Raw genomic sequence first — 71422 nt, forward strand, 5'->3', positions numbered from 1 at the left:
CTTTGGGACGCAGATCATATAGACCTTTGTCTATATGAAAACAAAGGTCTACCTAGGGAAGACTAAGTAAGATCCTGTAGCCTGCCACAGGTCAAAAAAGTACATCACAATGGTCCTTTTTGTCTTCAAATATTTGTTTCTAGCCTCTGCCTTAGGGGAAAAAAAAGGAAACAAATAAACTGCTGTCCACTTACAGAAACAATATCTTCAGAGAGAAACCTCTTTACATCCGCTATCAATCTAGAGCAGTGTGACAGAGGGCAAGGACTCTTCGGTGTCTGTACAGCTTGCACCCTGTTAATCAATGGAGAGAGTGCACACACATTGAAGATGGATGATGGCTATATTATCCTAAGAAGAACTACATCACAAGTTGGGAAGGGGGGAAAAAAATGAAAAACTGTCTACACCAGCACAGTAAGTTTGCTATTTCAACACAATTTTTAGTTTATTCATATGTAAGGATAAAATAAGAATGTGAATATGACTAGAATAAAAACTGCCCCAAGTCATTACAAATCTGTTATTCCCCCTCACCCCATTGCAATTCTAATTTCAGCATTTAGTACCTCAGTATCCGTATATTGACAAATATCTACTTAAAATTGCAGCGTTGAATTCATGGCAGAGATGCCTTGTGTTTTTTGGTTACATAGCAATTTCTAATCGTAAGGCAGTGTCCATGCAGAGCTTGGAGCTGAATCACAAACTTAAGTATGCTTATCTACATCCTTGGAAAGAGAGAGCCATGGCTTTTTTGTTATTTTAATGTAATAGCTTCACAATAAAATGTGACCGGCTGCTTGCCCTGTTGGGGAATTAACTTTATTAAGAATATTTGAATTTAATTTAATTTAATTTTTATTTAATGCACAGAATTTTTCAAACAGGATCCAACTTGAGCTGGCCCTGACACGATAAAAACTGCTGAAGCTTTATGAAGTATATTGGAGCCATGCCATTTTATATTTGCACAAAATTAACCTCACTTATGATCTGATTTCAGTAGGTTTCAAGCATTTGTATTTCTGAGGGTGCCTCTACACTAGACACTTTGAGTGCAGTAGACTAATTCTACTGTGCATTAGCACGGTGGGCAAAAGCAATGCTAATGCACTAATGCACAGTAGATTTAGTCTACTGCACACTAGCATCACAAAAAGACCATTTGTTTTTGCTAATACGTTATGGCACATTAAGTTAGTACCTGTCATTACAGGTACTAAATAGGTCTACATGAAGTGGAAAGTATTTGCTTCAGATTCAGTGATTCGGTGAGACAGTGATTCAACTCGGTGATTCGAATCACTGTCCCGTTTCAGTTCATCTGAATCCAAATCCAAAGATATTTGGCACCGAATCTTATTCAGCCATAGACTAGACAGGCAGACAGTGCCGATGGAAGAACTGGGGGAGCAGTCGGACGAGCCCCATCTTGAATCAGGTGCCCCAGGAGAAACCGCAGCTTGTCTGGCTGCTCCCCTGGCTGCCTGCCCTGCCAGAGAGAAGAGAGACGAGGAGAGGAAGAAAATGTTAATTTATCTTGTGGCACTGAACTCTTGAAACCCAACTCTGTGATAATGGAAATTCTGCAATTCTCATTAAAAAACTCACAGTGGTCATTTTTTTTTCCTTTTAATCATCTTTTATTGATTACATTATAAGTTTCTCTTTTTTTTTCTAGGTCTGTCAGATCTTTCTTCTCCAACTTCTAACAGGCAGCTTCATCAGACTCTGGTAAGTACAATGTCCTGTCTTTATCAACAAAATAAAAATAAAAATAGGATAACCAACAAAATGAGAAGAAACCCTTCTGAGATGAGGTTTCTCAGTCCAGTCTTCTCTTAGGGCTATTCCTATCAAACAATGGATGTCATTCAGATTTTTCACCTGACTATCTGTGTTGCGATTTCAATTTCCAGAGCCAGTAATACTCGGTATTCTCCAGCTCAATTTTGCTTTTTTTAACATATAAACTAAAAGGAAAAGCTTTACTTGTTTCTGAAGGGCTCAGCCAACTCCTCCCAATTATCCCTCACTCTCTGTATAGTTATCCCAGCTCCAGCATCACGTTCACAACAACATTTCTTGAACTGGAGCCTCTCTGTCTAGAAAGACTCCTCGCTCAGCCAGCTGACTGTCAGCTGTCCACCACTGCAGCCATCTCACCCACCTGCTTGGGCTCCACCCTGTGCCACATCCCTCTCCTTCCCCTCATCCTGGTCTCTCCCCATCTCTCCCTCTCTCCATGGCCATTCTAACTTCATGGAGTACTACTAACTCCAGAAATGTGACTCCCGGGGAGCTCTCTTTTCCTTCACTGGCTCCTGACTGCTCTTAGGCAGCATCAGCACCATCATCTTCTCTTCCTTATACCTGGAAGATGATGCAGGGAAAGATGAAGTGTTTTTTTGCTTCCATTTTCACAAACAGGAGCAGCTACCAGATGATGAGTGCAGATGACAGCAGACATAGAGAAGTAGGCAAATAGTCTAGGGTTTTAGCAGTACAAGTTACGGATTGTATAGAGAAACTAGATACTTTAAAGTATGCAGGGTTGATAGGAATCCCCCAAGGACACCAAAGGAATTGACTGCGATGATTTAGGAGAATTGGCTATTCTGTTTGAGAATGCCTGAAGGTCACATAAAGTCCTAAATGATTGGAATATGCAAATATAGTTCCCATCTTTAAGGAGGAGGAACTACAGACCAGTTATCTTGGCCTTGATACCTGGAAAAGTGATGGTGCAGGTCCTCAAGGAATGAACTGTGAAGCATGTAGAGGTGAACTACATCATCAGGAGTAGCCAGTGCTGATTGTAGCCAGCTCCCATGATAAGTTATTAGGATCTGTGGATGTGGGAAGAGCAGTGGATGTGATGTATCTTGACTTTAGCAGGACTTTTGACACTGTTGCTCACTCTGTTTTCATTAACAAGCTAAGGAAATACAGACTGGATGAACATACTGTAAGGTGGATATGTAACTGGTTGTATCATCTGCAAGTGGCTTAATGTCTAGTGAGCAAATGCCTATTCAGAAGGAAGTTTCAAGTGGGTTTCCCTCAGGGACTGTTCTGGGTTTGGTATTGTTCAACAACTTCATTAAAATTTGCATAACAGGATCAAGTGCACATTTAGCAAATTTGTGGATAACACCAAGTTGGGTAGGACGGCATACGCTCTAGAGTTTTACAGCTCTGCTCCAGAAGGCACTTTTCTTTGTTGTATCTCATCTCATAAATTGCAGGCCATTTGGAGATTAGGAGGAATTTGCAACACTGAAGGTAGTCAAGCATTGGAACAGGCTTCCAAGAGAAGATGTGGAGTCACCATCCTTGTAAGTTTTTCAGGAGCAGGTTAGACAGACACTGGCTGGCATGGCTTAGTCATGAATGAACCTGCCTTGAGCAGGGGCCTGGACTAGATGATCTTGTGAGGTCCCATTTAGTACTACTTTCCTATGATCCTATCAATGCTTGGACAGGCAAGGGAGGGCTCAGTGTGTTGCAAAGGGTGGGGTGGGACTGATGGCAGCAAGTCAGTTCAGGGTGCAGTGTATTAATTAGTGCCATGTGGGGGTAGGGTAGGACTCAGTGCTGGCCAGTGGGACACGTGAGCAGGAGCTGTGAGCTTCTGGCTCCAGCTCTCCACCAGGGTTTGGACCCAAGCCACTCTTTCCTCTTAGCGAGAGACAGTGCTGGATTTAGGCACAAGCTAAGTAAGCTACAGCTTAGGGCCTCACTTTATGAGGGACCTCTAAATATGAGGAGGGAGGAAACGTAAAACCTCCAGCGTGTTTGGGACCAAGTCTGTGCCAGAAATTTGAAAATGCCATTTTTTTTAAACCAGCACTGCAGCCAGTTGTGGAGCTGGGGAGGGGTGAGGGAGTAGCGGCGTCCGGTCCTGGAGCACCAGCCACATGCAGAGTGTTTAGTGGAGGCAGCAGCAGTCGTATACAAGCTTCCCCTGCCACTTCCAGGCCGGCGGGGGGGAGCAGCAGCTAGTCCCAAAGCGGAAGGGGAAGTGCCGGATTTTGTGAGCGTTTCACTTTTTTTATGATCAGGACTCATAATAGAGATGATCTCTTTTATTAGACCAACAAGATTTTTGCAAAACAAAAATCTCTTTAATTGCAAGATTTCTGATACAAACACCCTTCATCAGGCATTGAAGATGAATGCCTTTTTATCACTTTTTTTAGTAATGCTATGGGGCCTCTTAAATTCAGGGCCCAAGTCTGTCATAATCCAGCCCTGGTGGGAGGAATTCCACCTGCAGTACTGTGTCTGGTTTTGGGGCCCTCCACTTCAAAAGGGATGTGAACAGGTTAGAAACATGGAGAAGCCTGGGAAGCAAGACTTATGACAAAAGACTGAAAGAACTAAGGTTATTTAATCTGGAGAAGAGAAGACTGAGGGGGGAATAACATTCTTCAAGTAATTGAAGGGAAATTTTAGAGAGGATGAAAGTGGATTTTTCTCTGTGACCATAGCAGACAGGAGTAAGAGCAATGGCCTTGACTTTCGGTAGTGGAAATGTAGGTTGGAGATTAGAAGAAACCTTTTTGCTATGTAGGTGGTCAAGCATTGGAAAGGCTACCTAGAGCAGTTGTAGAATCTCTATTCTTGGACATGTTCAAGAGCAAGTTAGATAGAGTTGTTGTAATGGTGTAGTCAGAGATGATGCTACCTTGAGCAAGAGACTGGACTAGGGTATCTTGTGAAGAACCTGACAGTTCTACCTTCCTATGCTTCCATAATGAGCTGGAGCAGGAGCTAGTCTTGCCAAATCTGACTGCTGCTCCTAAGGCCCTCATCATGAAAAAAACCCTCTGGACCTCAATGGATTCCCCACTGAATTCTATAAGATCTGTTGGCTCCTCCTTGGCCTGGACCTCTGGATGTCTTCCAGTACAGCCTTAAGGATGTCATCCTATCAGTCAGGTGTCAGCAGGGAGTCCACATGCTGCTTCTCAGGAAGGGAGATCACAGTAACATTAAAAACTGGTGATGGATATCACCCCTCTGTCCTGATTACAAAACCTTGACCTAGGCCCTTGCTCCAAACTTTCATGCCTTCACACACACACATTTTATATAAATGTATATGAGTATATATTTATATATAAATATATAATAAAATGTATATGAGACTTTGAACATATGTGCAACCTTAGGTGCCTCTGTACTTTTGTTTGTCAGAGACACAGATGACACCAAGCCTATGGAAGGGGCAAGAAACTCTGAGTAAAGGTCTTCTGTCCTGTGGCCTGCAGTAAGTCAAGAAAGAGAATCACAGTGGTCCCTTTTATCTTTACATGTTTGTCTCTGGCCTTTGCTTCTGAGTTGAAGAGCTTTAGGAAATAAGTCCCACAGGCTCTTAGAAAAGAGATACTGATAAACTGCCTCCACACTTGCCATAGTTCCTTCGTGCCAGTTACAGACAGATTATCTGGAGAGAGAAACAGGCTTGAATCTCCTTTGTCAATTCAAGCTCAGAGAGAGAGAGAAAGAGGGGAATGACTCTTAGGTGTCTGTCCCTTTTGCGCTCATTAACTCTAGGGATAGATAGATAGATAGATAGATAGATAGATAGATAGATAGATAGATAGATAGATAGATAGATAGATAGATAGATAGGAGAGGCTAAACTATCTAAACAATGAAAAACTGAATGGATCAGAAATTTTGAGCAAAATACAAAAGTTCCAGCACAGTAAGTTTGTTATTTCTATATAATTTTTACTTTATTCATGTAAAAGGATAATATACGGATGCGATTCTGATTTACTGTGATTTTTTTTTAAAGGAATATTATTATCATTTGATTCAATTATATTAAGCTGGCCAGGAAAATAAAGTTGTGCAGCAAAGCTGAAATATCCCTCAACTACCAAATTACTTCATGGCACAAAGATGCCTTGGATTTGGGGGCAGATATCAATATGTAACCAAGTAGGAGGTAGTCTGCACCTGGAAAATAGTTTGGAATCATTATATACCTCTGTGTATTCTAAAATGTCCATCTATGTCCATGGAAATAGGGGCCATTATGTGAAAATGTTCATGCTGTAGTTTCACGCTAAAACTGTTAACCACTTGTTTGTCACAGTAAATAATTAGCCTTTCTAAGGGGTTTTTAGTTATAGTCGTATTGGTCTAAGGACATAGGCAGGCAGGGTTCTTTGGGTAGATGCAATATCTTTTATTAGACCAACTGCGTAGTTGGGGAAAAGTTCTAGGCAAGCTTTCGGGTGCAGTCACACTTCTTCAGGCATATGCAGCCTGTCCTGGTCTAAGACTCCAAGGAATGAGAGAAGTTAAAGTGTGGAAGGATGTCGGTGAAAATGTAAATAGGTAGAAATTAGAAAGACAACAGGTAAAGCAGGTAAGGGAGGGTGAAGAAAGCAGGGAAAGAAAAGGCCAAAGGGAGACAACAGTGCTAGAATACAATAATACGTTATATTATCATCACTGTAGTGTGTTTCCCTTTGGCCTTCCCTCCCCTCCTCTGCTTTCTCCCCCTCCCTCCACATTTTACCTTTGTCTTTCTAATTTCTATCTGTTTACATTCTCACTGACATCCTGCCACACTTAACAATAATAATAATAATTATTATTATTATTATTGTTGTTATTGTTATTATTGTTATTATTATTATTATTATACAATTTTTAATTAAAAAAATGCTTAGGACACTTAGGACACCTTATTCACCACAAAATGATTTTTTGAACACCAAAAAAATTTTTGGGCGCACTGCCACGTATAACACCTACATTGGAGAACACGGTGGTTCATGCCAAACTTCCCTCTCCATGCTAGGCTCTCTGACCACGCTACACTTCACATGATGCTTCATGTTTCATTTTCATAGGAAATATTTTTAGCTAAACAATTCTATGATGGGAGCCCTGATCATGGGAAAAGTTGTCTGGCCTCAAAGCCTGCCCTGGAAAACTGGAGCAGGGACAAGCAAACCAAGTTCCTCACAGACAGTTTAGAGGCATTAGGTAGATGAAAAACTTCTTTTTGTGGTGTTTTTGTTTTTTAAATGAGAAATCAGATTTTTTTTTCTGTAATCAGATTGACCTTGTGGATGACTTACTTTATTCCCAAGCCAATATCTTCATGAAACAAAGATGTGTGTTTAGAAATTTTGCACCTGTCTTACTGGGCAGATTTGAAGCTAAAGTCACAGACAACAAGATAATCGGGTCCATTGTCTTTGTTATTTTCATTCTTCATTCTTTCATTATTTTCATTTTTTTTTTTTTTACTGGTATAGGCAACATACATTCCTGGAACAGGCCTTGAAAAAGAATATGTTTAACCAAACCACCGTGACCGAGTTCATCCTCCTGGGATTCTCTGAATCGCTGGAACTGCAGATTCTCCACGTTATCCTCTTCCTAACATTGTACCTGGCAGCCGTGATGGGGAATCTCCTTGTTTTCACAGTCATAGCCTTCAGCAACCATCTCCACACCCCCATGTACTTCTTTCTGATGAATTTATCCATCCTTGATATTGGATCCATCTCTGTGACTCTCCCCAAATCCATGGCCAATTCAATCATGAACATCAGGACAATTTCCTATACTGGATGTGTCACCCAACTCTCTCTCTTTATCTTCTTTGTTACAGCTGACCTTGCTATCCTCACCATCATGGCCTATGACCGCTATGTTGCCATCTGCAAGCCTTTGCACTATGGGACTTTAATGGACAGGAGAGCCTGCACCCAAATGGCAGCCAGTGCTTGGGTCAGTGCTATTGGGTACTCTGCACTGCACTCTGGTAACACCTTTACTTTACCTTTCTGTGACTCAAACGTTATAAACCAGTTCTTCTGCGATATCCCCCAGGTGGTCAAGCTCTCCTGTTCTGATGCAAACATCAGTGAAATTGGAATCGTGGCATTTGGTGTGTGTCTCGGCTTAGTCTGTTTTGCATTCATCCTTGTGTCATATGTTCAGATCTTTATCACTGTGCGCAGAATCCCCTCTGAGCAGGGGAAGCATAAAGCCTTCTCCACCTGCATTCCTCACATCATGGTGGTCACCTTGTTTCTTTCAAATGGCATTGTTGCCTACCTGAAACCCACCTCCAGCTCTCCATCAGCTTTTGACATCCTGGTAGGTGTTCTCTATTCCACAGTACCTCAAGTGATGAATCCAGTCATCTACAGCATTAGGAACAAGGAGATGAAAGTTGCCTTGTGGGAAGTGATCCAATGGATATTATTCAGAAGGAATTACTCATGTAATTTCCCTTAATTACTGTGGCTGAATTACTCATTTGCGTTAATTTAATCAAATAAGATTATTTTCTTTGTGATGAGGTGTTCTCTAATCTATTTTAATGCAGAATTTACATTATCTAGCTAGTTCAGATTAGGCACAATGAAGTTGAAGGATTTTTTGCAGATAATGCCTTTTCTTGAGCTATTTAACCTTCAGGACAGCTTATCCAACTATGCAGTTTGTCCAAGAAAAGATATCACCTACAATAAGTCTTGTACCATGCATATTTCCTGGAGCACTACTGAATTCAAAGGACTTCTTACGATGTAGCATATAAAATTAATTAATTTCTCTCGCTCTCTCCATCTAATCTTAAAATGTTATCTGGACATCTTACTTGAGGGAATGTCTAGTTCTTATCAGGTTTGGGATAGGACTTTGGTTCAAGTATGAGTATTGTGGGATTCCTATATTATCAGATGTATTTATTATTGTTGTTGTTGCTGCTGCTGGTGCTTCTCTGTATGTTCCCAGGATGTGAGGGTTTTTTTTATTATTCATTTATTTGCTTCCTTTTTTGTTTTGTTATGCTATCAGCATAAACTCTTAGAACATTTGGGGTGAAATTGGAGATTTTTAGCTAGGGACTGTTAATGCTTTTTAATTTCCAAGGATATTAACATTGTAGATATTGGATGAAAAGAAAATTGACAATTTTTTATCATTTTGGGGGGATGGAGAATAATTCTTGAAATGTATGAATGGCTCTGCTTCTCTTGGAAGGTTGCAATACTGTTAAGAATTTGGCATGTTTTAACGATGTGTGTGAGCAACGGCAACTTTCAATATATGGAGAGAGAGATATTATCTGAAACCTCAAGAATCTTCACAAAACAATTTTGGCAGATTTTTTGGGTTTTTGGCAGACGTGCTAGCACTTCAGTGACTTCGCTACCCAAGGAAGCTTATTGAAAAACAAATCAGCTGCTTGGCTCTTTTGAATTGCATTTGCACAAATAATCCTCAGTAGAAATTTGATTTTTCATGTTCTGTCCTGATTCTGAATGCTTTTCTTCTTACAATATTGCATGTATTTCTCATTAAACATTTGTCAGAAATAAAATGCTCACATTTAGCTGTGTGTACCACCTGGCAGGCACTCAATTCTATATAGAGCAAGCCTAGGGTACAGCAAGGCAGTTAGTGGCCAGTTTTGCCGGAAGTGTCAAAACTTAGTACAACCAAATAACTTTGTGGTATCCTGTATAAAGTAGACAGGAGATCTGTATCCACTTCCTAGAAACTATGTCACCATTTAAATATCAGCATTATTGGCCACCATTGGTAAACACTTGTCTGTTGTTATAAGAGTACCTGAGGACAGAAACCCTATGCTATACAGAAGGGATCCCTATAGTGCAGGGTAAAAATAAATTTCCACGAAGTTTTGTGTTGGAAAACATTAGGCAATGACTCTGAGATCTTTGGGTGCTGTGCAAAACTTAGTGCGTAGCTTTGTACAAAATTCAAAAATCATGTAAACGTCTATAAAAGCATCCACCAAAAAAAAAGTGTTCAGCACATGTGCACTCGCTGTCTGCAAACTCCTCAGCTTTCTGGCAGGCAGCTGGCCTTCAGTCAGATGTGAGACTTCATGCAACGCAGATCTCTGCCTTGTTTTCATCTAACATTGCCACTGTGGAGACATTTTAAAGTACTAATAATTCATTGTAACATGAGAGTTGGATCGGATGACTTTGTAGCTTACCTATGGAAATTGCTCTGATCTTATCAGAGTACCAAAAAAGTACATCTTAAGAGAAGGCAACTTAGTTAAGTAGGTCTATGGGAAGGACTTTTCAGAGGATGCCATTTACCGATATTCCTATTCCGTGATTCTTTGCCCCCAAAACACGATAATGTTACAAATGATGTTAAAATTGCCAGAATTATTAGAGAAGAAAGTATATACTTAAGCATAGATAGTGTAGATAATGAATGTGGTAAGCAGGATATCCAACATCCAATTGAATTTCTCAACAGTTTGTCATTCAGGGTGCTTACACAAGTAACATTTTGTGTGTGTTTGGGCCCCTGAAAATGCTCTGCAGCAATGACATAACACACACATAGCTGCAGAGAGCTTTTTAAATGGCCGATTGCATCTTAGAGGCTCTAATTCATGGCACTTTATGTAAAGTGCACTTTACCTTATTCATGGCACTTCATGTAAAGTGCCATGAGTTAGAGTGGGGCCCTAATGTCTATGGGCACCCTGAGCAGTTTGTCTCCTCACAGGCTCATACTTAAGATGGGAATGATTGTGACCCCGTTACAAAGTGCGGATTAAAAGAAAATCTTAAATCAACCTCATGCATTTTATTGTAAAAAGATTTTATGACAACACTCAAACATTAGAAATAAGAACAGGAGAGGCTGCTGGAATACCTGGCGATTTGCTAAGAATCACATTATGTCTATCAGATAAAATTCTGCTTTTTAAGACATGCAGGAGGCACTTTCCTATCAAAGTGGCTTTATAATGACCATCAACAAAAGTCAAAATCACATACTTGCTAGAGTAGATGTTTACCTACCATAGCCTGTATTTGAAAGTGGCAATGTCAAAAGTGAAATAATTTAACCACAAGAAACTGGACATTATACAGACAAATGATCAAGGAATATTACCCAACATGGAAGATGTTTACATGAAAAAGATTGTATTTTCTCAAATTTTCAAATGATGTTTACCTATTTAAGAACATGTCTTTTTTATCTCTCTTTCAAGACTTTTATAATGATTGCATCTGCTCATAGGTAGATCCAGGGTTTTAAAAATGGGAGTGCAGGAGCAGGGTGCCACAGGCATGGTTGCACTCCCTCACTCCTAGCCTCTCTCCAGCTTCCAGCAGGGCATGCAGACCACCCCACAGGAGCAACAGCTGGGGATTTTACCTCCCCTAAGCAAGAAAACAGTTAGGAATCCCCCCATACCCTCTTGGTAACTCTTCCCTTTCCCTCCATGGCCAGCAGCACCTCCTCCCACCTCCCCACTCTTCCTCTTTATTTATAGATATGGGAACAGGATGGCAACTGGGACACCGACTCACAGGCATTGCCCCTTTCTAAGTGTGTCTTGGCCTGCTCCAGCTTGGGCTGTAGGTAGGTTGCACAGGGAACAGGTTTTGTCAGGGACAGCAGTGAGAGTGGACAGGTTCCCCCTGTACATGCATGCTCCTGTGACGGCAGGCAACATCCAGAGGGACTATAGAAGGAGGCCAAACCTGTCTGCCATTGCCACTGCCCCCAAAAGACCCTGGTTTCCAATGCAGCCTGGCTGGAAGGGAGCAGGAGCAGCACTGGAAATCCCTCCCACCCTGCTCAGCTGGGGATGGCAGCAATGGAAAGTAGGGGAAGGTTTAATGAAAGGGGAGGGAATGTGCTTCTGAACACAGAGGGGAAAGTAAAGGATGATGAAATGTGTTTGCTGGGATTCGTATCTGCTTTAGGGACTTAAAGTCCCTAGCTACCGCTTCTGCAATGTGGTTTGATTTGGAGTGGGAGGGGATAGGCAGAAGACTGCCACTGCACTCCCTCTTGATCTCCCCTGAACCTGCTTATGTTTATTTTAATGATGCATTTGAATGCCTTTCTGAAGCTACTTTCAGCTCTATAAGTGATTTCAAAAGGAAACTGGATTATTTGGAAATATTGTTAAGCCCACTTGTGTGCTAGGACTCTTTGGAAATACGTTGAAGCCAGTGACTGATCATCTGTATGATAAGATTGAGACCAGTAAAAAAGCTGCTTCACCCTGGTCCAGATTTTTATACAGAACTAATGTGATTTTTTTGTTCCTGAAGATATCCAGGTTTTTTGAGATAAATTTTAAGAAAATTCAACACAAGAATCTGGCTGAAGATCAACAAGAAAGTTAACAAAGAGCCAAACATTAAAAGACTGGTTTTGGTACAGGAAGTAGAGGAGAAGCTGTAAGAATAAATGAAGCTTGAGTTGATCATCAGCACAATGTATTTAATCATGTAGTATAACCTGAAGCATCTTTTCACTTTAAGCCTTCAGAAAGCTCACAGTTGACCAAAAAAAATCAGTGCAATAAGTTATTCAACAAATAATTGTATGTATAAAGCAAATGTGCAACCAGAACAGATTCTTCTCAGCCAATACCTAACACTGTTGGAAGGAGATAACTGTGGACTATATGGACTAATAGTTTGAGCAAGTATAGCAGTTGTCATTAGTTTCTGACATCCAAATCCTACTCCACCTACTGAATATCTAAGTGGACTTAGATATCTAAGAGTGACTATTCACCCTGCTCTAGTCCTGAAAATCCATTTATGTATCTATTTTTGTAAGACATTGCCTTCTTACAGTGAACCACAAAAAAGGCAGCAAAGAAGATGAGGACTCAACCGACTTTTGAATTAATATTTTTTCAGGGACTAGAGTATGATGGGATAGAATCACACGCAGGCATCTAAGTGCTCTTAGATTCCCAAGAAGTGGAATAAAATGTGGCCCAACATGTATTTTCATAGAAACCAACGAGCATTGATGAAGAAACAGGAGGAATAGAAAGTATATTAGAAAGTGATAGACACTTCACTAGGGGTGAATCCCTTCTACTGAATCATTTTTTTCAATGCAACTGTGATATCTTTGTTTCTTAGGCCATAGATTATTGGATTCATCATTGCAGGAACTACAGAGTAAAGAATAGCTAGGATTAAATCCAGACTAGAAGGGGAGAGAGAAGGGGGTTTCATGTGAGCAAAGGTGCCATTAATAAGATACAAAGAGACCATAGTGATATGGGGAATGCAGGTGGAGAAGGCTTTGTACCTCCCCTGCTCAGAAGGGAGTCTCAATATTGTGGTGAAAATGTGAACATATGATACCATTATAAAAATAAAGCAGCTCAAGGCTAAAAGAACAGAGAGTGCGAGAACCCCAAATTCTCTGAGATACGAGTCAGAACAAGAGAGCTTGATCAGGTGTGGGATTTCACAGAAGAACTGGTTTACTATATTGCCTTTACAAAATGTGACTGTAAATGTGCTACCAGTGTGCATAGCAGACTGGAGAAGACCAGCAACCCATGCCATGGCTGCCGTTTGGACGCAAGCTCTCCTGCTCATTATTGTTTCATAGTGCAGTGGTTTACAGATGGCCACATAACGGTCATATGCCATGACAGTGAGAATGAAAAAACCCGTTCCCAAAAAGAAGGCAAAGAAAAAAAGTTGGGCGACACATCCAAAGTAAGAAATTAACCTTGTGTTCAAAAGGGAATTGGCCATGGATTTAGGGAGGGTGACAGAGACGGAGCCAATGTCCAGGATGGACAGATTCATCAGAAAGAAGTACATGGGGATGTGGAGGTGATGGTGGAGGGTTACAACGGTGATGATGAAAAGGTTCCCCATCAAAGCTGCCAGGTACATCAACATAACTATCACAAAATATAAAATTTGAAGCTTGCGAGAGTTAGAGAATCCCAAGAGAAGGAACTCGGACACAGTGCCAGTCTGGTTCAACATGTTTTCACAGTACACGTGGGTTGTCTGTCAAGAGAAAGACAAGAATTAAGGTTCAGAGAAGATTAGTGAACAATTCTCCTATTGCAATAACCTGATGATTTCCTTAAACAGGAGTCTTAGCTGATGGATATTTGTGTGACTCAGTTGTCTTACAGTGGGCAAGCGAGAAAGGATTGGAATATTGATTCCTGCATTTGCTCCTGCTTCTTGCAAAGCTGGGGGTGGTAACTGAATCTCATGAATTTCAGTTTTAATATCCCGATTTCTACTTGGCTGAATCAGTGTACCCTGGCTATTGACTGATTGAATAACACATCCCTCCCTCAGATGAACGGCACAGGACTAGTCTACAGGCTGGATAGCCTCAGGGCTTTGTGCTGCCTTGACCCAGCCTGGGCCTCATCCTCACTGGGTAGCAGTGGCATTGGTCTCTGGGGTCCAATTATGGCATGTGGGGGTGGGGTACGTGTGGCATGGAGCTCAGGGCCTGCCCTGGCTGCAGGTGTACCACACAGCCCCTGCCTGGCCTAGATTGGACTGAAGGGACCCCTTTCTGCCCCCAACCAGCCCCACATGACAGGATTATGGCCCATGCCACCCTGCACATCCAATACAGTGCACAGGACACAGCCCCTGGGGAATCTGGGGAAACCCCATGGGTCCAATGACATAATTCTGGGGACCAAATCTGGCCTGTGGGCTGGGGGTTGAGCATCTCTGATCTTGTGTATAGAAGTGAAAGAGCTATCATGTGGTTCCAGATGGACCCAGAGCTAAAATTAAGACACAACCCAGGAGTCTTAAGTCCTAGCACCCTGTTCTAACCAGATCCTCACAACCTCAATCAGCCACAGGAATAAAATCTAGACATCCTTAGGCATTCCTAATTCTGGCTTTTCTTAAGATTACTATGCCTGGCTGGGAGACATTGAACTTTTTTTCTGTTAACATCTTACTGTCGTTTTCTTTTTTGTTTGTTTGCTTGCTTTTTCTTTATTTTAAAATACATATAATACACGTGCGCGCGCGCGCACACACACACACACACACATTTGAAACAACACAGGAAGATAGAAAACAGAGAGAAAAAGAGAATGAGGGAAAAATATTTTTTCCAGCTTCCTTACTTATTTTTTAATGTGCCATCTATACAGCTACCAAGCTAGCTTCCTTTTCATTCTGTTTGCCTGTCTTCTGCACCCTTATGTTAAAACCACATTATTTACATGTAATCAGTCTTTCTAAATTGGCTTCTAGCTTCCTTATCTTAACCGTAACTGTAATGATCTTTTAAGTTCCCAAAGCATAGTCATTCATGCAGGTTTTTACTTAACATCACTGCTTTGAAAATCCCTAATATATTTCATTGCAACAGCAATTACTACACAATTTGTAAGTATTCTTCCCAGCTAGAGATAGCATCTCACCTCTAGTTGCATATTGATCTACTTAGCGAACTAGTGACAAAGAAATAAGACGGAAAGTGAAAGAAGAGATAGCATCAGATAGATAGCCACACTGTACATTTTTAGAATTTCTGCCTCATGTAAAATCACATATTTTCCTCCATTTGTCTCTCATATGCTCTATTTGCCTTATTTTGAATTATGAAAAGCATAACTGTCCCTCCACTTCTCCCATCTATTAATCATCACTGTTACATGCACCACATACTATCCCATGTGCACTCCCAGATCTAATACAAGCACTTAACAATTGTGTGGCACTTCTTCCTATTTAGTCTTCTTAAAATATGTAAGAATATTAGAAACGTTATATTCCTTTGTCCACATTTTCAGTTGGAGAAACTGAAACTAACATCCCACACTCGCTCTCTTTTCTAAGGTCATCACAAGGTTGCCCAGACACAGGTATTTAAAGAAGACCGTCAATACTAATTCAAGGTATACAATAATGTGACTTTAACACAGTGCTTTGATACCCCATGAAGATTTTTTAAATCCAGAAGTAAAGAAGCCTTATTTTGATTTAACCCTTTTGTTGTGATTTTTTTTTAAAGTAATCTGAATTAAAAGACCATTCTGAATGGACGTATGAACACAGGGATATAATGCATTTTTCTCAATTCACTTAAGAACATATACATGTTAACTTCCCAAAGTGTCTCACTATTGACAAACCATCACTTTTCATGTTTAATTTTTTTTAAAGATTTAAAGTCAATAAAGTCAATAAAGAATGGAAATCATCTCTTGTGTATTTGGGGTTATATATGTCCCTCTGAAAAAACCCAAAAAATATTGCTGAAGAATACAACTTACTGGGTTTCTTTTTATGTTCTGTCTTCCCATTTTGAGATGTCTTCTCTTCTTTAACCAAAGTATCTAGTAAGATACTTTCAGCATGTCAGCTGCTAAATATTAACTGACTTGTTGCTATATACAGATGAGATGGTTTAACTAATTGTGGTTGGAAGTATATTTATCAGTTTCTAGTCAGAAGAGCTTTAGGAAATCACTCCCTAGAGCCCTGAACCACCCAAGAATAGACCCAGAAGTAAAAAGTTTCTTCTCTCTATTGCAAGCATTTCTGAAAGCTTCATAATTTAATATTCTCGCACTTACAGAGAGGCAACATTGAGTTTAGGAAAAGACTGAGAAATAAGTAATGTTTAGAAGAAATGAACTTGCTAGAAAATGCTGCATGTAAGAATGAAAAATATTTACCAGGGTCTCCAGACACACCAAGGATGCCAGGTCTGGGTTTGAATTGCCCTCTAGCATAGCACCCTGAAATTTCTGATTTCTCAAATCAGTGGCAGATTTTCCAACTGACCTGGTGCAAGGCTGGGAACTTGAGGCTTGTTATTTAGTTTGGGCATCTAGAAGTGCCTCTGACAAGATGCCAAATGTAGACCAAGGGCCTGGAATCATACTATTATTAGGGCTTGGTAGGGACATGGGTGCCACTAATGCAGTGCTGCACTGTTTTCCCATGCACTGGTTTGGGCTATACCACATGGGCACAGCTGGCGTGACTTCTGCCCAACCCCAGAACAGCTCCTGTCCAACCCTGAGTCCTGGGTTGGGCAGGAGCCACACCAGCTGTGGCCATGTGGTCTGAAGTGGCGAATGGGAAGTGTGGCACCAGCCTAGCTTGGCTGTGTGCTGGGGATTCAACGTGGGGGAGAGGGTGCAGGAAGAAGGCAAGGGGAACACAGCACAACACCCAGATAACCTGCAGCTCCCAACCCCATTGTCTCTCTTCCCCCCTATACTCAGATAGGGGCCAGGCAATGCCCTTCTCCCTATAGCTGGATCAGGGCGAGCCACTCTGCTTCTCCCCACACAGCCAGATTGGGCCCTGTTGTGCCTGCCCTTGGGCAATCTAGCCTGTATGCTAGATTGGATCCATGCCACTGATGGACTGGGCAATGCCCATCTGACCCATGGGGCAAGAAGGTTAAGCACCACTGCTTTAGAAAATAAGAAATAGAGTGCATGTTAACTGATTTATCCTGTTAGATTTCCCAATTACAAGTAGTCATAGGATTAGGATGTCCTGAGCCCAGGGTTATAGCCTCATTTTTGTGCATAATAAACCAAAGGGAACTATCCTCCATCAATTTCTCTAATCCATTTTTGAACATGAATATGTAATATTGTCCTATACACATCCTGTGACATTCACTTCCACAAGGTAATATGCATTGCATTGTGTAACTCCCTCAGGTACTACTAGCAATGTAGTTGTGACGGAACAGAGCTCAGCACAAAGGGTGTGTACAGAAGTGCTCCATGCATGTTTTACAGCACTAATTTAGAGCACTTTTATAGCATTATAAAGTTACAGTGCTCTTAAACATGATGGAAGTACACTTTTGGTGGGGTGGTGGGCAGGGCTCTGAGCCTCTCTGCACTTTCCACACTAGGAGGCAGGATGCACTCCACAGACACCTAGGGCTTTGTGACTGTTCAGAAATTTTACCAACATACAGAAGTTATTTAAAGCACTTTTGGTTACTGAAGAGCTGTAAAATACAGTGCTTCAAATTTAATACTTCATTGAACAAGCGTTAATTAAAAGCTCTGCATCCATTCAAAGTGCTATGAAAAGTTGTGCGTTTCTGTTAAGTCACAGTAATAAAACACTTTACATGGCAATCAAACAACTTCTGTATGCACTCAAAGGGATGAAACTGTTTGAAAAGGAGCTAAACGCTCAGGAAACAAGCTTGTCTCGAGCTGTTTGCCACCATGGCTGTACCATTCACTATCCCTGAGCTAATACTTCTGTCAAGTGTTCAGCCTGCCCTCCGAGCATTGGCTGCATCCTAATTCACTTGCTGTGCAGGCCGTCACATGGGTCTGCTGTCAGCCCAGGTGCCGGTTTAACTTGCCACCCAAGAGGTGCTACAGCAATGAGTAAGCTGGCCCATGCCAGCAGTCAAGCAGTTACCCTGCCTACAGAGAAGCAGATTGGCATGGTTCCTTTGGCAAATGCAGGATGGTGACTGGGTATCTTTTTTAACACACCCTGCATCCTGGTGCCTTCATGCAGCTTTTTGCAGCAGCTTTCAACAAGCTGAGAGAACTCTTAAGAGCCATTTTTTCTTCTAGTGCAGCAGTATACTGGGGGATTGTGGGACCATGTTTCCCAGCAATACCCCTTTTAGCAGCCTAGACAGATAGCTACAACAAGGGGCAAGTAATCATGGAAGCATCTAGAGGGGTACCCTGATCTCCCATATCTTCTAGGAAAGCTGAAATAGGATTGCCCTCTGGAGATGTGCAGATATTTCCCTATTCTCTGTTTCTTAACTTCTGCTATCTGTGGCCCATGGCACATAATAAATTTATCAGGCAGGGAAGGGGAAGAAAATCCTGAAATCATGCAGTTACTACTAATGACTAAATTAAAAAGATACAAACCAGTTGGAGCTCTCAAAAAATGATCAGCAAGTTTCCCATCATTTCAATGAATTGCTGGATTGGGGGTTGTTTCAAAAGGTAAGGCACAGAATCAGGGAAGATTTTGTTAAATGGAGCTTAGAGGGGTTACTTAGTCCATCCCTCTGCCCCAAGTAGGATACTTCCTTCTTTCTATTACTGCCCAGTAACAACCGAACCAGAAAATATTTCATCACTCATGGTTTCTCTGGTCCAGTATTCAAATAGTCTTGCGTCTGGCTGGTACTTAACTTCTGAAGTCACAACTTGAGAGAGCTTATTGAAACCACAACCCATTGTGTTTATCCTTTTATTTATTTATTTTTAAAATTAAGAAGTGTATAAATAGAGAAACAGGAGTATAAAACAAGTAAAATATAGCAGAAGTATCCTTTGCAGTTATAAATCCTTGGCCTATACCACGACATACTGCCTCGGCTTGCATATTTTCAGGAAGCTTCAAGTTAAAGAAAAAAAAATGGTTGCTTAGTTTGATGGCAGGCTGAAGTATTGAAAACTAAAGCCGTTTGGAAAATTATGAAACATTTTAGTGAACTTTTAATCAAATGCCTTTTAATTCAGTCTTTTTTTTTTTTAAAGTTCATCTGCTATGCATTTAAAAACTGCAGACCTTGTTGTGTTATGTTGAGTTACTTCAGTTTTGTTCAGGGGGCTCCCGGGAATACTCTGGATGAGACCTACCAGTGCTGAGTTAAGAGGCACTATCACCTCTCATGTGTTGCATTTTGTGTTCCTTTTAATGTAGCCCAAACTGCATTAATCTTTTTGACAGATGCATCGCACTACAGACCCATATTGAATCTGTGATCCATCAAGACACCTAGAAAATAAGCAGGTGTCTGCAGTAAAGCACAATCAACTGCACTTCTTGCAGCCTTGTCTCTGTGCTGGGGAGCATGAGAATCTCCTGCAGGGAATTTCCTCCCACATACCTAGAAGTGCAGGGGTGGGAATTGAATGGGTGTCCCCGCTCTCCACTCCTAAGGATGCACATGGGGAAATCCTTGTGCAAATATGATGGGGGGGGGGGGAAAAAGGGTTTTCCCCCCACACAGCCAGAGGCATAGGTCAGGCTGAATAAGGAATCACTTTTCCCTATTCATCCAGACCCAGGGAAAGATCTGCCAGAACAGGGAAGCCCCACAAATGTTACAGACACAATAGAAGTAGCAGTCTATCATCACCTTTGGTTATGCCACTGATTTCATGTGGCACAAAGGAGAAGGACATCTATTTACTCAGCATTTGTGCCACCATAAAAAAAAAAAAAAAAAAAGTAACGTGGCTCAAACGAGATCTGTTTCTACTTAGCTCCTTCTCAATAGTACTACAATTCAGCCAGTTATTACCCATTGTATATCTGTGATCTTGGTTACTCTTCTCAAGGTATAGCATTTAATTTAAACTTGATCCTGTTGGCTCTAGCCCAGCTCTCCAGGTTATCCATATCCTTCTAAGTTGTTCCCCTGTCCTCCAGTGCATTTGGAGTCCTTCCTACTTTTGTGTCATCTGCAAATTTGCTCAGGAAGCTCTGTATTCCAGCATCCAGATCATTAATAAGTGCATTAGAGAGTACCAATCCAAGGACAGACCCATCACTCAAAACCTCCTCAAATTCTGCCATGGATCCATTTATAAATCACCCTTTGCTTGTGGCTATTGAACTAGTTGTCTGTCTACCTTAAAATAAAGTAGTTTTATACACTTTTCTTCAGTTTATTTAGGAGACAGTCATGTTGGACTTTGTTAAGGCAGATCAGGTTTGTTTGGCATGATTTGTTCTTGCTAGATTCATGCCTGCTGCTCCTGATCAGTTTTTCCTCCTCCAGAAGATTACAAGTGACCTTTCTTATTATATGCTCCAGTAGTTTACCAGGTATTCAACTGACTAATTTTCTATCATTCTCCATTGCTTCTGTAAAGCCTGCTGCTACTGTAGCCCCTCCATCCTTTTTAACGCTGCTTATGGGGGCATACTATTGACTGAAGGTTATTTGCCTGCTTTCTCCACCATGTGCTGCAGGTTTCCACCTCAGGACTTTACCCAAGCTTTATTCTACCCCTGAGCATCTCTCAGCAGCCTTAGTACTACACAGTCTCTCACCCTGATGACTTTTCCTGCCTGGAGCACACCTTTACCTGCCCCAGGTCTATATAGTCCTTCACCAAACAAAAGAAGTAAATGGAAACTTTATCATCCTAACTCCTGGGATAGATTTACTGTAACTCCAATCTTCCTTCTTAAGTTTACCACCCTCCTAACACAGACATTTCCTGCCCCTAATGCTTCTCCTCCACTTCCTTCCTGGTCCTGCCTGCTGGAGTTTTTAACTCCCAGGGACCCACACCCTTATTAGCCTCCCCCCAGCTGCAGCCCTTCAGGCTAACTAGCTGCCTTCTTTTAAAGACAATTAGCAAAAAAAGTGTCAATTGAAACATAGATTGTACTGATACTCTGTCAGGGTGGGGTGATAGTGGGCTTCATGTAATTGCATAGCTTCAATCACAGGTTTGGGAGTTGAGGTACCAGGTCAGGGGTAAGAGAAGAGCAGGATTCTTCCTTCCCTTTCTTCTTGCCTTCTTCTTTCTTTCTTCCACCTGGAGCAGGTGAAACCCAACCAAAAAGTGGGGTGGGGTATCACAGACTCTGAAAAAGGCAGCAATTCATAGGAATCACCAGGTCTACAAAGGTGTCCATTTGGGGAAGGGGGTGGTGGTGTTTCTACGTGAGGCTGCTCATTCTTAACCTTTTCTTGTGTCCCCCAACAGGACTGATAGAGCTGGGTCACCTCATTCCATTTTTGGATTTGTTTTTTTTCTTCCCTTTGTCATTGTCACAAAATCTGTTATGTTTTGGGATTCCTAGCATGTCATCATTTTTTCTTGTCTTATTATCGTGTATTATCTTGTAATTATATATTTATCTTGTCTTATTATACTAGTGTGGTCTCATTGGAAAGCCCAGGTTCTGCTGTATCCATTTCTGATATTGTTATTACTATCTGGATTATGTTATTATTGTTATGTATGTCTTTATGGTTTGGGATATGGTTTAGCTAGAGAACTCAGGAAGCAGGCAGAATTGCTAAGAGCCCCTTGCAAATGTGTCCTAGACTTAAGACAATTGCTACTCACCATAGCAGACAAGGGGCCTGTCATGGAACAGGAACTCCTGGGCACTTTTGGTCTATAATGGGGGCAATCAACTCTACTATGCTAATGGCATCTGGAGGTAATGGTCCCTTCAGCTGGAGGGGCTCTAGGTGTCTCAGGGTAGCCAGAAATATAGACGATTCTGCTGACAGCTTGCAGGCTTTTTAGAGCTAGGCTAGGCTAGGCTAGAGTACTCATCTTTGAATATCAGGCTTTGGGGCTTCACTGACTCCAGTTACCAGGACTGGTAAAAGCAGTAGAAAGGCTGATTTCCAGAACTCTGGGAAGGACTTTTATGGTAGCCAAGAAGTAGCAGATAAGAATGTAAGAATCTGTACTTGCTTTCTGTTCCTTCTCCTAACTTCTGGTCTGGTTTGTTTGCAGAATTCTTTCATCCTTTGCAATAATGTGTAACCCTGGAGGCAGTGCTACCTGCAGCCACATCTAAATTTTGGGGATCCTGGGGTGCCAATAGGTCTTGGTCCACTCACTCCATCTCCAGGCTGGGAGCACCACTCATTGGAGTGCTCTCCCGTGGTCCTCCCCACACCAGACCACACACTAAGTAACTATTTACAATAATTTATTTACAATAATAATTGAAAGAGTTACAAATTTGACATCCCATAAATAACAAACAAAATATTTTCAATAAGTTCAATAATGATCTATACCAGCAGATAAAGCAAAGACTTAACATAATTGCTTTTGTTATATGATATCAACTTTAACAAGTATATACACTTAGTCAGCCATGTCTACACAAACCACTCTGCCTGCAGCAAAGTAGCCCACTGTGCAGTGGCTGCAATGGAGCCCTGGAGAGCGGTGCTCGCTCTGCCTTAGAAGAGGGGTGATGATGCTGTCATCTGGACAGAAGATTTGGGGGGGCGTGCCTGTCAGGACCTCAGGTGTGGCTGCTCCAGAGACCAGGGTTTCTTCCCTTGTCCAGTCTTTCCTGGGTGCCTGCAATCAATCACACCATTCCCCAGACACTTCCCAAGCCAGCTCCCCTGTGTTTGGCACCTGGAGTGCCCCTTCTCAGCTGTACTTTATTGAGCTCTCTGCTGGAGCTCCCGCACAGCCATAATAACCTGATCCTTTCTCTAGCTCTCTCAGAAAATCTTCTCTAGCAACCCCTGTCCCTGATTTCCTCCACTGACTCCCTGCACCCAGCAATCTTAAGGGTGGGGAGGGGAACCCCTTTGCACAACCCTTCTCCTTCAGTAAAGGATACCAGGCAATCCTGGGTACTCATTAACTGGTGGCTCCTCTGTCCTCAGTAGCAGCTCACTCGGTCACAGTTCTTCTGCTAGTCGTCCTTTCAGAAGCAATTGTCCTGGTAGCAGCCCCCTCAGAAGCAGATGGGGCTGAAGTTGGTTGCTTATTCCCAGTTCCTTATTCCTGGTTCCCAGTTCTTTTTTCAAAGCTAATCTAGACCCAATAAAAGCTTGTTATCAATGAATTCCACATCCTAAAGAGAAAGAATTTCATTATCTATGCATTGTACTGATTAATATGTTAAATAATATCTGGCTTGTCTAGAAAGGGAGGGGTCTGGGGGAGGAGCAGGGGGGCTGTGGCCCAGGTCTTTGGGGGGAAGGAGCAGGGGGGGAACAGTCCACTAATGAATATGAAAAATAATATCCCGTATCAAGTACAGAGCCCTAAATGAAGGTCAGATTAGGATGGGATTACGGGGTAAAATACTTCTTGGTCCACCCCAAACATCCTGTCGATGCCACTGGAGGACTGTCCCAAAGAACCCTGACCATAGTCCCACCTCCCCAAAGCAAGGTTTGGCTGTGCCAGGCTGCCAATTAACAGCCCCCATGCCCACTGTACTAAGTATAATGCCTTGAATAAGGAACTGGCTTTCAGGCTGGGAATATGGCCAGAAATTCTGCTTCGGCCACCCATCACAATACCTCTGCACCACTGGGGGACTCTACTGGACACATCTGACCAGAGTCTTGCCTGACCCAAAGCACCATTTGGCCGTGCCGGGCTGCCAACTGCCACCACCCACCAGACACTGTGCTAAGTATATGGACCTGAATAAGGAACTGGATTTTGGGCTGGGATTATAGCTAGAAATCCTTCTTGGGCCACCTCAGACCATGCTTCTGTGGTACCAGGGTACTGTCCTGGACATCTCTGACCAGAGACTTGCCTGGCCTAAAGCGCCATTTGGCTGTGCCAGGCTGTCAACAGACAGCACCCCAGTCATTGTGCTAAGTATATGGAACCAAATAACTGGATTTTGAGCTGGGATTAGAGCTAGGAACCCTTCTTGGGCCACCCAAAACCTCAGTGGCCCTGGGGGACTCTTCTGGACATCTATGACTAAAGACTTGGCCAGCCCAAAGCACTGTTTAGCTGCACCAGGCTGCCAACTGACACCACCTCCCAGACACTGTGCTAAGTATCTGGACCCAAATAAGGAATTGGAAATTGGGCTGGCATTATACCCAGAAATCCTTTGTGAGCCACTCAAGACCATTTCTCTGTGTCACTGGGGGATGCACCTGGAGATCTCTGATCAGCGACTTGCCCAGTCCAAAGCGCGGTTTGGCTGTGTCAGGCTGCCATCTAACAGCACCCCAGCCACTGTGCTAAGTATACCTGTGGGTGTTAGACTTGACCTAAATAGGCAACTCCATATGGTAAAGTGAGCCCTTTAACTATTCCTGTCAACAGCCTGTTCCATCGCGGGATGTAGCAGAGACCCAGCACTGGGCTTACTAGCACTGCTGAAAGGCAAGTGTGACTGGTCTAGGCAAAGCACTATCGCTACTCTGCTGCTTCCCAAGACTGGGCTACTACACTCAGTGCAGCCTGCATAGGAAACATTTGGTGGGGTCAGATCATGAGGGGGATTTGCTGTGAAGCTGTGCATGGGACCAGGGAGGAGACAGGAGGTTCAGTAGATTGTAGGGACTGTGGAGGTACCTGTTGTGGGAGGTTAACAATGTTAAGAACTACTGTAGTAGATATTTCCACAGAGAAAAGTGGAATGAGAAACGGTCTTACCTAGCTGTCTCCTAACCTAATTAGGTGCCCATTATAAAATATAACTAATACTTCTCCCTCTTCCAATCCACACTACCCTTTGATATTCAGTATACTGTATATTTCTCCCCTCCACCTCCTGCTATGCCTAGTGCTGCCTGATTTGGAGCACCAGGCTTCAATGGGGGCAGAAGGCCTGACTCAGATCTAGACCAGTAGGGAGTGGCAGGGGAGCTGATGTGCCCAATCTAGACCAGTTGGAGAGGGGGCTGGGAGAAAAGCAGAGGGCTTGATCTGGGCTGGCAAGGGCAGTGGACACCCAGTCTGGGCAGGCAGGGGCTGACTGCCCTGGCAGGGTCCCAGTCTGGGTCACCTACACAGCCCCAGAGAGCAGGTGAGCCAAGCAGGTACAGAGCCAACTTGGCAGCTATTAAGTCTGTCCCTGCTTACCAGCCGTCTTAAGAAAGTCAGAGCACTGCACATTACAGGGGGTATTAACCCTTACTGTGTGGCCACTCAGAGCATGTGCTAACTTTAACACCATCTAACACTGCTTCAAGTTCCCACATGCTGATTTTAACATGTAACTACACCCTAACCTGAATGCAAAATGAAATGCCCAAAACCTGTTAAAGATAATCCTCGCTGGAAGACAATTATCTCTGAGTTACTCACAGGGTCTTTAGCTTGTGTTTTTCTGCCATAACATGTGGACAGACTTGTTTTAAGAGACCTTAACATGTCTTTAATGTAACATGAATGATTCTGACCCTGTGATTCATTTATCAGATATGGTCACTTGCTTTTAATTAACGATTAGTATGGATTCTCTGATCTCTCATCAAGGCCAAATATTTGCTCACAGCCTTTACAAAAACCTCCTTTACATTTTTATTTCTCAAGCTATATATGAGAGGGTTGACCATGGGAGTCAGGACAGTGTAGAAGACAGAGAAAAGCTTATTAAGGTCTCTCAATGTTTTGGTTTTTGGCAACAGATACACAATGATTAGCGAACCATAGAAAATTGTGACCACAATAAGGTGTGAGGAGCAGGTAGAAAATGCTTTTTTTCTCCTGGTTGCAGAAGGCATTCTCAGGACAGCGGCAATAATACAAATATATGATATGGTTGTCAGTAGAAATGGAGGCAGTGTGAATATGGATGCCAGGATGAACGTAACAAGCTCAATCATGCTGGTGTCACTGCAGGAAAGTTTCACCACTGGGGTGAAATCACAGAAGAAATGATCAATTTTATTGGGGCCACAGAAAATTAAATGTGGCATCAGAGAGGTCACAATGGCACCAGCCACCATCCCATTTGTCCAAGACCCAAGTGCTAGCTGCAGACAGAATCTGCCATTCATAAGAGTTACATAATGAAGAGGCTTGCATATTGCTAGGTATCTGTCATAAGACATGGCTGACAAGAGACAACACTCAGCACCTGCCAGCCAGTTAAACAAATAATATTGCAAGAAACAGCCATTTAATGAGATGGCATAGTTCTTTGTTAAGAAGATGGCTAACATATTGGGAAGGATGGAAGAAGTGTAGCATACCTCCATGCAGGACAGATTTGCAAGGAAGAAGTACATAGGTGTGTGAAGTTGTTGATTAGTCACAACTAGTGCAACTATGAGAAGATTTCCTGCTACCGTTGCAATGTAGATCAGTAGAAAGAGCAGGAAGAGAAGACCCTGCAGTTCAGGAATAGTCCTGAATCCCACGAGGATGAATTCTGTGACGACTGTTCGATTCTCTTCTGCTTTTTCCATGTGGCTCAACTAGGAGAATTAAAAGAAAAAATTGTAATATTAAAGATCTTGAATGCCAGTGATGCCATTTCAAATTAATTCCTTAAATATATAATGCATGTCATCAGGATAGTTACAAGTAAAATACTTGATTTGGAGCCCCACATATAAGTTTCCAGGTGTTTGAAATCCTAGGATGTGATTTGGGAGATGAGAAAAAGAATTAAGCACCTTCCACCATTGCCTTTGAGTGAAATGTATATAGTTTTTTTTCTTAGAAACCTCTTAGAAAGCATAGCTCCAGTACTTAATTTGACCAGAAATGTTATTTTCTTAAGGGTAAAACAAGATATCCCACTGCTACTCCAAAAAAACCAGTGATATATTTGACTTTGATTTACCTTCCTCAACTTGGTAAATGGGAGGAAATGAGAAATCCTCAGAATGTATGATTTCAGTTTTAAATTTATAGAATATGTAAAATATGTACTGTATGTAAAGAGGAGAACTCAGTCAATGAAACAGCCAATAAATAAATAAGTATAATTAAATGCCATTTTTGATATCTTAATTGGGGAAAGAAAGTTTTTATATATCAAATTAAATGCTTAATTTATCATGTTGCTTATGATATAATACCACTCTTAAAGCTGGGATAGTAAATCCTACATATTGTTGCAATTATTCCATTCTATCCGATATAAATCTAGAACTGAGAGTCCCCACAGCATAAGAATAGGGTATATCCACCATGATCTCTCCTCTGGTTATCTACCATGATCTCTCCTTGGCATCTACCATCACTGGTTCAGAGATGTCAGGGGATGCGTCTCCGACTGTTCCATTTAATAACTATTTATGGATCTACCCTCCATGAATTTGTCTAGTCCCTTCTTGAACCTATTTTATTTGCCCCTAAGGCCTGCTGTGGCAATGAGTTCCACAAGTTAACCGTGTGCTGTGTAAAAAGTATTTTCTCCTGTTAGTTTTAAACCTGTCTCCTACTAAGTTCACTGGTGTCCCCTAGTTCTGATATTCTATGACTTACTGAATAATTTCTCCCCATTCATTCATATTCATACCCTTCATGATTTTTAGACCTCTAGCATATCCCCCTTCAGCTTTCTCCTTTCCAGACAGAACAGCCATAGTCTCTTCAGTCTCCCCTGGTACAGCAGCTATTCCATACCTTGATCATTCTGGTTGCTCTTCTCTGTACCATTTTTACTTCTCCTATACCCTTTTTGTGATCTGGAGACCAGAACTGCAATCAGTGTTTAAGATGTGGGTGCACCATGGATTCAAATAGTGGCATGATAATTTCCTTTTTATTATTATTTTTTTTTGTTATATTTCCCCACATGTATTACTTCGAACTGGTCAAAACTTGTTTGGGCACTTTTTTTGCCTACTCATTTAAGCTTTGTGAGGTATTTCTGCTTCCTCTCTCCATCAGAAATCACATTAAATGATTTCTTCTGTCTGGGATCCTGTTTGTCTTTCAGTCTGTTTTTTTTTTCCAATTAGGAGACTCCCCACCAACTTTAAAACTTTGAAAAATAAGATCTAGAACAGTAATCATTATTTCATATTTTTCATATCCCCAGCTAAGCTGTCGAGTGTTTTACACCAATCCCTCAATCTCAGACTTTCACATCGAGTTGATATTGAATAGAAATACAGAACACAACTTCATCAATCCTTTGCCTTCAGCAAAAATAGCAGTGGTATCCAGATCCTATTTTTTAATAAAGAAATTGTCACATTTTACAATCTACACAAAATTGACTTACTCTACATTGATGCTTTGGATGTCACCATCAATGGTAAATGCCCGTGCTTATGAAAAGGGTTTATTTATTATGGAAAAAACATATTTTATCAGAAAATATTTTTGTTAAAGTTTGCCAGAATTTTAGGCTGGTCTTGATACATTTTGATAAAATATAAATATTTGTTATCCAGGAAGGAAGAAAGGAAAGAATTTTGTAAACTTAGAATGTCTATCAAAACCTTATTTTTTAAACCAACCCCCTCCCCCCCCCCCCCCCCCCCCAGGTTTTATTGGAAGAAAAAAAAAGTTTTTAAAAAATGAGAATTGTTGAAATTTCCTTCTGGAAAATAAGGTTTAAAACTGCCATGTTTACACTCTTGTGTGAAATATAAAAATAACTTACAGTATTCCCATATATTTACAAGAAAGAAGTGCAAGATATATAAACAAATTTATCTTTTATAAACTTGATAATGTAATTGTCCTCAAAGAGAGAGAAAACATTCATTTACTTTCAGGATAGACTACGTCTAAATTTGTTCAGAAATATACTTCTATGGCATTCCTAATGGAATAATAAATAATATTAGCAGCTTGTATGTATAGATAATAATAATAATAATATTATTCCTAATAATAATATTCCTAATGGAATCATAAATAATATTAGCAGCTTGTATGTATAGATTCCTTTGCATCTTCAAAGTGTTTTGCAACATGAAGGTCCTTACTTAGCCGAACACATAAACACATACTTTAAGTTAAGTCATTTCATATTCAGCACTGACTTAGACACACAAGAACTAACATGACATCAAACTCAATTATCCCTTTCAATAATTCTATGAATTATATGGCACTTATAATTGAAACATATACAGCATTACAGGCTTACTAGGATACATCTAATTTATCTATCTATATATAGTTTATGATTTCATAGTAGCCTGAAACAGTCTGGGGAAAGTCCATTTACTTCAAAACAAGTACAAAAGAAGCCCAGAAAATTCCTCTGACTCAGCATTGCCAGGACATAAATATGGGTCCTGAAACCTGTCTTATATCCTCACTTATTCTGTATATACTTGACATTTCTCAATAATGAGACCTGCATGCTTGTGTTCAGATACCTGGTCCTGCTGGTGATCTTGGTGTGTTTCTCCTTCAAACTCTGCAAAAACTGAATACCTGACTTGCTTCATCCTTTTTCTCTCACACCAAAATATGAAATCTCACTTGGCACCACGACTAATGAGTATCTGAAATTATAATGAGACAACAGGAAGAATGACATGTTTTCCTTTATTGTTAGACAAGGAAATGTTGATATTAGTGGTGTCAACTTCTTCAGGAATTTTTTGGGAGACGAGAACTTCTAAGTTCAGACAGCCGTGTCGTGACATGAATATTACCAGTATGTCCATGCAGTGAGAGCAGCATGTATTGCCTGCTCCAAATCCAGAGCAAATGCTCCCAACTGCTAGGAGTACGTAACAAGCACCACACCAGAGCAGTGTGGGTATAAGGAGGGCTACCCTCTGCAACATACCTCTCAAGAGGTACCAACAGGACCGCTCTCCTTTTTGGGCAGACCACCTTGGTCAGATACTCTGGCAACAGCTACCGGCAGATGTCAGGCTCCAGACATTTTGGTCATGCCCACCTGTTAATGACCCTTTCTAAAAGTTAATAGCAGCAGCAGTCCCTTCAGTACACTCCTTGGCTACTCAACTATCCTTTCCCCAATAATTCCAGGGACCTCTGAGCCTTTCTTTGAGCGGCGTGAGGTATCAAGGTATTAGATCCAGTTGGAAACACAAAAGGACACAGTCCTTTGCAGAGGATTTGGGCAGTATATAACACAATCTCCCTCAGCCCTAAGCTCCATGCCACATGCCCAAGTGGGGAGGGTTCTTGGCAGAGTAAGGGTGGTGTCACGCATTCAACTTAAAACATGAGCAATTCAGCCATTTAGCTCACATTAAGAGCCCCCATGGAATTGCAAAAGTGTTCTCTTCCAGGTGAGGTTTGTCTCCTAACTATAATAACTAGAATAAGTCACTATAGTCCAAAGATTTGCAATCTTAGCATGTGGTTGCATGGCACCATCCTAACTCATAATAACTTTAATATATCACAACACAACAATGATTTGCAACCGCTGGAAATGAATGCATGATACCACCCTGAGAGCAGCTCCTTTGATGCATTCAGCAGGCCCAACACATGCCATATCCAGCTACCTTCAGGCCATTTTCTGAGGAAACAGATACCTACTGAGAACAGGGTTGACTGAAGGCACCCTTTAGCATAAATGAAGAGCAAGACTGAAACGCACAAAACAGGAGCAACAGCAATATATCGGCTCCATTATACACAACAGCTACACCTTCCCCCATATCCAGTGCCCCTTCTCCTATTATACAGCATGTGTATCTCTAAATGAGTAATAGGCTTTCAACACCGTCTCTCACCCCATTCTCATTAAAAAACTCGGGGACTGTGGCATCGACACCTGCACAGTCAGATGGGTCACTAGTTGGCTAGAGGGCCGCACCCAGAGAGTGGTGGTGGATGGGTCACTTTCAACCTGGAGGGATGTGGGCAGTGGGGTCCCCCAGGGCTCGGTCCTCCGGCCCGCACTGTTCAATATCTTCATCAGTGACTTGGACAAGGGGGTAAAAAGCACCGTTCAAATTTCCTGATGATGCTAAGGTGTGGGGGGATGTGGGCACGCTAGAAGGGAGGAATAGGCTGCAATTGAACCTAGACAGGTTACAGGGGTGGGCGGATGAGAACAGGATGGGTTTCAACACTGACAAGTGCAAGGTGCTGCACCTGGGGAGGAAGAACCAGCAGCATACCTACAGGCTGGGAACTCCCTTCTCCTCAGTGCAGAGGCAGAAAAGGATCTTGGAGTCATTATTGATGCCAAAATGAACATGGGCTGACAGTGTGGGGACGCGGTCAGGAAGGCCAACTACACCTTGTCATGCATCCACAGATGCATCTCAAGCAGGTCCAAGGAGGTGATCCTCCCCCTCTATGTGGCACTGATCAGGCCGCAGTTGGAGTACTGCATCCAGTTCTGGGCGCTGCACTTCAGGAGGGATGTGGACAACATCAAGATGGTTCAGAGGAGGGCCACCCGCATGATCAGGGGGCAGCAGGGCAGGGCCTACGAGAAGAGGCTATGGGACCTGAACCTGTTCAGCCTCCACAAGAGAAGGCTGAGGGGGGATCTAGTGGGCTGTTGCAAACTAGTCAGAGGGGACCAGCAGGCATTGGGGGGTCCCTGTTCCCCTGAGCACTACCAGCAGTGACTAGAAATAACGGTCACAAGCTGGCAGAGGGTAGATTCAGACTAGACATCAGGAGGAACTACTTCACAGTCAGGACGTCTAGGATCTGTAACCAACTTCCAAGAGAAGTGGTGCTGGCTCCTACCCTGGGGGTCTTTAAGAGGAGGTTAGATGAACACCTTGCTGGGGTCGTTTGACCCCAGTACTCTTTCCTGCCATGGCGGGTTGGACTTGATGATCTGCTCAGGTCCCTTCCAACCCTACCAGCAATGAAACTATGAATTATGAAGAAAAATCTGAATGTCATAAACAAAGCCCAGGTAACATATTTGCTATGAGATTGTGATAATCCCTCGGGTGAAAGGCAAGTGTCCTTAAGAAGATTCAGCATCCAAAGCAAATTTAAGGAGGAGCTTGAATCCTGATGTATACGGATTCAGTGTCAGGTAAGCATTTTCCTTTATGGTTCTACTTTTTTGACTTCATTCATCCCCTGGCTTTGGGCAAGTTCAGCCCTACACTTTCACTCTTCTCAGTCTGAAAGAATGCTGCTATTTTTCTTATTATTATTATCATCATCATCATCAATATAAAAAGGTGGGGGAATTGAGGAATATTGAGGGGAAAGATCCTACGTAAGTAACACAATATGGATAATGTAGAGTGGAGAACAGAATTCTAGACTCTAAAGGCACGTCTAATGAATCCCCACCAGATAGCTTTGGAAATAAGAACAGTATCATAGGAATTTTGGGTCTCGTGTTGTCTATTACTTTTTCAGACCAGAGTAAGCTATTTTCTTCTTATCACAGCTGTAGGAAATGCTTGAGATGTAAATCAATGAAATATTAGAAACACAATGAAATCTTCCTTTTTAAAACTTTTATTTTTGATTTTCTTAACATTTCATTGTTTCTCTTTGGTCAGACTCTTTCTGAAAGGTCAGCGTTGGCACTACTGTGAAGTTCTGCATCTCATGACTCCTTTCTGAATTCAGATGCTGGCATTTTATGTTTCTAAGACACTAGATGTCCACCTCTCTGATTGACCTTCCGTGGAAAGTGGATTTCTAACTCTTTAAGCTCCTGAGAAAATACCATTAAAATTATACTTTCCTCTCTTTGGAGGAGAGAATCCAATGACCATGGAAAAATTATACAGAGATACTTTCCTCCACATCATGAAAAACACCCACAAAAACCCAAAACATATGAAATTACAATAGCTGGAAGTGTGGTTTATGTGTTTTCATGGAGGTATTCAAATTTAATCCAGATCATGTATATTGATTTCAGTAGAGACAGAACTATTGTCACCAGCTATGTAAGTGATTCATTGCATTCAATAAGCTATGACTATCTACTCAAGCTGAGGAATTGGCCAACGGTTGTATTTACCAAGGTAACTGAGAGAACATATCTTGGTGATCTGTGAATCTCTTTGTCTGGTTTTTAATTTAGGGGAGTTTACTAACAGTGGTAAACCAAGTTATAATCCCAGACATGTCTCTTGTTTGTTTTACATGCATGCCTGACAGAAGGACTTTAAAAACATATATCAACACACAAGTTCACTGATTGTCCATGAGAGAGAGGCTTAAAGTCTTTGGCATCCTTTACACATCTTAGCCTAAGGTACTGCAATGCATTGCAAGTTTGGACTTCCAATTTGGTACAGTTTCTTTTCACTTTCCTAGGTAGACACCATGACAGAGACAAGCTGGAGAAATCAAACATTCATTACAGAATTCATCCTTCTTGGATTCAGGGAACTTCCTGCATTGCAAATCCCTCTCTTCCTGATCTTTCTACTGATCTACATTGTGACCATGGCTGGGAACATCCTCATTGTTGTTCTGGTTGTGGCTGATCAGAACCTTCACACCCCCATGTATTTTTTCCTGGGGAACTTGTCCTGCTTGGAGACCTGCTATACCTCCACCATCCTCCCCAGGATGCTGGCCAGTTCAATGACTGGGAACAGGAGCATTTCCATTAGGAGATGCTTTGTGCAGTATTTCAGTTTTGTTTTCCTGGGAGCTGCTGAATGTTACCTACTCTCTGTGATGTCTTATGATAGGTACTTAGCAATCTGTAAGCCATTGCATTATGCAGCCCTTATGAATATCAGGCTGCGTGTCTTCCTAGCAATTGTTTCCTGGGTAAGTGGATTTTTGGCAAGTACAATCACAACGGTAACAATATCACAGTTATCTTTCTGTGGTCCCAGTGATATTGATGATTTTCTCTGTGATTCAACTCCAATCATTAAACTCTCCTGCAGCGATGCTCACCTGGTACAACTTACGACTTTCACATTGACCGTTATATTCACATTGCCCCCATTTCTTTTGACATTGTTTTCTTACATCTTCATTATCTCAGCCATCCTGAGGATCCCTTCCACCACTGGGAGGCAAAAGACATTTTCCACCTTCTCTTCTCATCTCATTGTGGTGACAATGTTCTATGGGACTTTGATATTTATCTACATATTACCAAAGTCCCCCAAACTGAGCCAACTTAAAAAAGTGTTCTCTCTCCTCTACACTGTTGTGACGCCAATGGTTAACCCTCTTGTCTATAGCCTAAGAAACAAAATGGTGAAGGAATCCTTAAGAAATATGGTAAGTAAAATGTTATCATATACAGGATTTCAAAGAAGATAGATAGATAGATAGATAGATAGATAGATAGATAGATAGATAGATAGATAGATAGATAGACTTACAGGGTGTATGTGGGTGTGGGTGGGTGTATCTAAGGGAGAAAATGTCAGCTGTTCAGAGCACTCTGCCCTCAGTGACTGATATTTTGTCTGTCTGATAATGCTGTTAATAAGCTGTGGTGGTCTTATACATAGAGGTTGTGTGTGGCTTACTTACATCAGGATCCTAGCCTTCTGCTTTGTAAATCATGAGTGTGTAGCCACTGTGTAGTCACTCTGAAATGTGTCCCAGTATCTTTTCACAAATTGAAATCCCATCCAAACATTAAAAAGTCATATTGTATGCATAAAGAAAAGCTCATTTAAATGTTTCCCCAGAAACGTTTCCCTCATTTAAATGCTTTTAACTGTTGTTGCTATGCTGATATCATCTGGATTCATTCCCATTGTCATTTAATTTTATATTACTCCATGAAAGGTGAATAACATTTACCTACCAATAAACTTTTTTTTTCTTTGTTTCTCTGATTACATGCCCTGCTGCAAATATTTTATGAAATCTTTGAAAGGATCTCCACTTTGAATGTATCTCTCCCTCCTGGCTCTGTTTAACTTGAACAGCATAGTCACACATTTTTTAAAAAAGTATATATTCATAACTGTCCTATCTGCCCAGGGATGACACTGGTCTTGCCCAGAATTTTTCTTACCATCTGCTTATGGCACCCACATCCTCACATCCATCAGATCCACATGGAAGAAATGCTTGAATTTCAGCATCAAGGTTATGAACTCTCAAAATTATACCACTCTTTCAATAGCATGCTGAGGAACCAGACAGTAAACGATTCACTGAGAAAAGCTTTTAATGACCTACAATTTTCCTAAATAATGAGTCAATAATCATTTTACTAATATTGAACTGTGCAATGAGACTATTAAATTGAAAATGGAAGTGACAAATACAATCAGTTTCAGGGGGCACTGAAAAACATCTAGGGTATGAAAAATCTGAACAAGATAACAATTTTTTGTGGTGGGGGGTCTCATGAGTTGGGTATCAATTTAGCATGGTGTAAATTGGAATTGGTTTTATTTGAAAGCCACAGGTCTTTCAGAAAGCATCATTCATGGGCACCTCTAAAAACTAGGGAGGTTAATAATATGCAAAATCAATGGAGGCTTGGTCTGTGACATTCATTGACAACTGTGTTTCCCATGATAGAAGTATAACATAATGAAGATAATGATCATGGGTGGACAAAGCAATTAGAGCAGTAACACTCCATTTTGACTTTTTCAGGAGTCCTGTGATCATTTGGTGTCAGTCAAAGATCCTGAACAACACTTTCTTTCAAAAAACAAAACACAACAACACCTGTACTACTTAGATTAGTGGTGACCAACCTTTTTGGCAGGTGTGCCACAAGTTAAGCCCTGCTTTTGATGGGTGTCACTCTAATCCCTGCTTCCCATAGGGGAATTTGATAGTGTTTGCACCATGGGATGGCAAAATGGAGGCAGAGGAGCTCAAGTCTCTGGTAGCACAGAAGGGAGCAGTAGCAGGATCCTGCTGGGAGAGGAGGTATTACCCTCAAGAGCTATGTTAACACTTCCTTGGCCCTGTTACCATTGCAGTGTTATATGGTGAGCAAGGATCCAAAGACCTTAATTTGGCAGAAGCTATAGACTGAACCCAGGGTCCCTGAGCTCTGGGGAGTGAATAAAAACCCTGAAGATACCCCTTGCATGGAAAAGTGTAATTTTACTATGCTACAAACACACTTAGCATGTGTTTTCCTCTTTGAACAAGAAAATGATTGCATTTTAAGTGTATTTATGTACTAAGAATAATGTGCAACAGAATCACAGTCATTCCCACCTTAAGTGTAAGCCTATGGGGTGGCAATCTTCTTATTGACAAACTGTTGTAAACTTGGTCATAAATTGGATATCCTTATAACCATATTCATTATCTACACCAGTGGTCCTCAACTTTTCTTGTACTGGGACCCATTTGTAAACGTGGATGGCCAGTACCGACCCAGTAAATATTTTAAGTAGAAAACATCCCCCTGGCCCTGCTGGTGAAACTATAATATTTTTAGCGTTCCTAGCTGAGATAAGGGTCTCATTGTTCAGGGGCAGATTCAGGATTTCCCAAAGATTGGGGAAGAGGAGTGGAAGAAGCAGAAGAGGTATTCCTGCTTGCCTTGGCCAGGCTGCACTGGGGCTGGGCTCACCTGGGGATGAAGTAGTGACAACAGCAAGGCAGGAGAATAGTTTCCCCCTCCCTGCCCCATCTCCCAGGAGCAGACGCAGGGAAGAGGATCCCTCCTGCCTATTCCCACTACTTCTTTCCCTGTCCCCAGCTGAGCTCAGACCACGTGCAGGCAGGCTGGGGCAGACAGGAAAAGTGGTAAGTGGGGGAGTTGGGGGCAGGGAGGGGGAAGAGGAGGGGAAGAAGAGGTCTAAAGAAACAATAATCCCCATAGGCTCCTATGGGCCAGTCCAATCCAGGAGGTGGGTGCAGCAGTGCCACTATACCCATCCTGGATCCAGTCCTGCCATTGTGCATGGTCCTGTATCAACCCACTCCTGAAAAGTCCTTCCCTTTAAAGAGCTTTTCATTAAAAAGTGGACATGACACACAAATGGGCACCCAAGGTGAAAGCACCTCATTTCGTCTAAGATTACACAGAAAACAAGGCATGGAAGTATGGAGAGAGCCAAGCTGTTCTATGTCTCAAGTAGTTCCATTTTGAAATCAGTGCAGGTCAAGCTGCTTGAAGGTAGGTGTTAAAAGTTAGCACTGCCAAAAAGCTACAATAGGATGACATTTGGTGCTCATGTGATTTCGGGCATGTCACCATTGTCAACAGCCTTGATTTCATAATCTTCATCCCCCAAAGTATAAATTTTCCCCACACCAGCTAAAAGATAAAACCTTTAGTTGCAAATACCATAAGCAGTAGGGTGTTAGAGTTGCTGGGATTATCATTATGCTGGGATAGGCTCAGCAAGTGGGCGGATGAGAATCTGATGGTGTTCAACACCGATAAATGCAAGGTTCTCCACCTTGGGAAGAAAAACCTGCAGCATCCTTATAGGCTCGGCACTGCTATGCTGGCTAGCACTATGGAGGAAAGAGACTTGGGGGTCATCATTGACCACAAGATGAACATGAGCCTGCAATGCGATGCTGCGGCTAGTAAAGCAACCAAAACGCTGGCTTGCATCCATAGATGCTTCTCAAGCAAATCCCGGGACATCATTCTCCCCTTGTACTCGGCCTTGGTGAGGCCACAGCTGGAGTACTGCGTCCAGTTTTGGGCTCCACAATTCAAAAAGGATGTGGAGAAACTTGAGAGAGTCCAGAGAAGAGCTACACGCATGATCAGAGGTCAGGGAAGCAGACCCTATGATGACAGGCTGAGAGCCCTGGGGCTCTTTAGCCTGGAAAAGCGCAGGCTCAGGGGTGATCTGATGGCCACCTATAAGTTTATCAGGGGTGACCACCAGTATCTGGGGGAACGTTTGTTCACCAGAGCGCCCCAAGGGATGACGAGGACGAATGGTCACAAACTACTACAAGATCGTTTCAGGCTGGACATAAGGAAGAATTTCTTTACTGTCCGAGCCCCCAAGGTCTGGAACAGCCTGCCACCGGAGGTTGTTCAAGCGCCTTCATTGAACACCTTCAAGATGAAACTGGATGCTTATCTTGCTGGGATCCTATGACCCCAGCTGACGTCCTGCCCTTTGGGCAGGGGGCTGGACTCGATGATCTTCCGAGGTCCCTTCCAGCCCTAATGTCTATGAAATCTATGAAATCTATGAAATCATGGACCACAGCAATATATTTCAGTGGCAGCTAAGGATGCCTGTAGATGTGAAGGGAGGTTGCTCCAATGCGCTGTAATTACAGCATGTCAGCACAGACTCAATTACCATGCTCCAGCAGCCTCTGAATCTAATGCATCAGTGTCCCCATGCTTCAAAATGGCTGTGGGGGCTTTAGTTAATTTTGAAGCATGGGGATGCCGATGCATGAGGTGTTGCGAATGCTTTAATCAGAGTGGTGCTCAGAGATGCTGAAATTAAAGTCCCCCCACCCCCCACCGGCTCACATGTAAAAATGCTCTAAATGTCTAGTTTACTTGCATACCTTATGTAAGGAAATGGGCTCTAGAAAGTAAGCTATAAGGAATATCAATAAATGATTTGTACGGCCTTCATTTTCTAAATTTTTATTACATAAATTTAACTTGCACCCACCTTGAAGCAACCTCTCTCCTTCTCTGTTCAAATACAAAACTCTACCAGCTCCAGAATTTTCAGCACATTAACTTGGTAGGCCCTATATTAAAATTTAACGGGGGTGTGTGTGTGTGTGTGTGTGTGTGTGTGTGTGTGTGTGTGTGTGTGTGTGTGTGTGTGAAACAGAGAGAGAGAAAGAGAGAAGTTATTTAGATTAAACTTTGCTATGAAGAAGAATTTGAGACACAAATTAATGATTCCTGATGAAGTTGAACTCCATTAACACAAGTTTGAGAACACAATCTGCGCCATATTATGAAGGATAAAGAAGAAGAGGAAGACCAATCTTAATGATTTGGGGTGTTTATTTATTTATTTATTTATTTGTGTTATTGTTTTTTAAACAGAAGAGAAAAACAATCTTCTCTTGCAAATTATTTCAGCGTGATGATACAGCTGAACTGTATAAATAGAGATGACATAACATGTTCCCAGGTCTTGCTAATCCCTTTGGAGATAGACAAGTATCTTTAAGGAAGGCAATCAGCTTCTATAGTTATCTTCAGAAATCACTGACATCCTGAACTGAACTACTTTAAACTAAGGTAAGCATTGTCCTTTGTTTCTAATTTTTTGCCTCCATTTATCTGCTGACATTCAGGGTTAGAAAACTGCATTCTGGAAATGTGCAAGTTCAGCCTGTCTTAAACATCATTTTTTCATTAAAAAGATGGAGAAATTGAGGCATGCATGAATAAGGAAAATTTTTGCCATATTCACAAAATAAGCATAAAAATGAGTATGGAATAGAATTTTAGAATCAGAAGGCAGATATGTACTTATTCCCCTTCGGTTCAGGTTTGTAAATCAGAGTAGTACTATTAGCTGCTTCCGTCCCTTGAAAGATGAAAACAGCTGAAAATCAGAAATTCAATTAAAACCACTTAAAAAAATGTAAGTTTGAAAATAATTCTTGTTTGATCTGACTCTGTATTAGTAAAAGGTCAGTGTTGGCGATACTGTTAAATTCAGCATCTCACTCCTTCCTCGAGAGGTGAGATGTTGCTATTTTAGGATTCTGTGAAATTTGCTATGAATCTCTTCATTGACTTTCTTTGGAATCATACTTTAGGTGCCTTAGAAATTCCAGATTAAATTATTCTTTTCTCTTTGAATGAGACAAGTAATTATTGTGAGAAAAAAAAAGTCCCAGAAAATAGCAAGATCCATCAAGAGCAGCAGCAAAATAGATAGGACCGTAACAGTAGGACCATTTTCATCAGTGGGATATATGGCCCATTGGAACAGTAATCTTTGACTGTCTACTCAGGGTGAAGACTTCACCAAAAATTCTGTTTTACAAATACCACTCAGAAAAAAAATCCCTCTTTGAAAATCCTGCCAAGAATTTCATAGCTCAATTTAGAGGAACATAGTAAAACCTTAAACCAAGTTATTTTACCATGCAGGGCTGTTATTATGGTGTGCACACACGCCTGATGGTTGACATCTTCAGACTCCACAGAAGGATGGAAACATCCATGTCAGAACACATAGTTCACTGGTTATCCATAGGAGCTGAATGCCTTTGGGATCTTTAATAAATCTGAACCTAGAGTAATTTTGTTGTAGTAAATTACTTCTTCAAACTTAACCGTGGGATTTCTTTTTACTTTCCTAGGTACACCCCATGGCAGGCACAAACTGGAGAAATCAAACTGCCATCACCGAAGTCATCCTCCTTGGATTCAGAGATCTTCCTTCATTGCAAACTCCTCTCTTCCTGCTCTTTCTGGTGATTTACACTGTGACTATGGCTGGGAACATCCTCATTGTTTTTGTGGTTGTGGCTGACCAGCATCTGCACACCCCTATGTACTTCTTCATCGGGAACTTATCCTGCTTGGAAACCTGCTACACCTCCACCATCCTTCCCAGAATGCTGGCAAGTTTGGTGACTGGGAACAGAACTATTTCCATTAAAAACTGCATTGGACAAAATTATTTATTCGCTTCCCTGACAGGATCTGAGTGCTATCTCTTATCTCTGATGTCGTATGACAGGTATGTAGCAATCTGTAAGCCTCTGCATTATTCTATGCTTATGAATAACAGGTCCTGCCTCTTTCTAGCAACTGGATGCTGGATAAGTGGCTTTTTCGCTAGCAGCATCACAACAATATTAATATCACAGCTATCTTTCTGTGGGCCCAATCAAATTGACCATTTTGTTTGTGACATTTTCCCACTCATAGAACTATCCTGCAAAGACACCCGCATAGTGGACATCATAACCTTCACCTTAGCAGGTATTTTCACACTGCCACCATTTCTTTTAACATTAATGTCCTACATCTTAATTATCTCCACCATCTTAAGAATCCCTTCCACCACTGGGAAGCACAAGGCTTTTTCCACCTGCTCCTCTCATCTCATTGTGGTGACACTGTTCTATGGGACATTAATTTTTGTCTACATATTACCAAAGTCTAAAGCCCAGAGCAACCTCACCAAAGTGTTCTCTCTCTCCTATACTGCCCTGACTCCGATGGTGAACCCCTTGATCTACAGCCTGAGAAATAAAATGGTAAAGGAGGCTCTAGGAAATTTTGTTGGTAAATTATTTCTGTACAGTGGTATTCAGAGAAAATAAATCAGTAATCTTAAAAAAATATCTATGGGACACAATATTTTCTGTTCAGAATACTATAGCCTGGGTGACTTAGATTTTCTTTGATTCCTTATCTTTTTTTGTGTGTCTGTGTGTGTGGTAGTGGAACATGAAGAACTTGCAAGTGATGTAGTCCTGTCAAGGTCCTCACATTATAATGCATATGCCATAAGAGCATGTATCTATCACTTAAATATTTCAAATACTTCTTCAATCCTTTTAAATTTCTCCCAAAATAGCTTTTTCTAAAAGCAAAACACATTTGATCTCCCCAGATGATGTAAACAGAGATAGTTCTATCAATGTCAGGTAAATGGTATAATTTGACTTTACCCCATGGTAGGTAAAGGGCATTTGCCTGCTAAATAACATTTTTTTTCTTTGATTGCATGTTCTTCTGCAAATTAGGCTGTGCAAAGCAGCTAATATTCACTTCAGATTCAGATTTGGCTGAGTTGAGGGACAGTGATTCAATTCAGTAATTTGAATCATCATCCTGAATCAATTCAGCCAAATCTAATTTGGAGATTCTGCTGCCACCGAATCAGCCGAATCACCAAATCAAACAGGCCCCGTCCCCATCCCTGTCCCGCTCTCCCAGCCGTATCAATGGCTGCCCAGCTCAACACCAGCATCCTGGCTCTTTAAAAAAAAAAAGAAAAAAAAGCCCCACACTCACCGGCTGTCGCAAGCTCAGGGGAGGGGAAGGGGGCAATCCCCCCTGCCCCACACTGCCCCGTGCTGCATGGGGGACTCTGCCATGAGCCTCCAGAAGCCCCAACAGCCATTGCAGGATCCAGTGAGCACATGGCTTTTTTTTCTTTTTTCCATGAACCACACACTGGAATAGATCGGGTAAATACTTAGGGGCCTATAAGCATCTGGAAAGGGAAGTATGAAAGGCACCGAATGGAGGGTTAGGTGTCTCTACACTAATGCTAGGAGCATTGGATATAAGCAGGAGGAACTTGCACTCCTGCTTGCACACAAAGACTACAACCTGGTTGGGCTAACAGAAACTTGGTGGGACCCTACCCATGATTGGGCGGTGGGCATTGAGGGCTACAGCCTATACAGGCAGGATAGATTGGGAAAAAAGTGGGGGGTGTTGCTTTATACATCAAGGAACATTATACATCTTCTATAATAAAAAATGGGGAAAGAAGAAGGGCAGATCAAAGTCCTATGGCTCAGATGACAAGGGGGTAGGAGTGAAAAGGACTTGGTAGTGGGGGTCTACTACAGACCCCCACACCAGGAGGAGAAGTTAGACCTAGAATTCTTGAGACAGCTCTCAAACACAATACGCTCAAAGGACCTGGTTGTCATGGGTCACCTTAATTACCCAGACTTCTGCTGGGAGGAACAGTCAGCCAGGTCTGCCCATTCACATAGGTTCCTAACTTGCATACAGGACCTGCATCTAACACAGGAGGTATGCAGTCCCACTAGGGGAAATGCATTACTCGACTTGGTGCTGACCACAGGGGAGGACTTGGTGGGGGACCTGCAGGTACAAGGTAACCTAGGAGATAGTGACCACCTGTTGATAGGATTCACTAGCCGGCACAAGTTGGAAAAGATAACTAGTAGGGCAGAAGTGCTAGACTTCTGGAAGGCCAACTTCAGTGAGCTCAGGAGATTAGTTAGAGTGGGACCAAGGGGTAATAACATCAATGAGTTGGGAGTCCAGGAAGGGTGGGAGTTCCTCAAGGAACTGATCCTGCAGGCACAGAGGGGTACCATCCCAGTACACATATTGGGAGGCCAAAGATCCAAGAAACCATTTTGGCCAAGCAGAGAAATCCAGGAGATCCTACAGGGGAAAAGAGAAGCTTACAGCCTGTGGAAGCAGGAGGCAGCCACCGAAGAGGAGTATACCTGCTTGGCTTGGGCTTGCAGGGAAGAAGTGAGGAAGGCCAAAGCAGAAAAGGAACTCAAGCTGGAAATAAAGATTACAGGTAACAAAAAGTTCTTCTTTAATTACATAGGGAACAAAAAGAAGGTGCAGGGTAATATAGGACTGCTACAGGATGGACTAGAACAACTCGTAACAGATAGGATGGACAAAGCTGAGCTCTTAAATGATTTCTTTGCATCTGTGTCCCCGGACATGGATACAAACACCTCCCAATGAGACTTTAGTCTTGCTTGAGAGAGATACCAATCCACCAGCAGTTAGCACTGACCTAGTGAAGGGGCACTTGGAGGGGTTGGACTATTTAAGTCAGCAGGCCCTGATGATCTTCACCCAAGGGTACTAAAGGAATTGTCCGGTGTCATAGCGGAACCACTGGTGCAACTTTTTGAGCACTTGTGGCAGTCAGAACAGGTTGCAGAAGACTGGAAAAGGGGTCATGTGGTCCCTGTTTTCAAGAAGGGGAGGAAGGAGGACCTGGGTAATTATGGGCCGGTTAGCCTCACCTCTATTCTTGGCAAGACCTTAGAAAAAATCATTAAGGATCACATTTGTGGAGGGCCAGTGGATAATACAATGTTAAGGGAAAACCAGCATGGGTTTCTAGCAGGCAGATCCTGCCCGACTAACCTGATCTCTTTGTATGACAAGGTCACAAAGTGCTTAGATGCAGGAGTAGAAGTAGATTTTATTTACCTGGATTTTAAAAAGGCTTTCGACACAGTGTCGCACCCAGTTCTTATGAGTAAACTAAGTAGCTGTGATGTGGATTTTTTCACAGCCAAGTGGGTGGGAAACTGACTTATGGGATGCACCCAGAGAGTGGTGCTGGATGGGTAGGTTTCTACCGGGAGAGATGTGGGAAGTGGTGTCCCCCAAGGCTCTGTCCTTGGACCAGTACTGTTCAATATCTTCATCAGTGATTTGGATGAGGGTGTAAAAAGCACTCTGTTCAAATTCACAGATGACACCAAACTATGGGGTATAGTAAACACACTGGAGGGTAGGAAGCAAATTCAGGTGGATTTAGATACATGGGGGAAGTGGGCAGATGAGAATAGGATGCAATTTAACAAACTGCTGCACCTGGAGAGAAAGAATCACTAATACATCTATAGACTGGGAAATACCATTCTAAGTAGCACAGCAGCAGAAAGAGATCTCGGAGTCATAGTCGATGCAACAATGACCATGAGTTGCCAATGTCATGAGGTAATAAGTAAGGCTAACCACACTGTTTCCTGCATTAGTAGGTGCGTCACAAGCAGGTCTAGGGAGGTGATACTTCCCTCTATACACCATTGGTGAGGCTGCAGCTGGAGTACTGCATCCAGTTTTCAGCACCACACTTCAAGAGGGATGTGCATAACCTGGAAAGGGTTCAGAGAAGGGCTACTTGTATGGTTGAGGGCCTGAGGGTAAGTTCCTATGAAGAAAGATTGAGAGACCTGAATCTCTTCAGCCTTCGCAAGAGAAGACTGAGAGGTGATATCGTGGCTGTCTACAAACTCATGGGATTGGGGGGGGGGGTCAGCAGGGAAAAGGGGATACCATGGGTGTCTGGTGCCTCTTGAGTCGGGGGGATATGTGCACCCCCCCACGACACCAGTCAGTGTTCTGCCTCCCTGATTCTCTTCACCAGCACCTCTGTCCACTATTTAAGGCTTTGGCTGCAGCATATGCTTCCCTTCACCCTTGGGTCACACATGGTGACCAGCATGCGGACCCTACTGGACCACAAGGGATCAAGCCATTTCCTGATGCCATCCATCACCCACCTCACCAGTGCCTGCACATCTGGTGACAGTGGCTTGCCCCACCCAGAAACATTGATTCCCTGGAAGCTCTCCATTTGGCTCTGAAGTTCCCTCACTACAGCGATCACCTGGATAAGGAGGGCACCCCCAGCACTGAGGGTTGTGGTGCTCAAGATGGGGACTTCCCTTTGGGCACCCTCCCACTGGTGCCAGGCTGTGGAAGAGCAAGGACAAGGGAGTGGTGTCTGTGGAGATGTATCAGCATCCCCATGGTGCTCATGTATTTTGTTCCCTTGTCCCAGCTGGTTTGGGCCCATCAGTGCAGGCAGATAGCATATGTAGGATTATCTGCCAGCTCAAAATGATCTCAGACCACACTACCTGCTCACTTCAGGGGTGTGGGTGCATGTGTGGATATTGCAATTTCTCCCTCCTCAGCAGGCAGAAGCACAGCAAGAAGAGGAGCGGACTCAATGGATCCACTTTCCTCCGTACACTCTACCTCGGCCTCCTCAGCACTGGCACTGCTCCCTCTCCTTGCTGCCTGTACTAGTGGAAGCCTCATGCCTGCTTGTTGTAGCAAAGAGGCTGCATCTCAGTTTGGTGGTGGTGGGGGGAACTTACAGCTCTCCCTCTACCCCCTTTTCCTCCCCTCCCTGAAGGCTTGCCAGCTGCCTTTCTAGCATACTTCATGGTGTGTTTCATAGTGTTTTGTCTTTGTCTTGGTGTGCTGGAAAATCTGTTTCTTCTAAGAGACAACCTCTTTTGAGTGCTCGCATTTTGTTTCAAAGCTGTTTTGATGCTTTTGGTTTCATTTTGATTTTGCTGTTTCGAGCTCAAAATGCATCGAAACACCTTCGAAATGAAACACTCAGTGACATTTCACACATCCCTACTACATATGGCCTTCCTTTTTGATGATAACGTTCTCTTTGGTGGTAGGAAAAGTATAATATATAAAAGCGGTCTGCCTCTGCCCCCCCTTATATTGAAGGCTATAACAATTCAATCTCAGTAAATCTGGCTGCGGATTAAGCTTTCCCATGTATTGCCTCCAACATTTAGTTTGATAAACATTAGGGGCACGTAAGCAATGCCAACCTGACTGGCAGGGGGCTAAAGAACCTGCCAGTCTGCAGCCAACCAGTGATGCATGTCAAGTTGGTTGGCTGGCAGCCAACAGGTTCTGGCCTCCGTTGGATCAGGTAAATGAGGGCATAAGGGCTATATAAATTATGGAGTACCCAGGAGGAGGGGCAGTAGCCATGATGAAAACTCAGAGAGAAGAGCTGGACCATCTGAAACTTGCTCTCTCTCTTGAAACTCATGATCAATGAACTAACTGCCTGCCTCCAGAGGGATTCTCCAACTGCCTCTGGATGATACTTGTGAGTAAGCTACCTGAGATCTAACTAGATATATAGCTTGCAGCAACTCAGATGTGTGATCAAAGGCTACCCAGACATCCTGTTTTCTCTATGGGATTTCTCTGATATTGCTCTACCCCAGAGGCAGGCAATTATTTTAGGCAGAGGGCCACTTACTGAGTGTTGGCAAGCCATCAAGGGCTGCATGACAGGCAGCCCAGGGCAGATAAATATTAATTTTCTAAAGGCTACTAGGCCTGTGTTTCCCAGGGGGCACAGTGCTAGGATCAGGCCAGGCCCTGGGTGGTGGCAGCGCTGCTGCCAGGTTAGCGGATGTGCTGCGGGAAGGGCAGTGGCCAGACATGAGGCACTGGGAGCCTGGAACGTGGTCAGGTGCTGTGAGGTGGGTGTCTCAGCACAGAAGCACCTCCTACTGGCCAACCAGACACTTGTCTAATGGTTACAAGGTATTAGCCCTGAATGATAGTTGGAAGAAATAGATGTTACTAAGGCTGCTTACAGACATTCGAAAAACAACCAACCAAACAGAAAATACACTTCAGTGGAAGAAGCAGTGCATTAGTTCAACCCTGTTCCTCATTGTCTATATAGATTATGAGCTTCAGTGGGGCTCTTTTTGGTAGCTGATTCAATCAGGTATTAGATAAAAGCATAAAAAAAGTCCCACTAGTGCCTGATGTATACAGATTGAGGATGAGCAGGGTCCAACTATGTGATGCCTCTTCTGGGCAGAGCTGGGATTGGGACTAGGAAAGTAGGGGTGCAGCATGCTGTCTGTAGCCATGGTGAGCCCCTCAGGCTACCTCATGGAAGTGAGGATTGCCCTACAGTGTCCCAAGGAGAAATGAGGGGCCCCTTATAATACAGGAGTACCCACAACACACTCTCTAGCAGCTCCCTGTACCTCCCCACCCTGCACTGCCTGCTTCCTGTGCTGCGTGCCTGCTGCAGGCTTCTGGTGGGGGTGGGGAGAGGCTACCTGCCATGGCATGGACTCCTGGGGGGTGGGGGGACCCAGGCCCTCCACATCTGTACTTGAGGTAGTGGGTGCATGCTGCCAATGGTCGACTAACACCCTGCAGCGCTCCCCTGGCACTTCTGTAGCTCAGCATGTGTGACCCTGCACTGTAAAGAACAACAAACCTCTGCAGCAAGCTGCACTGCAAGCTCCATGCTGCCCTGGTGAGGCAGTCCCTGCATGTGTGGCTGCAGTGCGGATAGCAGTACAGGGTTGTGTGCAGGGGACGCAGGCAGTGTGGAGCTTGCATTGGCAGGCAGCTTCCTCATGGCTCCACTGTTCTCTGCAGCACCAGGTTGCACACGTTGGGCTGCAGAGTCCCGGGGGACAGCAGCAGGGTGGGGAGCACAAGCCTGAAGTGGGCAGCGTGCAGCCCCTATCCCATGCACAGATCTGATAGGCACGGGTCCCCCTGCCCCTTGGGAGTGCACACAGAAATGAGGAGCATCCCCCCACACCCAAGTCTGCAGTGAGGAGACCACAGATCTGGGGGACATTAGTCCTGCTGGCCCTTGGGAGTGCACACAGTGGTGGGGAGTTGGCTCTGCCCCTGCCTGACCCCTGAAGGAGCTGCCCACAGCCCTGTACCACTCCCTGCTGTGGCCCTGTGGCCGTGCAATTGCAGCCCTGGATCCCAAGCCCCAGGCACTGCCCAGCTGGGCAGCATTCCCACATGCAGCTCCAGCCCCAGGTCCGGCTTCAGCCCTGCTCAGTGCTTTCCCTCCCTCCCTCCCTCCCTATTGGGGCCTCAATCCCCCTGCCACAAATTACCTCATAGAGCTTTTCTCAAAGCTGCCTGGTGGACACAGGCATATACACCACATGGCCCTCCTGCCTCACTGCCCTCCTCCTGCTCCCTCCCTGCCCCTTGCAGGCTGGAACTCTGCCAGCCTGCAGAGGGCTCATTTCAAAACTGCTGGGTGGGCTACACCAGCAGGGAGAGGGGGGAGCTGGCCCAGCTCCATAGAGGCCCTACCAGCCTGGACCCTGTACTCCTCCTGCCCTGCTGTGGGCTCCACCGGTGCTGGCCCTGGGACACTGGTGTGGGCTCTGTGCACCTGCTCACTCCCTCTGCTCACTCCCAGTGGCCCCCCAGCCCTGCGGTACAGTCGGGAGGCAGCGAACAGCCCCGACCCCCTGCTGTGCGGCAGGGAATGAGCTGGTGCTGAGTGCAGGGAAAAGCAGCCCCTCCCCTACCCCGTGCCTGGCACTCCCTGCTACAGCTGGTCGCAGCCCACATGGGGCTGTCCCAAGCAGGCACAGGCGGGACCAGGGTGGAAAGGCAGCAGATGTTTGCAGCTGGCCCAGGTTCTGGGTAGCTGCTGACAGCTACAGACCCCAGGCTGGGGGGCTGGGGCTTTGGGTGCAGGGCAAGAGGCAAGAGGGCTGGGGGAGCAAAGGGCACAAGTCAGACATCCTGCCATGTACCCCCTGCCCTCATTTTGTTTTGAGCAGGCAAAGGCAGCCGCACACGGGCTGTGATCAGCTGCAGCGTGGGATGCCAGCCACAAAGCAGGCAAGGGGCCACTTTTCCCTCCTATGCTGAGCACCAACTTGTAACCTGGTCCCGATGCCAGCCTGGGCCCCGTGCAGCTCTGGGCTCACCCATGAGGGATGCACATGGTGGCAGCAGCCGTGGCCCCCCCGCTTCCCGCTTCCCGCACTGCGAAGTGTTTGCAGCCACTGCCTCTGGGCTGCCCAGTGCACAAGCTCTTGGTGGGCAGCAGCAGCCAACCCTGCTCGGCGTGGTGAGCGGGGGTGCTGCAGCTGCTGCCACTGCGAAGCAGCTCCAATGGGCAAGACCGGAGCCAACTAGGGGCCCAGGCTGGCAGCAGAACTGGGTTACAAGGTGGTGATGAGCACTGGGTGGGAGGAAAAGGTTCCTCACGTGACCCATGGCCGGGGTCCCATGCTGCAGCCGTTGGCACCCTGCCTGGGGCTTCCTGTGCCTGCTCAGGACAGCCCTGTATGGGCTGCAAGCAGCTGCAGTAGGGAGTGTTGGGCACAGGGCAGGGGAAGAGTCGCTTTTCCCTGTGCTTCACACCAGCTCCTTCCCTGCCCCACCCCCTATTACCTGATTTTCTGGCACAGGACAGCCACGTGGTCCCAGGCCAAAAGCCCCTCCTGGGGCTTCCAGCTGGGGGATGGGGTGGGGACAGGCAGGCCTTGCTGTTGCGGGAGCCCGCCAGGCTTCCTCTGGGTCCTACTGCCCCTGATTCCTGTCATTTTTGACAGGAACCAAGGACAAAGAAATATTAATTTTCAAAAATTTTGGGGGCCTCATGGGCCATACTTTGTCCACCCCTGAGCTAGATGCACAATAGGTCAACTGGAAACACTCCCTGTAAGGGTTAAATTCAATGGTTGTGAATAAGCTATTTGGATTTAAAAGTCTAATTCTGTCTGTGTCTACTTTTAAGCATCTGAATGTGCGAGCCGGGGAGCGGTCTGAGGCCCTTTTTTCGTGCGGTGGGCTGTGGCCAGCAGCCCGGACACGCCGGGTCGGGGAAGACAGGCGGCACACTAGAATTAGGCACAGACGCTTAACAGTTGTTTAAGATTGTTTACTTACACCAAAGATGGTCACGGTGTAGGCTGGAAAGACTTCCAGGCAAAGCTTCTCTTAAGTCCCAGTTTAAGGACTCTGACAGAGCTCTGGATACACTCACACGAAGTTTGCTAGGCTCCGTGGAACTTGCGTGCAGGGAAGGGTACGTTGAGGGATCGTTCGGCGTTGGGGAGAGGCGAGAGGCTGATCAGACCCCTATAGCCTTCTTAAGGTACACGCTGGGTCCAATAGGCTCCGCAGCGCTTAGAGATCTTCACAAGATGTGAAGTTCTCCTCCTCCTGATAGTCGTGGAGTCCTCCAACTTGGGCGGAAACCGCTCAAGCCTCTTACACAGCTAGCAAGCCAATTGCTAGCCGCCACGTGGGAATAATTTAGAACTGGCCAATAGCGGGACACAAATTTGCTTGCGGGTGGTGGGAACTCCTTTGCACTGTGCATTTCCTCTCTGCAGCTCAGAAATGCACCCTGCAAGGAAAGCTACGAGTGGCGGGAAATGATTTAGCAGTGCCGAAGCACACACAAACAAAAATCACACCCTTGGGTTGTGACACTGAACTCTTTTCTGAATTTCACTTCTATTTGCCCTACCACAGCATTATTGAAGACAGTGGTAACAGACTGGGCCAACACTAAATGTTTCAGATGCCTTTCCATAACAGCAACAAAACAACGCTGTATAAATCTCATTTCTTTCTTTGGAGAAACATTAAAGTAAGTAGGATCAGAATCTGGTTCATTGACATTAAAGGGGGTCCTAGGGGCAATTATTTTCACTGAACCCAATAAATCCCTTTATGATTTACAGAAATTAGGCACAGAATAGTGCAAACATTTTCAAGGTAAGGCCACTCAGAAAAGTATGGAGCTTTCCAAAGAAAAGTTTGAGCAGACAACTTTGTCTTTAAGAAAAATGAAATTCAGAAAGCAAATTTTGAGCCCTGGATAACTAAATGCTGAAAATACTTTGGTGCAAACAGAAACATTTATGGCAGAGAACTGCAATGTTTTTACCAGAACTTGTTAAATTTTGCTTCTTAATTCTTTTCAAAACAAAGGCTTTTTCTCAGCAGTTTGGCTTCATTTAACACCAAATTAACTATTGAAAAAAGATTCCATAGGCGTTTTTTAATGAGCTCTGGTTGAGGTTTTGCTTGGAAATATACCTGAATATTAAGGCCTACATTATCTAAAACATTGAGACAAAGAGAGAGAGACACAGGGAGATGCAAACAGAGAGAAATCCAGAGGAGGGAGGGGGGGCAGGGGGCGGGGATTGCCTTCCAAGAGCCAGTACATGAGAGTATCAGTCCCAGTGGAAGAACAAAAGAACTTATATACTCATAATTCAAGGTGTGGCTTCTTTATTCACTCAGTACACTCTTCTCTGAAGCACAGGTGAGTTTTAAAACATGATTATGATAGAAGGTTTTCAATATGTAATCTAGTTTTTATCTAAATGTTATTGTTGCACAGTAGTCCAACTTCTGCAGTCAATTCCATCAGGTCTATGTAAATTCAGGCCAGGTAAAAAATGTTCCCTTCAGTGAAATGAGTACAGAAATTGGATGTAAAATTATTTCACAGCTATTTAGTATTAGTAAAAATGAATGCAAAGGTGGCAAGCTAAAGAAGAAAGCTGGACATCCTGGTGAGCGTTGTTTTGTTTAAAATGTGATTTCTGTGGACTAGTATCATGAATTCCCATTCAGGGGTGACCTCTTCAATCTTATGTATGGGAGCTATGGAACAATCACCGCTGAATTTAGGCTAGTTCTATGTCAGGAGAAAGTAGGGAACTCATGATTACAAACTCCTTTAATGAGTGCTGCAGGAAAATGATAGATAAATGGATAGCTTAAATTCACACACTCAGTCAGGCTTTCAGTCTCATACATGAAAACTAGTAGGGATCTTGTTATGGACAAATAAATGTCACTGAATTAAAGCTGGATAATGTAGAAGAAGATAAGGCATATTAAACTACAGTATGGGATCATAATTTCCTGTTGTTCTGAATTGGCAGGGTTAACTGAACAGAAACTGCTGCTGTAATGCTGCCTAACATTTCAAAATACTTTGAGTATATGATCTTTGCAGCTTTTTGGTGAGGCTATGCAGGGCCTTGGCTTTGGGTGCACTGGGTGTGAATGGCTTGTTTCTGTTCTTGTTGAATAGCAGTAAGTCTTTGGAGTTTCTCTTTGTATTCAGGATTTATGTCCCCCTAACTATAAACCCATACGAAATATAACCTGGAGTTAAAAACCACAGATACACATAGTTATGAAAAGTTGCAGAAACAGGCCCAGTGTGGTAGATAGGTGCATTATTTGTTTTCCCCTAATTCATCTAGTAAAATAATAAAAGCATGACTTTCTTGTTTTTCCAGATGGGAAATACAAGGGGGGCAGTGGCAAGTGGGAACCGCACGGCTGTGACACACTTTTTCTTCGAGCCTTTCTCCAATGTCTTAGAGGTCCAAGTTGCCCTTTTCTTTGTCGTATTGCTTATGTACCTTACCACATTGGGGGGAAACGTCCTCATCATCACGATCAGTGTCATTGACCCAGCCCTTCACTCCCCCATGTACTTCTTCCTGAGGAACTTGTCCTTTCTGGAAATCACTTACACCTCTTCCACCATTCCAGAATTCCTGGTGAACTCCTTTGCAAAAGACAAGGGCATCTCTTTTGTGGGTTGTGCCATGCAGATGTACTTTTTTGGCCTCCTGGGAATCACAGAATGCTGCCTGCTGACTGCTATGGCATATGACCGTTATGTGGCCGTTTGTCATCCTCTGAGGTACGCAACCATGATAAGCCACACCGTCTGCCTCCAGCTAGCAGGTGTGTGCTGGTTCTTGGGGGTGTTGGTGAGTGTATGGCAGACAACTTTCATATTCACTCTACCTTTCTGTGGCCCCAATATGATTAACCACTTTTTCTGTGACCTGCTCCCAGTACTGAAGTTGGCCTGTGTGGATACTTTCAGGAATGAAGTTTATATCTATATTGCTGCTGTTGTCTTCATCATGGCGCCTTTCTTACTTATACTCGTGTCCTATGCTGGGATCCTCCATACCATCTTCAGCATGCCTTCTGCTGAGGGCAGGAAAAAAACCTTTTCCACCTGCTTCTCCCACCTCCTTGTGGTCACTTTATTTTATGTTCCTGGCATACTGACCTATCTGATTCCCAAATCCATCCATTCTCACAATTCCAACAAATTCCTTTCTCTCTTCTACTCTGTGATGTCACCAATGATGAACCCTTTAATCTATAGCCTGAGGAATAAGGAGGTAAAGCAGGCCTTGAGAAGGCTGATATCAAGAAAAAGGTCCTTTTAATAACGTGATTATTGGAGTTTTTGATTATTGATTGTACAATCAATATATGTTTCTGAGTATTGAAAATGATGCATTTGGTATGCATTCAGGAAACAGTTAAGGAGGCTAGGATCTGGAACCAACTTCCAAGGGAAGTGGTGCTGGCTCCTACCCTGGGGGTCTTTAAGAAGTGGCTTGATGCCTACCTGGCTGGGGTCATTTGAGCCCAGTTTTCCTCCTGCCCAGGCAGGGGGTCGGACATGAATATCTGCAAGGTCCCTTCCCACCCTACTTCTATGATTCTATGAACAGGGTGGTAGGAAATAATGCCAAGAGCTGCACAATAGCCCAGAAAAGAGCTCCTCTGCAAATACCCAGAGGAATTTACTGTGATGAGCAGCCTCAGCCTTCTCATGTGTTCACTGGGCAATATTTTATAGAATGGACTCTCCTCCCAGTTTGGGGAGATCAAAAGGTACAAGGAGATCAAAGAGACAACCTCATTGGGGAAAGAGGACACTTTTTCTCGAAATGGAAATGACGGAGATTTGACAGAACTTCGACTTTCTGGTGGATGATTTGTTTCTAAAAAATTTGTAACCCAAATCTTTCGTGTCACGGGCATCAGGTTTTATTGTCTGATGCTTTAATATATATATTTTTTTTCCTTGTATTAACCTTTTCCCATGTTGTGTTCAAGAAAGCTGCCCTTGGCCACAGCTGTCCAGGCTCCAAGTGTCAGAAGAGAGGACGTGCAGGTTAAATCAGAACAATCATATGGTACCTGTATCTGTGGAGGGAGTCTGACAGCGGGTGAATTGTGTTTTGGAGTATTTTTCAGTTTTGGACAGAGGTGCAGGTTTCACACTTAAGATCTGTCTGGGATTCACTTCAAAGAAATCAGAAGAAAGGACCTGATTTAGATCTGAATGGAACATTTTCCTTTACTTTCCTCTCACTGCCTCCTTTTTTTTCCTTTCTCCTCCCATTCTGCCTCTCTATCCTTGACCCTTTTCCTTCTGTTTTACTTGTTGCCTGTTCTCTCTTAATTTTCATTTTTCTACCTTCCCCAGTTTCCTATTTCTTTTGTTCTCTTTCCTCCTTTTCTAGACTGACACCAAAGTGATTAAACGACTGTTTCCCTTCACATTTTATTTTACTAGATTATTTTTCCCTTTGCTACCCAGCTGTAGTTGTTTTCCTTTCTAAGCACATACTCTTTTTTCACTGTATAGAAGAATGAGAACACCAATAGTGTTAATAATTTTATTACTGCCCTGATTAAAATATTTATTCCATGTTTATCTTTTTTTCAATTAAAAATGCAAGAATACTGCCTTTTTAATGACATTGTCCTCTTTTTTGTTAGGAAACATATAATGAAGAAAAGGGGAACTGCCTCTACCTCCCCCTCCCGAATGTGGGCTAGAAAAAATCATTTATTTTTAGTAAGTCAGGTTATGTATTCAGCTCTGCCATGTGTTGCCCAAAGAATTGGGTTCCAAAACACTGGAGCCATCTAAGCTACTCACCTTGGTTACATATATTTTCCTGCATTCAGTAAGAACAGTGATGCTGGGACCAGTTTGACTTTCAGGCTAAAGGCTAAATTTGAATCTATTCAGTCTTAACAGGTTAGTCTAAACTGTGTAGATTGAACCGATAAGAAAGTGAAAAGACATTCATTCACTTTTATTTCTGGAAATGTAGCTATATAACTGCAGTGGCTCAGGCCAGAAAACGGCAGGGGGGGCACTAAAACATACCTCCCTGCTTGGCTGGGATAGACAGCTTGGGAGAAACCTAGCTCACCCCCTGCCAGGGAGGGCGGGGTGGGTAAGAGGCATTGTTGCAGGAGTGCTGCAGAGCATTTGGAGATGCTGGGGGCCTGTGATTTAAACTGAATCTGGACGGGATCTGGGACAGAAGTTCAATAAAACAGTTTAACCTAAACCAGTTAAGTCTGATACTACATCCATCCACGTTTATCTTAAACTGTTTTTAGCCATTTTGAAAGCTGTTTATGTGCCCTGAACTTCTGTTCCATTACAGATTTGAACTGGTTTTGGACCACTTAAGGTGGTTTATGTGTAATTTCTGTCCCTTGCCAGGGACTGGGGATTGGTCCACAACTCCATGATAAAATGCCAAAATGACCCTAAGGGAGTCACATTACTCTCTGTAGGCCCTGTCCAAAACAATATGTTGGCATATAAAAATCTATCCTAGTAACTTTAGGCAACTAAATCCAAAATTGGAATCCCACCCTGCTAGCATGTATTTCTGCTTCTATGCATGTCAGTGTGACAAGGGCAAGTTCCAGGCCCGATATTAGCTCCGGCCCGCCCCAATCTCTGAGCAAACCTCCTGCCTTTCTTGCCTTCCATGTCTTGTTACAAAATTCAGATGTTAAATAGGTGGAAGGCTGCCCTTCAAATTCCCCAGTTCATAGATTCATAGATTCATAGATGCTAGGGTCAGAAGGGACCTCAATAGATCATCGAGTCCGACCCCCTGCATAGGCAGGAAAGAGTGCTGGGTTCAGATGACCCCAGCTAGATACTCATCTAACCTCCTCTTGAAGACCCCACAGGGTAGGGGAGAGCACCACCTCCCTTGGGAGCCCGTTCCAGACCTTGGCCACTCGAACTGTGAAGAAGTTCTTCCTAATGTCCAATCTAAATCTGCTCTCTGCTAGCTTGTGGCCATTATTTCTTGTAACCCCCGGGGGCGCCTTGGTGAATAAATACTCACCAATTCCCTTCTGTGCCCCCGTGATGAACTTATAGGCAGCCACAAGGTCGCCTCTCAACCTTCTCTTGCGGAGGCTGAAGAGGTCCAGGTGCCCCAGTCTCTCCTCATAGGGCTTGGTCTGTAGGCCCTTAACCATACGAGTGGCCCTTCTCTGGACCCTCTCCAGGTTATCCACATCCCTCTTGAAGTGTGGCACCCAAAACTGCACGCAATACTCCAACTGCGGTCTGACCAGCGCCCGATAGAGGGCAAATATCACCTCCTTGGATCTGTTCGTCATGCATCTGCTGATGCACCATAAAGTGCCATTAGCTTTTCTGATGGCTTTGTCGCACTGCCGACTCATGTTCATCTTGGAGTCCCCTAGGACTCCAAGATCCCTTTCCACTTCCGTGCCACCCAGCAGGTCATTCCCTAGGCTGTAGGTGTGCTGGACATTTTTCCTCCCTAGGTGCAGCACCTTTGCATTTCTCCTCCTTGTTGAATTGCATTCTGTTGTTTTCAGCCCTTATGTCCAACCTGTCCAGGTCTGCTTGGAGCTGTTCCCTGCCCTCCGGCGTGTCCACTTCTCCCCACAGTTTTGTGTCATCCGCAGTCTTGGACACAGTACACTTCACTCCCTCATCCAAGTCGCTGATGAAGATATTGAAGAGTATCGGTCCAAGGACCAAGCCCTGCACGACCCCACTGCCCACATCATTCCAGGTCAATACTGACCCATCCACTACGACTCTCTGGGTGCGACCCTCTAGCCAATTCGCCACCCACCGGAATGAGGAACTGTTTACATGCTCCAGCTACCCCTTACATGCCCAATGTCTCGCAGATGTCCCTGCCAGTGGTTTCCACTGAGCCTTTAAACACACAAACAGGTACACACAAACAAACACATAATGGACTCCAAGCCCTTGACCTCCTCACTGGGGCTCCACTGGGGTAATCCATCCCTTGGTACTCAAGTGGCCAGGCCGTGCCTAACCCTAGGGTCCTACACCACCACAGTGCCCCCTCACTGAGGTTCTACTGGGTCATCCAACCCTTAGGGCTCAGGTGGCTGCAGCCCTGCCTGGCTCCAGAGTCTGAAACCTCCACACTGCCCCCTCACTGGGGCTCCACACACCGCTCCTCATTGGGGCCCCACTGGGGTCTGCCAACTCATCCAACTAAGGTGGTCATAGCTCTGCCTGGCCCTCTACCCTTGCACCCTGTAAGGCTCAGGTGGCCACAGCCATGCCTGGCCCCCTCACAGGGCCTCTGCGACCACAAGACTCACAAAGAGCCTAGGTACTGCTCCAGGTCACTCCTCCAACCTGGGCCCTGCCTCAGGACTCCTGTGAGCTGGGGCTCCCTTTGTGCAGATCGAACCCCCCAGGGATGTAGGGACTGGGGTTAGGAGGTGCCCCATACTTTCCTTTCACCAGGGAGGTAACTGGCCTGGCCTTTCTGGGGAGCTACCCTGCCACAGGTAGCTACACCAGGCCACCCTTCCCTAGCAGGTTGAAGTTTCAGTTCATGCCCAGGACCAAGAGCCTCCCAGCCTTCCCCATAGCTCCTACCCTTACCTCCAGGTATTCTGGGAGGAACACAGACTAATCTTGCCTCCTTGGCTGTTCAACCCGGACTGCTGCCTTTCTGGCCTGTGTTTGAAAATGGCCACTGCAATCAGGCACCTGGCAGCTGCGTGCTGCAGCCCTTAAAGTGACAGAGAATTAAAGCTGCTTTGTCAGTCAGAAATGCTCTAGCTGGAACAGCTAAGCTCCTGGATTCCACTAAAAAGTGTTTAGATCATGAAAGTAAGAAAAGCAGTACCTACATCCCATACACAACCTAATCCAGTGGTTCTCAACTGTGTTGCCATAAGAACCTCTTAGTAACATCCCCAGGTTAAAGTGTCCCACACACCTGGTGCACAGACAGACTGGGAGGGGCTGTGTCCCTAATGTGCACTTCTTTCTCCATTAAGGTTATTTGATAAGCCTAAAACAAGCAGGAGTGTAGACCTCCATGACTGGAACCCACAACATGTGTTCTGGGAACAGAGGCATGTGATGCAGGTGGAACTGCCTTGAGTACCTCTCTTTCCAGAAAGAGTGTGAGGGTCTGGACCAGAAAGGGCTGTGGGGCGACGAGGCACATGTTCCAACTTTAGGCTTAATGCAGGCAGGAACATATGTTTCTCCCACAGCCCTTCCTGATCTGGCTGTGCACCAGGTCCATGGGAAGCTCTCACCTGATGGCAGTGGTGAAAGGAGCACTTTGGTTGAGAAATGGTGATATAAGCTGCAGCAACACAACAGTGGTTCTAAACTGGAATGCTGAAAAATTCAAAAAAATTATGAAGGGGAGCCCCAGCTATAAAAAAATTGAGAAGCACTGGTTTAATTAGCTGAGCATACTTCCAGTGTATGAAACCCACAATGCCAATAGCAGCACCTACCAGGAAAGGCCTTTTGGCCACATCATTTTAGAGTAATTTAAATGAAGTTAAACTCAAAAAATACAGACATGCAAGCCTTTTAACTTGGTTTAAAAGTATCTGTAATGATTCAAAACTGTAGCTGGAAAATCAAGTCCTATCTAAAACTGGTACACTTTGAACAGGCAGTGTTATGTGTGTACATGACTCCGTCTGTGACATGAGTCTGCTCAGTTCAAGCATCCCACTTTGAATTGTTCCTGACCCCACTCCCTCCACACCTTGTGTAACTGGCCACTATGGTACACAGCCATTGTCTGCTGTCTTCTCTTTTTTCCTTTTGTTGGCACTTTTGATCAATGAGCTCCCTTGCACTGTTTGCTGAATAAAAGCTATCTTTCTAACACCCAGCTGTGACCATACCCTACTTGACAACACCCACTCATCATGGCCCCACAAAGTCCTGGGAACCAAGCAGTCTCCTTCAAGGCCCTCCTCCCCAAGTCAGACAAGCACAATGCAATTCGGTCAGATAACTTGGGTTAGGTGCAGGCTACTGAAGTGGGTGCCTATACACGTGATGATTTTCACCATTTAAAGTGTTCTAAAGCTGTCACTTAATACACATGGACCACTTTAGAATGCTTTTTAACGTAGAAGTCACCTTAATAAAACCTTGTTTTCTGTGTTTTAAATGTAAGGCAAACTACACTAGTGCATTTCAGCTTACCTAGCTTGCTTTTGTTGCACCGGTATTTAACTGGGGCTTGTCAGGGTGGCAATTGCTAAGTGCTACCACCAGGTGTAGCTAGCTGAATCCCACTTGCTAGTGCTGAATGCCACTTGCTAGGCTAGCAAGTAGGCAATCAGTGGTAGTAGCCTTTGTTGTCTAATGCTGCTGAGCTTCTGGAAGATAGCTAAGTACCTGACCCCAAGACAGAAAGCAGCCCAGTTCAAACAATGCTTCTTTTAATGCTGTGTTTCCATCCTTCCCCCAGAGTGCTGGGCTTGGAAGGGACCTCAGGGAAAGATCACAGTCACTGCCCAACTACACAGCCAGTATCAGGGTAGTCCTTCCCCGCTCTTCCCAGTATCAGAGTAGTCCTTCCCCACTGGTGCCAGGCTGAGGAGGAGCAAGGGGAAGGGAGTGGTGCCTGCGGAGATGAATCAGCATCCCTATGGTGCTCATGTATTTTGTTCCTTTGTCCCAGCCAGTTTTGGCACATCACTGCAGGCAGATAGCATATGTGGAATCATCTGCCAGCCCAGAATGATCCCAGATCACACTATCCAATCACTTCTGGGTTATGGGTGCATGTGTGGATGCTGCAATTTCCCCCTCCTAAGTAAGCAGAAGCACAGCAAGAGGAGGCGTGGACTGAGCTAATCCACTTTCCTCTGCACCCTCTACCTCAGCCTCCTTTGAAGTGCTTTCTGGGAAAGGAGACCTGGCTCTAGGGGAAACTTGAGAGGTGTGAAGCACAAACTCAGGTGGTTCTCCCTCCTTTCCCAGGATTTCCCTTGCTAGGGCATTCAGATCCAGCTCCAGCTCTTCCTCTGGCACTGGAAGGCTCAGCATTGGAAGTGAAATGTGGGTGGAGGAGACTGTCATGCTGTTGCTGCTGCTTGTTGTCATGGTGGTAGTGGGGGTTATGGCTGGTGCTTTTGGAGGGGATGCAGACTCAGGCACAGGCAGTGGCTCTGGCATTGCCCTCTCCTTGCTGCCTGTACTAGTGGAAGCCTGATGCCTGCTTATTGTAGCAAAGAGGCTGCATCTCAGTTTGGTGGGGGAGGGTAGAACTTACAGCTCTCCCTCTACCCTCTTTTCCTCCCCTCCCTGAAGGCTTGCCAGCTGCCTTTCCAGCATGCTTCATGGTGTGTTTCATAGTGTTTTGTCTTTGCCTTGTTGGGCTGGAAAATCTCTCTTCTTCTGTAATGTTATCTATCTGATTTATGTAATATATGTAGATATTAAGATAATTGTATGTATGTGTATTTATTTAATGTAGCATGTATTTATGTAATAAATAAATAAAATTATATACATGTATGTATGTGTTTTCCTATATAAATTCTATATTATAATATGCAATATAATTATGCTGTGCCTACATGCAAAGTGAAGGAAATGCACACTGTGAGAGAATGCACAGATTTAAAACAAAATGAAAATAGACTAAAGAAAAAGAGAATTTTGCAGAAGGAATAAATTGGAAGGAATCAATCAATGACTATAATAAGAAAATAAAGGGCTATAGAAAGATAACCAAAGGTATTGCTGAATCCCACTTGCAAGCCTAGCAAGTAGGAAATGAATGGTAGCCTTTGTTGCCTAATGCTGCTGACCTTCTACAAGATAGCTCAGTAACTGACCCCAAGACCCCAAGTTCAAGCAATGCTGCTTTTTATGCTGTTTTTCCATTCTTCCCCGCGGGCACTGGGATTGGAAGGGACCTCAGGGAAAGATCACAGTCACTGGCCAGCTACACAGCCAGTAAAAGAGCAGTCCTTCCCCCTTCCTCTCTGTATTTTCTGGTTCCCTGTAGGCAACCCAGCTTCATCTTCAAAACTCAAAACTTTTGAAACTTTCAAAACATTTCGACTGCCCTTGCTTCATTTTGAGGCTGTTTCAAAGCCCTTCATTTCCTTTCAATGTCACTGTTTTGAGCTCAAAACAACTTGAAACAGGGTGAAAATGAAAGAGTCAGTGAAATTGTGCACAGCCCTAATTAACAAGCATTCCTGCTCTGTCCAGAGTACTTGAGAATAGGCCTATTGGCTCTGGCTCGTGGCACAGTACCACAGGTCCCTTCTTGTACCAAGCAGTTGCAGCCACAACTTGCTTAATTCTCTCCCCGCTTGATTTTCTGGGAACTTTGTAAAGTTCCTATTTGGATGCTCCCTCTCGATCCAAAAGGCACACAGCTGGGTTCTCCCAGGAGGGCTGCCCGATCCCTCTTAAAACAATAGACCACATTATTACACATGAGTTTTATGTCTCTTTATTTTTGTTGTTGCTAGTGGGATGATGCTGGTGGGGTTGTTTTTTTTGGGGGGGGTTATTGTTGTTTGGGTGTGGGGGGAGGTTTGCTCTTTATTATTATTATTTGGTGTTTTCCTATAAATTCAGTTCAGTTCATTCACATCCCTCTTAAGGTACAGTATGCAGAATTGAACTCAGTACTCCCAGTAAACTCTCACCAGTGCTGAATAGAGTGGAAGAGTCACTCCCTGTGATGTGCATGTGCCATTCTTGCTAACACGGCAAATGTGTGGGGGGTGGGTGCTGTTTGTTTTTTGCAACTATAGCACACTTTTAACTCATATTAAGCTTTGAATCTCATTAAAACCCCCAGGTCCTTTTCTGTAGTTTTGAAAATCTAATTGCTCATTCTCCTGTTTGTATTTCTAAATTTGACAATCCCATCCTCACTACAGTGCTTTGCTCTGGCCTTTACAGGATTTCATCTAATTTCTCCAGCTTATCAAGGTCAGTCTGAATACTAGTTTTATCTTTCAAAGGATTTGCTATGCTACCTAGGACCAAAAGTCAGCTAGATCTGAATGTAATGTTTTTTCTCTACTTTCCTCTTAATCTTCTCTTTTGTCTCATTTTTCCTGCCTTTTTATCCTTTCTCCTCAAACTCTGCCTAGTTTTTGCTTTTTTTCACCATTTTACTTTTTGCCTGTTTTCTCTTTTACTTTTAACAATTCCTACATTTTCCAGTTTCCTGTTTCTTTATTTCCTTCCCGTTTTTCCTTTTCCTTACCTACTTTTCTTTCAACTTAAATGCCCTTTTCTCATTCTACTGCTTTTTAAGCATGTGTTGTGATATACTCCAGCAAAGTCTTAGCCAAAAATATAATTCTACTATAACCTATGAGCCATTCTTTTCAGTCAGTTTACTAGATCAACACCAAAGTGACTGTTTCCCTTTATATTTTATTCTACTTGAACATTTTTTCCTTTCATCATCCAATTAATCATTCTCTTTCTGAACACACAATTTTTATTCACCCTATAGAAAAATGAGAACACTGATATTGTTAATAATGTCTTTACTGCTTTGAGTAAAATATTCCACAGTATTTATCTTTTTAAAAATGCAAAAATATTACTACATAAATTTAGGGCTGTGCGAAACACTATTGTTTCATTTTGACATCCATTTTGAAGAGACAGTGTTTCATTTTGTTATTTCATTTCATTTCAAAGTGCTGCTCCATTTCATTTTGTTGAAACTATTTTGCTGTTTTGACTCGTTTTGACATTTCGCCCATGGTATGATGCCTGCCAAGTTTCAAGGAGATAGGTTCAGAGGTTTCTCAGAAACTGCACCTCAAAATCTTGAAAGCAAAATTTGCTGGCAGCGGCAGCCTCCTTTCATCTGGCATGCAGATCCAGGGGCTCACACCCCTGGGAGGGTTGCTGGGCTGTGTGAGACTCATCCCAGAGGTGGAGGCCCATGGATCTGTGCTGGATGTCAGGACACTGCCCAACCACCAGGGTGAGCTCAAAGCAGCTCGTAGCCCCATGGAGCAAAGTTCAGTGGTGGGAGGCAGAGTGCAGAACCGGCTCTGCCTGCCTCCCGTCAAGTGGCTGAGCTCCATAGGGCTGGCAGAGCTTATTGGAGCACAGCCTGGCAGTGGGCAGTGGGGAAAGCCAGGGCTATGCTCCCCACCAGACTGAGCTACGTGCAGCTGCAGAGCCACTCTGAGCGAAGCCCTGGCTCTCCCCTGCCTCCCACCACCATGCTGCTTTGAAACTTGTAACATTTAGAAACTTTTGAAATGTTTCGAGTTCCCTCGTTTTGTTTCAAAGCTGTTTTGATGCTTTTGGTTTCATTTTGATTTTGCTGTTTGAAGCTCAAAACGCTTCTTAACAGCTTCAAAATGAAACACACAGTGTAATTTCACAAAGCCCTACTACACATTGCCTTTCTTTTTGATGAGAATGTTCTCTTTGGTGGTAGGAAAAGTATAATGTATAAAAGGGGCCTGCCTCTGTCCCCCTTACATTTCAGGCTATAAAAATTCAATCTATTTTAGTAAATCAGGCTGTGGATTAAGCTTGCCCGTGTATTGCCCCCAAAATTTGGTTTCATAAAAAGTAGGTGCATCTAAGCAATGTCAACCTGACTGGTAGGGGCTAGAGACCTTGCCAGTCTGCCCAGCAACCACTGATACATTTCAAATTGGCTGGCTGGCAGCCAACAGGTGCTGGCCTCCATTGGACCAGGTAAATGAGGTCATAAGTTCTATATAAGTTAAGGACTGCCCGGGAGGACAAGCAGTAGCCATGATGAAAACTCAGAGAGAAGAGCTGGACCATCTGAAACTTGCTCTCTCTCTTGAAACTCATGATCAATGAACTGCCTGCCTCCAGAGGGAATCTCCACCTGCCTCTGGATGATACTCGTGAGTAAGATCTAACTAGATATATAGCTTTCAGTAACTCAGATACGTGATCAAAGGCTACTACAGCCACCCTCTTTGCTCTATGGGATTTCTCTGATACTATTCAACAATTTACCCTTTCCAAACCTACTGTTGTAAACAATAAAGTTCTTCTTTGGACTTAGCATGGGAGACTTATTGGGAGAGGGGCTAGATTATACCTCGGGGTCCCCTTGGTTTGGCTGATTAAGGGAGACCACTATTTGTGCTTCAGACTAAGGAAAGCACCCCAAGTTCTTGAAGTGGGTTGAGTACCCTTGAGGGCTACTTGGCCTATGTTTCCCAGGGGGCATAGTGCAAGGATTGAGCCAGACACTGGGTGGTTATGACGCTACCCCCAGGCTAGCGGGTGTGCTCCAGGAAGAGGGTCGGCCAGACGTGAGGCGCCCCCACAGAGGCACTCAGAGTCTGGAAGGTGGTTGGCGCAGTGAGGTGGTTGGCTTAGCACAGAAGCACCCCCTCCTGGCCCACCACACACTTGTCTAATGGCTACAAGGTATTTGCCCTGAATGATTTTTGGAAGAACTAGATGTTACTAAGGCTGCTTACCGATATTAGAAAAACAATCAAACAAATAAAAACACACTTCAGTGGAAGAAGCAGTGCATTAGTTCAACCTTGTTCCACATTGTCTATATAGATTAGAAACTTCAGTGGGGCTTTTTGGGGCTTTTATCTAAAAGCTGATTCAATCAGGTATTAGACAATAAAAGCACCAAAAAAGTCCCACTAGCGCCTGATCTATACAGATGGAGGTTGAGCTGGGCCCAACTATGTGATGCCTCTTCTGGGCAGAGCTGGGATTGGGACTAGGACAGTAGGGGTGTGGCATGCTTTCTGGAGCCATAGTGAGCCCCTCGGGCCACCACATGGAAGTGAGGATTGCCCTACAGTGCCACAGGGAGCAATGAAGGGCCCATTGCAACACAGAAGGAGCCATACCACACTCTCTAGCAGCTTCCTTAGCTCCCCCCACCCCCACTGCCTGCTTCCTGTGCTGCATGCCTGCTGCAGGCTTGTTGTGGGGAGCTGCTGCCTGCCACAACATGCACTCCTGAGGGGCAGGGGGACCCAGGGCCTCCACATCTGTACTTGGGGTAGGGGCTGCATGCTGCCAGTTGTGGACTCCAGCCCTGCTGCCCTCTCCTGGCACCTCTGCAGCCTGGTGTGTGTGACCCTGCGCTGCAAAGAACAACTGAGTAGTGCAGGACTCTGCCTGCCCATGGTGCCCTGGCAAGGCAGCACCTGTCTGCATGGCTGCAGTGGGGATGGCAGTGTGGAGCTTGCATTGGCAGGCAGCTTCCTGCATGGCTCCACAGCTCTCTGCAGCACTGGGCTGCACATGCTGGGCTGCAGAGTCCCAGGGGAGAGCAGCAGGGTGAGGATCACAAGCCTGAAGTGGGCAGCATGCAGCCCCCACCCAGTGCACAGATCTTGTTGGCACAGGTCCCCCCTGCCCCTTGTTAGTGCACACAGGGATGGGTAGCATCCACCTCACCCGAGCTTGTAGTGGGGAGACACAGATCTTGGGGGCGTGGGTCCCTGCTGGCCCCTGGGAGTGTACGCAGTGGTGGGGAGCTGGTTCAGCCCCTCCCTCCTCCTTGGACGAGCTGCCCACAGACCAGTCCAGCTCCCTGCTGTGGCCCTGTGGCCATGCAATTGCAGCCCTGTGCCCCAAGCCCCAGGCATTGCCCAGGCAGGCAGCAGCTCCAGCCACAGCTCCGGCCACAGCTCCAGCTCCAGCCCTGCTAGGTGCCTAAGTCCACTCAGATGCATAATAGGTCACATGGAATTACTCCCTGTAAGGGTTAAACGCGATGGTTGTGAATCAACTATTTGGATTTAAAAGTCTAATTCTGTCTGTGTCCAGTTTTAAGCATCTGAACTCTTTTCTGAATTTCACATCTATTTGCCCTACCACAGCGTTATTGAAGACAGTGGTAACAGACTGGGCCAACACTAAATGTTTCAGATGCCTTTCAATAATAGCAACAACAACATTGTATAAATCCCATTTATTTTTTTGGAGAAGCATTAAAGTAAGTAGGTTCAGAATTTGATTCAATGATATTAAAGGGGGTCCTAACGGCTATTTTCACTTACCCCAATAAATCCCTTTATGATTTACAGAAATTTAGGCACAGAATAGTGCAAACATTTTCAAGGTAAGGCCACTCAAAAAAGTATGGAGCTTTCCAAAGAAAAGTTTGAGCAGACAACTTTGTCTTTAAGAAAAATGAAATTCAGAAAGCAAATTTTGAGCCCTGGATAACTAAATGCTGAAAATACTTTGGTGCAAACAGAAACATTTATGGCAGAGAACTGCAATGTTTTTACCAGAACTTGTTAAATTTTGCTTCTTAATTCTTTTCAAAACAAGGGCTTTTTCTCAGCAGTTTGGCTTCATTTAACACCAAATTAGCTATTGAAAAAAGATTCCACAGGCTTTTTTTAATGAGATCTGGCTGAGGTTTTGTTTGGAAATATACCTGAATATTAAGGCCTACATTATCTAAAACATTGAATCAGAGAGAGAGAGACACAGGGAGATGCAAGCAGAGAGCAATTGGGGGCGGGGGCGGGGGGGTTGTTTTCAAAGAGCCAGTACACGAGAGAATCAGTCCCAGTGGAAGTACAAAATAACTTATATACTCATAATTCAAGGTGTGGCTTCTTTATTCACTCAGTACACTTTTCTCTAAAGCACAGGTGAGTTTTAAAACATGATTCAATATGTAATCTAGTTTTTATCTAAATGTTATTGTTGCACAGTAGTCCAACTTCTGCAGTCAATTCCATCAGGTCTATGTAAATTCAGACCGGGTGAAAAATGTTCCCTTCAGTGAAATGAGTACAGAAATTGGATGTAACATTATTTTATATCTATTTAGTATTAGTAAAGATGAATGCAAAGGTGGCAAGCTAAAGAAGAAAGCTGGACATCCTGGTGAGCGTTGTTTTGTTTAAAATGTGATTTCTGTGGACTAGTATCATGAATTCCCATTCAGGGGTGACCTCTTCAATCTTATGTATGGGAGCTATGGAACAGTCACCGCTGAATTTAGGCTAGTTCTATGTCAGGAGAAAGTAGGGAACTCATGATTACAAACTCCTTTAATGAGTGCTGCAGGAAAATGATAGATAAATGGATAGCTTAAATTCACACACTCAGTCAGGCTTTCAGTCTCATACATGAAAACTAGTAGGGATCTTGTTATGGACAAATAAATGTCACTGAATTAAAGCTGGATAATGTAGAAGAAGATAAGGCATATTAAACTACAGTATGGGATCATAATTTCCTGTTGTTCTGAACTGGCAGGGTTAACTGAACAGAAACTGCTGCTGTAATGCTGCCTAACATTTCAAAATACTTTGAGTATATGATCTTTGCAGCTTTTTGGTGAGGCTATGCAGGGCCTTGGCTTTGGGTGCACTGGGTGTGAATGGCTTGTTTCTGTTCTTGTTGAATAGCAGTAAGTCTTTGGAGTTTCTCTTTGTATTCAGGATTTATGTCCCCCTAACTATAAACCCATACGAAATATAACCTGGAGTTAAAAACCACAGATACACATAGTTATGAAAAGTTGCAGAAACAGGCCCAGTGTGGTAGATAGGTGCATTATTTGTTTTCCCCTAATTCATCTAGTAAAATAATAAAAGCATGACTTTCTTGTTTTTCCAGATGGGAAATACAAGGGGGGCAGTGGCAAGTGGGAACCGCACAGCTGTGACACACTTTTTCTTCGAGCCTTTCTCCAATGTCTTAGAGGTCCAAGTTGCCCTTTTCTTTGTCGTATTGCTTATGTACCTTACCACATTGGGGGGAAACGTCCTCATCATCACGATCAGTGTCATTGACCCAGCCCTTCACTCCCCCATGTACTTCTTCCTGAGGAACTTGTCCTTTCTGGAAATCGCTTACACCTCTTCCACCATTCCAGAATTCCTGGTGAACTCCTTTGCAAAAGACAAGGGCATCTCTTTTGTGGGTTGTGCCATGCAGATGTACTTTTTTGTCCTCCTGGGAATCACAGAATGCTGCCTGCTGACTGCTATGGCATATGACCGTTATGTGGCCGTTTGTCATCCTCTGAGGTACGCAACCATGATAAGCCACACCGTCTGCCTCCAGCTAGCAGGTGTGTGCTGGTTCTTGGGGGTGTTGGTGAGTGTATGGCAGACAACTTTCATATTCACTCTACCTTTCTGTGGCCCCAATATGATTAACCACTTTTTCTGTGACCTGCTCCCAGTACTGAAGTTGGCCTGTGTGGATACTTTCAGGAATGAAGTTTATATCTATATTGCTGCTGTTGTCTTCATCATGGCGCCTTTCTTACTTATACTCGTGTCCTATGCTGGGATCCTCCATACCATCTTCAGCATGCCTTCTGCTGAGGGCAGGAAAAAAACCTTTTCCACCTGCTTCTCCCACCTCCTTGTGGTCACTTTATTTTATGTTCCTGGCATACTGACCTATCTGATTCCCAAATCCATCCATTCTCACAATTCCAACAAATTCCTTTCTCTCTTCTACTCTGTGATGTCACCAATGATGAACCCTTTAATCTATAGCCTGAGGAATAAGGAGGTAAAGCAGGCCTTGAGAAGGCTGATATCAAGAAAAAGGTCCTTTTAATAACGTGATTATTGGAGTTTTTGATTATTGATTGTACAATCAATATATGTTTCTGAGTATTGAAAATGATGCATTTGGTATGCATTCAGGAAACAGTTAAGGAGGCTAGGATCTGAAACCAACTTCCAAGGGAAGTGGTGCTGGCTCCTACCCTGGGGGTCTTTAAGAAGCGGCTTGATGCCTACCTGGCTGGGGTCATTTGAGCCCAGTTTTCCTCCTGCCCAGGCAGGGGGTCGGACATGAATATCTGCAAGGTCCCTTCCCACCCTACTTCTATGATTCTATGAACAGGGTGGTAGGAAATAATGCCAAGAGCTGCACAATAGCCCAGAAAAGAGCTCCTCTGCAAATACCCAGAGGAATTTACTGCGATGAGCAGCCTCAGCCTTCTCATGTGTTCACTGGGCAATATTTTATAGAATGGACTCTCCTCCCAGTTTGGGGAGATCAAAAGGTACAAGGAGATCAAAGAGACAACCTCACTGGGGAAAGAGGACACTTTTTCTCGAAATGGAAAGGACGGAGATTTGACAGAACTTCGACTTTCTGGTGGGTGATTTGTTTCGAAAAGATTTGTAACCCAAATCTTTCATGTCACGGGCATCAGGTTTTATTGTCTGATGCTTTAATATATATATATTTTTTCCTTGTATTAACCTTTTCCCATGTTGTGTTCAAGAAAGCTGCCCTTGGCCACAGCTGTCCAGGCTCCAAGTGTCAGAAGAGAGGACGTGCAGGTTAAATCAGAACAATCATATGGTACCTGTATCTGTGGAGGGAGTCTGACAGCGGGTGAATTGTGTTTTGGAGTATTATTCAGTTTTGGACAGAGGTGCAGGTTTCACACTTAAGATCTGTCTGGGATTCACTTCAAAGAAATCAGAAGAAAGGACCTGATTTAGATCTGAATGGAACATTTTCCTTTACTTTCCTCTCACTGCCTCCTTTTTTTTCCTTTCTCCTCCCATTCTGCCTCTCTATCCTTGACCCTTTTCCTTCTGTTTTACTTGTTGCCTGTTCTCTCTTAATTTTCATTTTTCTACGTTCCCCAGTTTCCTATTTCTTTTGTTCTCTTTCCTCCTTTTCTAGACTGACACCAAAGTGATTAAACGACTGTTTCCCTTCACATTTTATTTTACTAGATTATTTTTCCCTTTGCTACCCAGCTGTAGTTGTTTTCCTTTCTAAGCACATACTCTTTTTTCACTGTATAGAAGAATGAGAACACCAATAGTGTTAATAATTTTATTACTGCCCTGATTAAAATATTTATTCCATGTTTATCTTTTTTTCAATTAAAAATGCAAGAATACTGCCTTTTTAATGACATTTGTCCTCTTTGTTTGTAGGGAAAATATAATGAAGAAAAGAGGATTTGTCTCTACCTCCCTCCTCCCCAATCTGGGCTACAAAATAATCAATCATTTTTCATAATTCTTGTTGTGTATTTAGCTCTGCCATGTGTTGCCCAAAAAATTGGGTTAAAAAACATTGTGTACATCTAAACTACTGAGCTTAGTTTCATATATTATCCTGTTTTCAGTAAAAACAGTGGTCTGGTCATGGTGCTGGGACCTGTTTTGGCTTTCAGACTAAAGGCTGAATCTGGATCTATTCAATCTTCACAGGTTAGTCTAAACTGTGTAGATTGAACCAATAAGCAAGTGAACAGACATTCATTTTTTATTCTGGAAATGCAGCCATGTAACTGCAGTGACTCAGGCCAGAAGCCTGCAGAGGGAGGCACTAAAACATACCTCCCTGCTTGCCTGGGGCAGACAGTGTGGAAGAAAGCTAGCTCACCGACCCTGCCAGGGGTGGGGGAGGGGTTGCAGGAGTGGTACAAAGCATTTGGGGATGCTGTGGGACTGTGAGTTAAATTGAATCTGGATGGGATCTGGGACAAAAGGTCAATAAACCAGTTTAACTTAAATAAGTTAAGTCTGATACTACGTACATCCAGATTTACCTTAAACTGTTTTTGGCCATGTTGTAAGTTGTCTATGTGCCCTGAATTGCTGTTCCATTACAGATTTGAACTGGTTTCTGATCACTTAAAGTGGTTCGTGTTTAATTTCTGTCCCTTGCCACAGACTGGGGATTGACCCTTAATGCACTTTTAAAATGGCGAGTTTGGGCTAATTGCACCTATATGTGATACCTGCTAATGCAGCTATCAATTTAGGCGCAAATAGTTAAAGTGCATTAATGCATATGAAGGGGTGTAGGTTGTAGCCGTGTTGGTCTAAGGACATAGGCAGACAAGGTTCCTTGGGTGAATTTGATATCTTTATCATATGTGCATTAAAGCACGTTAATGTGGTGTGTGTGGACTGACTTGGGACTAACTTCAATCCCAAGTCAGTCCACACACATTGCATTAATGTGCTTTCATGCTTGCACGTGTAAACACCTGCCTAAAACTGCTTAATGTGCATTACGCTAATGCACATTCAATTTAGGTGCTCTTAAATGCCCATGTAAGCGTGTAGACTTAGGCGAGGTTTGAAACTGGTCACCTATTCCCCTTAGGCACTTCCCTGGCTCCTGCTGACATAGCACCCGTGCACCTTGCAGTCTCTGGGTAATATTTCCCCACGTACCTCAGAGAATTGGAAACCTCGGGTCCATTTCCAGAAGCCTAAACCTCACGGACAGCTGATGAGACACAGACTGTACAGCCGCTTGGACACTTTTGAAAACATCAGCTCATCTCACCTGTCCCAAGTTGTCAAAGCAGTGGGTAGAAGAGCAGAAAATTGAGCCCAGGTCTCTAGTTTAACATCACAACCACTGATTCATCACCTTTCCTCCCCGGAAATGCGAACACTGT

The 71422-nt window shown here is 43.8% G+C and overlaps 6 protein-coding genes across 6 annotated transcripts; 4 read left to right on the forward strand and 2 right to left on the reverse strand.

Annotated features, from left to right (window-relative positions):
• Nucleotides 1–12899: 12899 nt before the first annotated feature.
• Nucleotides 12900–13469, reverse strand: LOC102560082 (olfactory receptor 14C36-like). Its single transcript, XM_006265676.3, has one exon. The coding sequence runs from the start codon at nucleotides 13467–13469 to the stop codon at nucleotides 12900–12902; it is 570 nt and encodes a 189-aa protein (XP_006265738.3).
• A 12253-nt stretch (nucleotides 13470–25722) lies between these two features.
• Nucleotides 25723–26694, reverse strand: LOC132251742 (olfactory receptor 5AR1-like). The gene has a single exon (XM_059731670.1). The coding sequence runs from the start codon at nucleotides 26692–26694 to the stop codon at nucleotides 25723–25725; it is 972 nt and encodes a 323-aa protein (XP_059587653.1).
• Nucleotides 26695–33454: 6760 nt separating this feature from the next.
• Nucleotides 33455–35285, forward strand: LOC132251743 (olfactory receptor 11A1-like). The gene is made up of 2 exons (XM_059731671.1): nucleotides 33455–34375; nucleotides 35238–35285. Exons 1-2 carry the CDS (start codon nucleotides 33455–33457, stop codon nucleotides 35283–35285), a joined length of 969 nt encoding a protein of 322 aa, XP_059587654.1.
• A 5081-nt stretch (nucleotides 35286–40366) lies between these two features.
• On the forward strand, nucleotides 40367–41329 carry LOC132251744 (olfactory receptor 10A4-like). Its single transcript, XM_059731672.1, has one exon. The coding sequence runs from the start codon at nucleotides 40367–40369 to the stop codon at nucleotides 41327–41329; it is 963 nt and encodes a 320-aa protein (XP_059587655.1).
• An 11034-nt stretch (nucleotides 41330–52363) lies between these two features.
• Nucleotides 52364–53341, forward strand: LOC106738585 (olfactory receptor 10A4-like). Its single transcript, XM_014594828.2, has one exon. It carries the CDS (start codon nucleotides 52364–52366, stop codon nucleotides 53339–53341), a length of 978 nt encoding a protein of 325 aa, XP_014450314.2.
• Nucleotides 53342–67707: 14366 nt separating this feature from the next.
• LOC132251745 (olfactory receptor 10A4-like) lies at nucleotides 67708–68589 on the forward strand. Its single transcript, XM_059731673.1, has one exon. It carries the CDS (start codon nucleotides 67753–67755, stop codon nucleotides 68587–68589), a length of 837 nt encoding a protein of 278 aa, XP_059587656.1. The 5' UTR covers nucleotides 67708–67752.
• Nucleotides 68590–71422: the final 2833 nt, after the last annotated feature.

The sequence above is a fragment of the Alligator mississippiensis genome, chromosome 7, assembly GCF_030867095.1.
Source record: "Alligator mississippiensis isolate rAllMis1 chromosome 7, rAllMis1, whole genome shotgun sequence".
Classification (NCBI taxonomy): domain Eukaryota; kingdom Metazoa; phylum Chordata; order Crocodylia; family Alligatoridae; genus Alligator; species Alligator mississippiensis.

Bases quoted from the DNA above. Each gene is read 5' to 3' on its own strand.
- LOC102560082 (XM_006265676.3), bottom strand. From the start codon at position 13,469: ATGGCATATGACCGTTATGTGGCCATCTGTAAACCACTGCACTATGAA.
- LOC132251742 (XM_059731670.1), bottom strand. From the start codon at position 26,694: ATGGAAAAAGCAGAAGAGAATCGAACAGTCGTCACAGAATTCATCCTC.
- LOC132251743 (XM_059731671.1), top strand. From the start codon at position 33,455: ATGACAGAGACAAGCTGGAGAAATCAAACATTCATTACAGAATTCATC. The intron at 34,376-35,237 runs GTAAGTAAAATG...CTCTTTCAATAG, and splicing joins AGGAATCCTTAAGAAATATG to CATGCTGAGGAACCAGACAG.
- LOC132251744 (XM_059731672.1), top strand. From the start codon at position 40,367: ATGGCAGGCACAAACTGGAGAAATCAAACTGCCATCACCGAAGTCATC.
- LOC106738585 (XM_014594828.2), top strand. From the start codon at position 52,364: ATGACTTTCTTGTTTTTCCAGATGGGAAATACAAGGGGGGCAGTGGCA.
- LOC132251745 (XM_059731673.1), top strand. From the start codon at position 67,753: ATGTACCTTACCACATTGGGGGGAAACGTCCTCATCATCACGATCAGT.